Below are 72,089 nucleotides of genomic sequence, written 5' to 3' on the forward strand. Positions count from 1 at the left end.
CATATTCTTATAATTCATTAGAGGCAATCAACACCTCACATGTAGGCATGAGTTGGAAACATTTTTTGGAAATAGTTCTTGAAAACTTTCAAACATATAACTTCTCATCAATGTCACATTGCAAACAAAATCCACATGAAAAGCCTAGTTCAAGAGGTAAAGGTCCTATTGACAATGCTGGACCCGCCAACATTCATGGGATCTCCTCGGTATGAAGTCCCAACTAAACCTCACACTATTTGATGTAGGAGTCTCATTCGGTACAATGGCCCGGTTTCCATTATCTTAAAGATATGCCTTAGCTCTTTCTTGTCAGAACGTAAGTGTGGTCTTATTTATCTTTGAACGTCGACGTTCATGTGCCTGGTGAGTGCTAGTGTTACTTGTGTCAAGGTTCTTTCACCGCAGATGGAGAGGATGGAAGTGAGTCTCTACTCGAAACAGAAAGGTCCCAACTCTGTCAGAGACACGCAACACAACAGGACATGTGCAGCTTCCGGCGGAGCAATCCACACGGATGTGGCAGTCATACACACAAGAAGAAATAGCACGTACAACACTCAACATAGTAGTCCACGCCGGTGCTATGATCGTTATAACAAGTTTATGGGAAAGGCTATGTCTGATGTCCGGCGAGGTAGCCCACACAAAAAATACGTTAACAACTTATACAACACATTTTCATAAACATATGTATTAGAACAACCGAAAGAGTTCAATTGTTTTAACACAAGTTAAAGAAACATGCATTACAAGTGTTCCAAGATTAGTCTTACAAACAATTACAATACATGTGTAAAAATGTGTTGGCCTGTTAACAAGCTTCTGAATTAAGCGAAAGTTCCAAGACACATCGATACACTATACATCACTAACTCCATAGGCGAGGCGTTGGAGCTACTACTCGCCCCTCAAAGAAAAGATTACAGACTCTCAAGGCTATGTGGGAGAAGCCAAGGTGAAAAGTCTTTTGCATGTACAAATGAGGGGGTATTTGTTAGCCTCACTATCATGTGTTTAAAACAATTATAGATCCAAAATAATTAAATTAATTAAAATTAAGAAAGTTGGATTTAATCCTACCTTTCTAGATTGAGTTTGTTCTTCATGGTTAGGAGTTATTTGAGGCCTAGTTGGTTGAGAGATTCTCTCCAACTAGTTAGGCTCCTAGATTAGTGTTTGGTTGAGATATTTGCTCAACCATAGTGTCCAAGATAGATGCACTATTTTGAGAAAAATTCTCTTCATGTATTTATATGTATCATAAACATTATTTTAATAATGAGAATGTGAAGAAAACATCAAGGTGGAGGCGTTTTCGGCCGTATCTGGTTCATGTTTGTCTCTGATATTTTTATATATGCTTATTTGATCTCCTTCATGTGGTATCAGAGTAAGGTTTGAATTTGTGCGCTATTAAGGAGACAATGACCTGGATCAAGGCTGATTAATGTAAAATCAGGTTTTGAGCGAGATCATTTATGATATTTTTGACGCATGTAGTCATTGGTTTTTTGAAATTTTCTGAGACATATCTTTGTAATGATTTCGGCCATCTTCGCCCATAATTCATGTGAGTGATCGAATCCAAAGTGCAACGCGTCGTGGCTCTCACAACAACATCAAAATCAACGGAATTGAGTTTCTTTGTAGGCACCACATCTCTTGTGCATCTTCAATGAAAACCACAGTTAAAAACTAGAAACGTGGGGTTCCGGTTAACAGATATTCAGATATCAAGATTTAAATAAGTCGTTTGGATCCTTGGCATCCTTTTTAATGTACTTTGGATCAGACTACATTTTTGGTTGCACTAACTTTCAGGAACCCCAATAAGGATGGAATGGAAGCTCCAAGGATCAAATGCCTTGTCAAAGCTCTTTTCAATAGAGGTTGCTTCAAATGTCTGCGCTCCCGAATCAGATAAATCTAGAATCGAGCATTTCTTGTCAGTTTGTCAGACGTTAGTTTCAAATTCTGTTGGCATCAAAGGGGCTATAGCTCTTGAGGTTTCTGGTACCCCAGGAGATTGTGTTTCATGAGAACTCCTTCCTTGGAAGAAGTCTTCTATGGTAATTAGTGGGATCAACAAGGGATCATACTCCAAAAGTGAATCGAAGCTCTTGTCCATCGATGCTCGTCCTTTATTGCTCCACCTCTATCTCTGCATAATTTGGACGAGCGGTTTCCATCTCATTATTTATTTATTTGCAGAATCCATTTACTATGCTTCCAAGTCCAGGAGACACAGCTCAGCTCAAGCTCATGGGTGGAATTACATGCCTGGATGCTCTGTTCATCGGAAAAGGAAGCAAATAACCGCATACAAATCGTGGAGAAGTCGACTGTTATCTCTCGGCCGACAAAGGCCCATCTCATTCACGTTGCTTCCTAGCGCCGCTAACCGATGTGGTTAGTGTTAATGGTGGATATAAGACCTAGAATCCCCGCTGCTATCGAAATACCATAACTCAATCCCACCCTGCTCACATATTCGAGATTGGAATTGTTTATCGTCACTCTAAGTCTGAGCGTCGCATCTTCATCGCTGGATCCGAACTCAAGGTTGTTGCAATGAATTCAATTTTTGAGCTTCACCATCTTCTGGAGGATTCGACAGAGTCTTGGCCTCCATCTGCAGCATAAAGCCCAAGATCATGACTGTGGTTGAAAAGGAGGCCGACTACAACCACCCTGTTTTCTTGGAATGGTTCACAAAGGCACTGCACTATTTAATGCAAATTTTTTGATTCCCACGAGGCGTGCGGGTGCAGGCCTAGAGAGGAGCGGTGATGTCCGAAGAGATGAACCCAGTGTTTGTTTAAAAAAGTGCCAGCGCGACTAAAATTACAGGGATTGTTAAAAGCATGCAAGGTGAGTTATTTTAAAGTGAACGTAAAATTCACATTTTAAAGTGAACGTAAAATTCACTTTTTTCATTTTTTCAAAAAGGAACTTCATAAAAAAATTCTTTTAATGGGAGTTTAAAAGGGATTAAAAAATAAAAGACTCTTTTTTGGAGAGACAAGGTGTGCTCGTATTTCATTTAATTTTTTTTATTTTTTATTTTTAATAAGGTGTGGTTTAGTGTATGAGATGAGTTTGAAGTTTAGGAAATGAAGTTGAAATCTATGAATCTGAAAATTAATTTTTATTTTGGAGAGATAAGATGTTTTTTTAAAATTTGGAGTAATAGATGAATATTTTTAAAAGGGAAGTTCATTGTTGTATTTTGAATAAAGTTTTTACTTTGAGATTGAGTCAGTGTACATTTATTTTTGAAAACAAGTTGTTTCAAGGGGTTGTGAGCTTGGCATTCTCATTTCTTGAGAAATTTCAATCACAATCTTGTGAAGTTGAAGGTTGATGTACTCAATATTTAATAAAGATATTTTTATTGTGGTGATGAAGTGTCCTAAATCCACCCGAAATTGAATAAGGAGATTTTAGGTACACCTTGTGTAATAATTGATTGTGCATGTTTTGTGTCTAGTTTTGACACTAAAATTATCTTATCTAACACACACAAGAAGTTTAAAGCAAGTGAATGAAACAAGAAAATTAATCAAAGCACCTGAAATTAATAAGTTGCAACGAACATTCAATTAAGCACAAACAATCACATGCATTTGTGCAACTACAACACATAATCAAAGTTGTCAACATCAGAATTATACATCAACAAGCAAATTAACGCAAGGCAATCAAGTTAATGCAACTGCAAACTCATGCATTTCAAAAGACTACATCAACATTCAACGAAAATTGGTCATTGTGTAACTTGCAAATAATCTTGTTTTTTTGTAAGTCAGCTAGTAATCAAAATTAAATTTGAGTTAGTTGTAAGGGTGCCTTCTTGGTCGAAACCAACACCCAAATTGTGAATTTATAGGAGGTAAAGTGAGTCAATTCTCTTCAACTGAGTCAATATCATTTGAACTTGTCATTGTAAACATTGGGTGCATTTTCGGTGGTATCTAACACCCTCATCCTAGTACAAAATTCAGGCGAGCGTGTGTTCATTTGTTAACAGAAATTTCAAGTAAGCATCAAGATGATTGAAGCATTCACAAAGTTCAAGCGAGCGTGATTCAACCATTCCATTGATAAATTAAATCAAGCACACAAGTTCAAGAATTCAAGTGAGTGAGATCTTCAAATCCCGCAAGTGTTACAAGCAAGCATCAAGAAAAATCAAGCAAGCGAGTGAGCCAGTGTTGAAAATGGCAACAATAAATGCTAAAAATAGAAGTGATAAAAATAGCACTGCTATAAATAGCAGTTCGGTACCAGTGTTGGATATAACAACAAGGAATGAAAAATGGAAGTGCTAAAAATAGAATTTCTATAAATAGCATTTCAGGTTAGATTCCAATTTTAGTTAGTCCCTGAACTAAAATTGAGAAGTAAAAATCGAATTTTATCTTAGCAGCTGTTTGTAAAATAATTAATTAATTCATCTTGAGTTAATTAGTTGTAGAAAATCAAACATGAAGTCTATGTGGGGACACGCAACAGTTTCTCCAGTAATTGAGAAATTTATCCATCAGTTAAAAAGATAAGGATGAGTTGTAATATTGAGTTGTAATTAGTTGGCTCAGTAAATGGAGTCAAGTCTAGTTAGATTAGTTCAAACAATTGTTGAATTAATTGTGAGTTCAGTTAGTTAATGCTTGCATGCATGTAACTGCTGCTCTCTAGATAACTGAATATTCCCTCATAAATAGCTCATGCATGTCAATTCAGTAAGAGACCCAGTTGAGATCAGAGGAAGGGACAATATACTATCAGTTGGAAAATTTTTCCTATAAAGGAAACTCATCCATCCAGAAGGAATTATCTCCTTCAGGTTTGTGCAGTTATTTCTGAGCCAAGTGAGCAGTATGAGGTGGGAATTCACACAAGTGGAAGCACTGGACCCTAGGAAAAACTGCACAAGGAAATAGGAGGCTTGGAGGGCAGAGGAGAAGGTTGTGAGAGCCTTTGACTGTCTATGAGCAGTATTGTTTGATTGCAGAGAGAGCAGTATAACTTTTGAGCTGATTCTTTTTGTAACTTGAACAAGATTTCCACTTGTATGATAATGCAGAGATTGGGGTTTTAAGTTGAAGCTTTCCCCGGGTTATTTCTTCTCTGTTATATGTGATTGATTTTTCATTCTCAGTTATATGTGTTCTCTTGATCTTGCTCAATTCGATTAAGCTTCTGCAAAGTGTTGTAGAAGTAGATCTTATATTGTTTTTTGGTATATTGCATAATCTATTGATCTACAGTGGGAATTTCTACAACCAGTACAAGTGAGCATGTCAAAAGTCATAATGGGTAAAGGATAAAAACATCTTCAAAATGCAAAATTGAATATTAAAGAGTTGAAAGATTGCAATCATGAGTTACAGAACACAATTGAAATACTGGAATGGAAGTTGAAGCAAATTCAAACTTTAATCAATCAAATGACTAGCACATTAGAAGCAGCGAAAGACTTTCAAATTGAGCTCGAAGTGAAAGAAAAACTCATTCATGCACTTCAAATTAAGTTAAGTGAAAAGCAAGATTTACCAGATGCACAATGTGCAGAGAAGTCAAATGAAAGTTGTGACATAGAAGACCTCATCACAATAGCAAATGAAAGTTGGGATACAAGCGATCTTATTCAGCATATTGATGAAGGTTGCGACACAGATGATCTAATCAAGAAAGTTGATATAAGTTGCGACACAGATGAACTAATCAAACAGGTTGATATAAGTTGTGACACAAGTGATCTCATCCAACTAGTTGTACTACTAAATGATGCAACAAGTAGTACCAAAGATCAAATTGATCAGTTTGATGGAGCATGTCAAACAGATGAACTATTAATGCTTGATGCCCAGTGTGATACAAAAGGTTTAATAAATCAAAGATAGAATGTTAGGAACAACAACAAGTATGAATAACAACACCAGGATAGCCTTTCCAAGAAAGTGATTAGACCTTGGGAATAAATCTCCTTCAACAAATATCGACATGGCCTAGGATACAACAAAGAAAACACTTTGTTTGTTCCATATTTCTCAAGCAAAATTCATAGATGAATCAGACTTGCAGCTAACTCATGTTCTCTTCAGATTGAAGGTTTTTTCGGCATCCAGCTTTGGTGGTTTTTCAATCAGTGTTTTTTAGGATCAATATTTTCAGCATGAGAACTTGGAAGATGGTTCTTGGCTCTTATTTTGGACTTATCATTGAGGGGAGGAATTTTAGCCTCACTCTCATGTGTTTAAAACAATTATAAATCCAAAATAATTAAATTAATTAAAATCAAGAAAGTTGGATTTAATCCTACCTTTCTAGATTGAGTACTCATGGTTAGGAGTCAGTTTAGGCCTAGTTGGTTGAGAGATTCTCTCCAACTAGTTAGGCTCCTAGATTAGTGTTTGGTTGAGATATTTTCTCAACCATAGTGTCCAAGATAGATGCACTACCTTGAGACAAATTCTCCTCATGTATTTATATGTATCGTAAACATTATTTTAATAATGAGAATGTGAGGAATACATCAAGGCGAAGGCCTTTTCTGTCATGCCTGGTTCATGTTTATGTCTCTGATATTTTTATATATGCTTATTTGATCTCCTTCATTATTTATAGCTAAGGGTAAAACTGGCCCTTGTGTGTTATGAAACCAGCTCAAGAAAAGATAGAAAAGAAAGATCAACGCCTTAGAATTCAGCCTCTTCGAGGGGGCAACCTCCTTTACATTACATAAATGAACAATTCTTGGATGATACAAATGAAAAGACCTCCTTTCTATATATAGGAGTCTAAGGGGTCATAACATAATCAGAGCCGACATAACAATAATAATGTAAGGGCACAATAATAACAATAGTGGGCTTCTATGGGGCACAATAGTAATAATATGGGCACTACATGGGTACATAAATATAATAAGTGGGTTATACTAATAACAATAAGGGGTTACACTAGTAGTATAGGGGCCTAACATGCCCCTCTCCTTCAAAAAGTGTTGTCCTCAACACTTGAGTAGTTCTTGATGCTTCTGTATAAAATTCTTGTCCTCCCATGTGGAATATTCAGCGGGTAAGTTCTTCCACTTGATGAGATACTCTGAAATTGATCGATTTCGTAGCTGTCGGGTTCTTGTTTCTGTCACTGCTCCAGGTTCCAATATGATTTTCCTTCCTCTTCAATTTCTGGCAATGTTGTTTGAATTGGGATCTTTTGCAACTTTTGAATAAGTGGCCATACTTCTTCGTCCTTCTTCCATTCATCCCTTGCTTCGTTTATCCAATCTGGTTGGATAATATAAATAGCACAAAACAATGCTTCCACATCCTCATCCTTGAAGAGTCTTCCCATTCGGTAAGGTTGCCATTTTTTAAGTGCATGTAGTATTGCCAACATTTCCTTCTCATAAATAGCTTGCTTGAGATGTAGCAGTAAAAATAACCAATCACCTACATCAAAATTTTTTTCACTACGATGTTGATCTACCTGTTGTTTCGTTTGATTTTGCACCGAAGTGGCGTTATCCTTTAAAAGTTGGAGAACTTGTTGTTGATGCTCGATGTGATCTTTCACTGCTTGAACCTTTTTCTTCTTGATATGTCCTTCTATCTCTAGAGGTTGAGGAGTGGTAATTTCTTCCAATCCTTTACAAGATATGGTCGGATTCATTTCTTGATGCTCGATGTGATCTTTCACTTCTTGAACATTTTTCTTCTTGATATGTCCTTCTATCTTGATAGTTTGAGGAGTGGTAGTTTCGAACAATGAATTACAAGATGTGGTTGGATTCATTTCTTCTTTCTCGATGTGATCTTTCACTTCTTGCACTTTTTTCTTCTTGATATGTCCTTCTATCTTGAGAGTTTGAGGAGTGGTAATTCTTGCCAATGCTTTACAAGATATGGTCTGTTTCGTTTCTTCTTTCTCTGGGGTGGGGTCCTGGCATATATCTTCTTCTTTTGATGTTTCTTGATCCTTTTCTTCCTCCTCTTCATATTCTACGTAAAATAATTTCTTCTTAGCACACTTATGACCTTTAGTGCATTTGTTATCACAATTGTAACAAAGCCCTTTTTCTCTTTTTTCTTCCAATTGTTGTGGTGTAACCCTTGTAGGTTGTGGAAGGCTAGGAGAAACAACACTTTCATCTTTATAGTTGTGAGGGGTACGCTTCCTGGTTTCCATAATTTTGCTTTCCACTATGTCACAAAGCCCTTTTACTCTTTCCAATTGTTGTGGTGTTGCTCTAAAGAAGGTGTTGCTCTTTGTATCCTCATAATGTGCTATCATTTCCTCCGTGAAAATTGACCACGTAACAAGTTGTTTACGAGAACAAAGCCCTTTGTACCATAAAAATTGATCTGGTTCTAAATATCAAGATGCAATACATACCTTTTGTAACAGTTGTACACCATGTAGATCAAAATATTGCTCCATCTGAAGTATCCAATTTACCGGATCCTTGCCATCAAACTTCCTCATCTTGTTTTTTCTTGATTTTAGGAGCTCGACCTTGAAACGACTGTAACTCTGTACTTTTGGATCTTTAAGTTCTGAAATTGCAACCTGTAGTAGCCTTCTATGTTCTCTTTCCAATGCCACTAGTCTGATCCAAATTGGATTCTCCAAGAAAGAGTTATGCACAATCTCCCGCAGTGACCTGATTGTAGACTAGTTCAGTAGAGCGAACTTGTATGAAGTGCCACGTGTCACTGTTTCAAGCTTTGACTCTGAAAAATATATAAAAGAAAACTAAAATCCGTCCTCTTTCTGTACCTTCTTGTGAAATTTCAATCTAATGCTCAGAAAGAAAGTTATGACGATTTTCCCCAGGTCACCTGTTTGGAATGTAATTCAGGAGTCTGCAAAAAGACCAACTTCCTCAAATCATATCTCCACAAATATCGTGCGAAAAGATCTGAAATTCAGACCCAAGGTTCAGCACGATCTCTTCTCAAATGGGTTTTTTTTGCGACTTCTGAAACGTCACAGAAAAAAAGTTATAGTGAAAATGCCACGATGACCTGTTTGGAGCAGCGAAACCCTAGAATCCAAAGCTCTGATACCAAATGTTATGAAACCAGCTCTAGAAAAGATAGAAAATAAAGATCAACGCCTTAGAATTCAGCCTCTTCGAGGGGCAACCTCCTTTACATTACATAAATGAACAATTCTTGGATGATACAAATGAAAAGACCTCCTTTCTATATATAGGAGTCTAAGGGGTCATAACATAATCAGAGCCGACATAACAATAATAATGTAAGGGCACAATAATAACAATAGTGGGATTCTATGGGGCACAATAGTAACAATATGGGCACTACATGGGTACATAAATATAATAAGTGGGTTATACTAATAACAATAAGGGGTTACACTAGTAGTATAGGGGCCTAACATTGTGACTATTCTACTTCCCTCATGATTGTTTGACTTCCATGACTTTTCAACTTTACATGAATCTTTAGATTACATGTGGGTCTCTTGGACTTCCACGTTACATTACATTCATTTACAACAGTATGGCCCACAGTAGTGATGTGGCTGACATGACTCATGACACAATTCGACACGACAGTGCTAGTATGTTCATGTTGCTGCTAGTGTCCATGTCGAGCTGCAGTGCTGTTGAGTGATGGATGTGCTCTTAGTGTATCACAGCTTCATCTTTGTATGGAAATGTGTGTGAAGTCTTCGATGGTCATGGTGTTCACTTGATGTTTGCATGTGCATGTTCCTCCTTCGCTTGTACTCTAGCATGCTTCACATGTTCGTCTATTCACGAAAAAATCTCCTCGCATGCATTTTTCATTCGTCAGTTTGCAAACAAATATCCTCACATGTGCTCTCCTTGTTCATCTTGTTCGTCATCGCGTCATATCTCATCCATGTACCTATATCTAGAATCACTGATGACGAGACAACATCAAATCCATAAATCTCCTAGTCTACCATGATGCATTATCATTCACTTTTGGATGCAAGTGACCAAGAGAGAGGACATGGCTACGAAATTGCACAAGGAAGATTTCAAGTTAGGATGCGGGTTTCGGGCACTGCCTGTGAAAATTGCACAAAAGTCACTGGGAGACTGAGATGGACAATCTAGATCAATAGTGACTGTCAACGGGATATGGCTCAGTTGGAGGTCGGATCTGTGCAATTTTTTTAGGGAAGCAATGCAAGCAGCAAAGGGGTTGGCAGCAAAAACTGCGCAATTTCTCCAAGGAGCTGGCAGCGGGCTGCAGGAGGCTTGCTTCGAAAAATTCTGCAATTTTTCTAGGGAGATGGTAGCAGGCTACAGGAGTCTACTGGCAAAAACTATGCAATTTCTGGGAGGTTGGCCTGTTGAACATCCTTGCGCATTTTCTAAGCTAAGCAGGATGCTGGGCAGCTGGGTGACTTCTCATGAAAACTGCACAGTTTTCCAGGTGAGCAGCAAATTGGCTAATTGGGTGACTGGCTGGAAAACTGTGCATTTTTTTAGGGAGACAGTGACGGACACATGGTGTTTGTCCGACATGTCTTCGTAGTTTCTTTAGTCAGCAGAGTGGGAAAGATTTACATCTTTTGTACAAATTTTTGGGGGAGCGAGTCTCGGGGTCACTGCTTGGTCAAACTCTCTGGTTGACCAGCTAGAGGGTTGGTTGATTCACGTGCAGGCAATGAAAATTGAGATGGATTGCTGAGAAACTTCTACGTTTTTCTGGGTGACAATCAGCCCGGTCGATTCCAAGATTGTGCAGTGCAGGATACCTGGGAGACAACCTCAAGATCTATGCAATTCTGGGTAGCAGTACATGTCAACTGAGGGTTGAAACTGTGCAATGCAGCTCAGCGAGGGTCCGGCTGTTGGAGGGTGACATGGTCGTCAGAACTTCAATAAAATGACTATGTGTGTGAGCGAGTGAACTTGTGCATATGCGACCATGTGAACACACACTCAACATGACTCGACGACAAGATGCCTCAAACCATCAAGCCAACATACTCAGTGTGACTGACTGATGGTGTGAGCGACAAGCACGACACTTGTGATAAATTGTTGAATGACTGCGACGATGCTTGTGCGACAATGCATACAACATTATGTGTGAGTGCAATAGATGTTTACATGGTGAACATAACTCAAACACAACCTTCAACATCACTAGAACAAGGTCGCAAGCATGAAATAGCAATCAACATGCGGAAGATGACAGTTGGTCGAACAAGTGAAAAAGAAGCAAGACATGTAGAAGAAACACATGAGATGACTTTTTGTGTTTGCGCACATGCATGTTACTGAGGACAGGGTGATATGACAATGACAAGCAGTCCTGCAAACTCAACTAAGAGGTGTACTTCAAAAGATGTTCCTTACTTACCATACTTACCCTCAAGATGATCATGCATCCGACAGAGTTTTCATTTGGTCCTGATATTTTCCATTACTTGGTCCCTTGGTCCTTCTCCTCAAATCCTTGGAAGATATTTCAGCATGTCACCTTTTCCTGTAGTCACTGAGAGGTAGATCTGTGCAATTTCAGCGGAGAGTGACTGTTGCCAAAATAAGGCCTTGGGAGGCATGTCTACGTAGTTTTTTCATGCAAGACCGATAAGACAAATTGGAAAACACTACACAGTTTTGAGGCTCGTGGCACTATTGTGGGATAGGGGTCTTGGGAGGACTCCTCTGTGCAATTTCTGAGTGCAGTGCAGCTAGACTGCTTTGCGCATTTCTATAGAGTAGTGTTGGCTTGGGTCTCTGCGGGCTGCAGGGTTTGAGTAAGCAAGGGAGGATGGTGTCTCCACGCACTATGGGGTTTTAGCAGGCAAGGGAGGAAGCTCAATAGTTGCATCACTTAGACATACTTTGCTTGATGCAATAACCTTTGTGACAAGAGTGCATGAGGTGAGTGTGAAACATGTCTATGTGATGATGACCACTCATACGCACACAATTCCCTTAAAGCAAGACAACATTCCCTTTGCATGACAAACAACAACCCCTATGCCCGAAAATGACACATGATGCATAAAGATGAGAACACAGAAAACTCTTAGAATCAAGGAGGGGAGCTTGAAATCATGAGCTTACCAATAAGTGACCAAGGATGATCGATCACAGGATCCAAGGTAGGCTCCGAAATTTGTATGCGAGCCAAAATTTTTGAGGGTGGTTGTAGACGCTACAACAAGTCCAAAAGTTTTTGAATCCCAAATAAACAATACACGTGTTTCATTCTTATTCCCAAAGATTTCACTAAGTCCCTTTTCATAAACAATGGAGGGAGATGGAGGAAAAATGCTTTACAAACATGGAATAGGTGAAGGTTCCATAGGCTTGTTGAATTATTTATCCAAAATTATAGATAACCATTAGCAACATTTGAAGACCCTTGGGAAAGAAAGTAGTTGTTCTTTTATTTAGACACCCTCTAATGTTGCTACTAACCAAGTATTCTCATCATCGGGATTCCTACGTGGATGGGTTCCATATCTACACACCTATCTAGACATTAATCAATCTAATCCTTAGGGAAAATTTCCTTTGAGATATACACCTTCATATGAAAAGCATCAATTACAAATGAAAACTATTAAAGTTGGAGTTGATCATCACGTGTTCCCAAATTTGTCTTCATCTGTGAACCTTGAATTTTGTTATGATCCATTACCAGACCTTCTTTTTTTTAGTTTGATATCTAGTATGTGGTTACATTTAAATGAGGCAATACATAACCAACAAGCAGATATGTCTATAAGGGGATTAGTGGCATCCAAATATGGACTACCATTTGGTTATGGTTCATATGCCTGAAATACCTACACACATGCTAATGTTAGTAATAAGAAACTAGATATTATAATGATAAGCTCAAGCACATTGAGCTAGCAGGAAGAGTATCCCATGCAATCCCAGAAAATATTGGATTCCTCCAAACCCTGGAGTGAGTATGAATTGGATGCCTTATGGATTGGTGTCTGAAGGCCGATAAATGGGAAACTAAATAATTTAAAATATTTAGTAGACCAATTTTACCACCTATGAGAACTATAAGGTAGAATTCATAATTGTGAAATGGAAGTAAAGCGTAATTGGGAATCATTGATAATGACCTGGATTTCAACCAATTTACATGGTAATCAAAGATACAAGTTTATCAAAATTAATGGCCATAAATGGAACATGTTCACTAGTTAATGGGAGGTCAGGGATCAATATAAATAGTAAGAAGAATTCACAATTACGAGGTGGAAATTGGTTATTGGGTCTAGCCTCTCCCTTGATATTTTTCAAAATCGTCAAGGACCCCCACTTCCTCCCCCCCCCCCCCCCTGAAATAGCTATCAAATTGACAAGCAGCTTGGTGGTTTGGCCATAGAAAAGGAAGACACCTGTCGATTTTTAGAACATGTGGTTTGTGTGATGAATTCAGTGTTCAATTCAATATAGTTCTCAACATGTGTCCAATAATGAATCCAAACCAGAAACCAAATGTTAAGGCTCCCACAAATTCTATAATTTTGGCGTCTCATATATGTATATAGGCACTACACTTATAGCTTACCATGAACAATAGCTTACATTTATAAACGTATTTCTCTTCCTAATTAGAAATTGGTTATATGGAGGATAAGGAAAGGTTTTAGAATGTTGTTTTGATGCCAACACCTATCATACTATCTATGGATGGCATGGATAGTATGTTCTCCCATGCAGTATGTTCTAGATCATGATCTTCTTGAAACTGTGATTCTTTAGTATACCAAAAACTATGATTCCTTGAGTAACATTTTGAAGGTGCATCTATGCTCATAGGGATATTAAAATGTCATGTTTTGGGCTCAAAAAGTCAACTTATAAATGAAACTTTGGATCATATTCTGGATACATTCTCTTCATAAAACGGGTTGTCAAGGAGAGTTAGATATCAAAGGTTTTGGTCAATGACAACTAGTAAGATAAGTAACATAGCTTACAGTAAAATTCTGGTCAACAATAGATTCTTTGTTTTCTAAGGAAAATAGGACATCTTATGCATTAATGTGCCAAGAGCTTTAATACCATCTTGTTGTCAAGACTATTATTAACAATCGGTTCTAGAATTGGAGGGATTCATTCAATATTTAAGAGATATATAAGAAGCATTTGGAGTACTACAAAAAATGAAGGAGGGGAGTTGTATTTTGGAGAGAGAGAATTGTATTATTTTTTTTCCTGTAGACAATATTTTAGGATCAGTGATAATACATTGTATTTTCATCCATTTGTAGTTTGTACTTGGCTCTATGTTAATATATTTCCTATAATTCACAATCTTTACATCTCTATGATAGCTCAACGTTATATGAAATACTCTTTGAGAGATTAAATTTTAGTATCAATTTTCCCCTAGGTCAATTACAACTTAATAAGTAAACAGATATATGCTTATATTCAATTTGTTTCTATCATACCTCTTCTTAGTCAAATTGTTTGTTGAGTATTTCATATAACTATTATCTATTGAAGTGTATGATTACTGGAATTTTTTTCTAGTATTTTTTTTCCTAATTGAGAGATTTGAGAATTAGTTTAATGTTTAATATATTTCTATTTATTTCCACAATTCATCCCTTTAAATGTACATAAGTGTATGTTTGGGTTGAAAACTAACTTGTTGATTGATCTATTAAAACCCATTATTCCATAGTTTAGAGAGTAAAATACAATACCTATATTATGGTGCCTTGGTATTATTTTGACTCAATTTCCCAATGGATAGCCTTTTGATCTATGAGATTTATAGACCTTAATCCAAATCTACTACTATTATTCCTCAAACCTTTTCATCGTGTTCTTCACAGATCTAGCCTTTGTGCTCAATAAGTTATTGTTTAATGATAGTGCATAACAAGATTTATTTTAATTATTGATGGAGCCCCCTCTGATCCAAGAGTCAACTTGAGCTCAAAAGGTTATTTGTAAATACCTTGGCATAGTTCCTAGATAACTGGGAACAATCTCAAGGAACAACATGGTGTATTATTTGAGCAAATATCTAGTTGGACAGAAATTATTGTATTATCAAGTAGATTAGTTGGCCTTAGTAGTAGTTCATGTTATCCAAAGGCGTTGACATTACATAATTCTTTGACATATGAATTCAATCAAAGATACCAATCCATTTTAGCATATCTTGACCCAGTGAAGTTAGGGAAAAGTATTCCAAATGGAATATGGTTCTATAGAAATTTGAATTATATTTTTCATTCTCTAAATTGAAAAAGTCACATGATTTTGTAGAACTCATGTCAAGGTTAATTTGTACCTTAAGTTTCTCTTCTCGTCTCTCTAGAAATGAACCTTGGTGGATTCAATAACATGAAGATCTACCTCATTATTGGTGACACTTTATTCCATTGAGGGGTTGATCTCATTATATTTCAATGCTTGATCCATGAGGAGGATGAGAGAATCCTTAATAATCATCACAATGGAACTTATGGTGGTCATCTTTTTGGTTGGAAACAACTTAGAGGATATTGCATGTAGGATATGTTGTATCCTTGAAATGTTCCCAGCTGCATAGGACATTCAAGGAATCTCTGAACCAATTTAGGTCTTGTTGTAGCTACTACAACCACCCTCCAAAATTTTTCCCATGCTTCGATTTTGGAGCCTCCCTTCTAGCCAACAAAGCTCATCATTCACTATTGTCAAGTATTCATTCTATCTTAAAGACTTATATTTCATGCAATGCTTTTGATGTCTTGTTTTGATCGTGACCACAACCTTTTCAAACCCAATCCATCTCTTGACTTGACTTTGCAACTTTTTCAGTCTTCCCTTTAGAAATTACACAATACTTGAAGGCAAGCCAATCGTGAGGATCTGAATTGTGCAATCTAGAGAGGAAGGCTAGATTTAAGCTGAGAAACTGTGTAATATTGAGAGGAGGGCCAACCTTGAGCTGAGTAATTACGTAATCCTGAGATGCAGGCTAGCCTTGAGCTCAGAAATTGTGCAAAGCTATCCTTCCCCTTAGAAACTGTGCAATTCACTAAGACAAGGAATTGCCCAAGCCCTTGAGCCTGGGAATTACACAATCTCCTTTGCCAATGTGAAAAATAAATTTCCCGAAAAAGTAGATTTGGCATCCCTGAAAAATAGGAGCTACCCAATTGATGTTTTGTTCAGTCCACTAAGATGCTAATTTTGACTTTCAGACAAGTGACGCTTTTTCCTTGATTTTAGGCATGTGTGTCAGAAACCCTAATCCACCTAGATCTATATAATAGATGCCCATAGATCCCATTTTCACATTTGATCTTGGAGCTCTAGCTTTTCCAAGGAGATCAAGGAACCTTCTATGGAGTTTGCGACACTTTTCAGGGTGAGTTTTGCATGTGTCATGTTTTGTCTCTTTCTCTGACATTTTTTGTTGTTTTGCTTCTATGAGTGATGTTTTTCTTGTTTCTCTTTATATTTTTTGGCATTTTATATTATATTATCTTGTACAAGGGTTGGTTTGGTTCATCGTTCGCTTTTTACAAGTGTCGCATTAGCTTCTTGTCTTTATCCATTAGTGGTCATCATTTCAGCAACTCCCTATTCATGTTGGTTTTCCTTTTGCATGCTAATATTTTGGTCTTGATTTTCATCAATCTATATTTCCCTTAGTCATATTTTCACTCTTACTTACACCATCACTCAAATCTGCCACTTTCCCATCCCTTTCCCGGGCATATTTTCCCTTTACTTGGCTAGCAGTTGCCATGATCAATTGTGCATTGCGCAACTCCAAGGCTCAAGCCTCATGCTTGGCCTATGAGACTACGCAATACATAGTCCTTGGCTTTCCCAATTGTGCATTACATACTTCCAGGGCTCAAGCCTCATCTTTGACCACTGAGACTGTGCAATGCACAGTCTCTACCTCAGTCCGCCCAGGCAATGCTCAAGCCTCAAGCCTCTCCCTTGACTGCTAAGACTATGCAATGCATATTTCATGAGGTCGGTCTCTTCCTTGAGTCCAAGAATTGCACAATTTTCCCTCTTAGTCTTGTGGTTGTTTCCTTGATCCTACTTTATGAGTCATTTTTCTTAAGCTAAGTTGTGTTTTCCATGAGTGCATTTTTACCGTACACGTACTGCAGTTTTTTAGCACTTCTTGATCATTTTTTGTCACTATGGCTCCCAAGAGATTTGTCTCAAAGGACACTATAGAGAGCATCACTAGGGAGGCAATTGAGAGTACTCCAGTGAATTTTCCAGTTTTCTTAGACCCTCAGCTATTTATAAAGAAAGAGTCAGACATTACATGGCAGAAGGTTAATAAGGTATTCTCAACAAAAAGCTTCAAAGTAGATCTTGAAGACCGATAGGTGTACATCAATGTCCAAAGGTCAAGATTACACAAGATTGCATGTAGGTACCCAAATTTTTCATGTGTAGACATTGTTAGCTAGATATTGTCCCATACGGATAACAAGACCATGACTCTCAAAAATGCCAGTGCACAAAGGCTTGAATATTTTATGGCACATGATTTTTAGAGTATGTATCATTTGTCGTTGCTAGAATCTTACATGGATTTTCAATTCTATGCAATCACGAGCTACTTGAGTACAAAGGATATCTTCAAATGTTGTGTGAAAGAGCCTTCCAAATTCCACCAAACACCCAGCAACACTTACAAGACCAAATCTCTTAGGAAGACTTATCATTACTTGATAATCTTATGGTGCCGGATCTATGGCCAAAGCAGTATTTGCACCTTTCTATAAGGCTAGGGATTTTTGCTTAATTAGGTTGTGAATGAAGGAAAACCATTCAAATGGTTAGATTTATTGGCTCAACAGTTGAGAATTCATGTGACTAATGCTAACAACCCTCCCAAGGGTAAGAAAACCATATTCTACATGTTTTCTTACTTGTTGGATGCAATATGTGCTAAGAATTCATTTCTTGCATGAATTGGACTTGGTCACCAAGAGAACCTGTCGTGCACATTTACTGCAAGCTGCTTTTGGAGTGCAGTTACAAAGGAGTAATTGAAAAGTTAACTAATCACTTCCTCATTCCATTGTACAAGTTAATCTTTCAGGAAGAGCCACCTTGCATGTCCCGTGGGGAAATGGAAGCAGTGTTAGAATTAGCAGATTGGTTTGCCTCATTGGATGGCACTTTCCTTAGAGTGTTTGGTGGTCAAAAGTCTCCACATCTTTTGCTAAGGTATGCCACCAAAAAAAATTTCATGCAAGAAGTTGCTTATCATCTTTCCATAGGGTTATCAAGAGTTTTGCATAGGAAGAAGAAAGCACCTTGGCCCATTCTTCCTTTGAAAATTGGATTGTATGAGATCAAGAATTTGAAGGTTGCAGACACTAAAGGAAAGGAGATAGAGAAATTCACATTAGATCATTTGGAATTAAATTTGTATGATCCTAGGAAATTTTTCAAAGAACATTGTATGAGGATTCATTTCTCATGGCCAAGCTAGACATTTTACAGGCCCGAGGAGGAAGAGATGAAGAATTGTTACAATGCATCCAAGTCATGTGAACCAGTCAGCTTCACATGAACATCACAGATTTCTCCTCAGAAACAAGTCATCCCATAGGCAGGACCAACAAAAAGGAGCAACCCAGTGCATGAAAAGTGAAAGAGGAAAGTTGCACATAATCCAGTGGAAGAGAAGAGACGCAAGATGAAAGTAAATACAATCATCCTAAAAGAAACCATAGCAGAAAAAACAAATAGGAGGAAATAGAGGAAGCAAGAAGAAAAGATAAAGCAAAGGGAAGAACAAGAGCATAAAATATTGGAAGAAGAAAGGTAAACACAAAAAGAAGAAGAAAGGCGGAGAATAGAAGAAGAAGAAGCAGCACGGAAATAGGCCAAAAAACAAGAGTAGAACCAACCACTAGAATAGGAGAGAAAACAGTTGTAGGAGAAGGAACTTGCTCAAGAAATCAAAAAATTGATTATGATTCAAGGCATGGAGGTGGAACTAGATTCGTTGAACCAAGATTTTTATCTTATGTCAAGCACTTAGCAGGTCACCATTCAGTCTCCCCCTCCTCCAACAGTAGAGCAAGCTCCAAGTGAAGAAGAGGAAATTGTTCCTCTTGATGATGGTCTGGTCATGGATACGTACAATCTAACTTATGATGAGCTTCAGAAGAAGATTGTACAAGCAAGAAAGAAACATTTTCGCACAATCTTACATCTCTTTCATTCATTAGAGAAAGGGTGATTGTAACAGATACCAGGAGAAATCTAAAAGCCATCGTTGCAGCCAAATTGGCCTTCGCAGGTGTTACCAAGTTAAACACAGAGTCTCTCATTGCTGAGAATAAGAAAATGGAAAAGAACTTGCAGGCTGCAAGGAAACAAATTGAGAAGCTCCAAGCAAAGGTCCAGAAATCATCTACTGCACAGGTATATCTAGAAGAACTTAAGGCAGCCATATTGGGTGAAGTATTGACATTGGGAGAAACCATACAAAACCTTTATGAGGAGCTTTTCATGGTGTATAACAGTTCTCTTCTTGCACAACATGCAATAGAAGTGAAAATATAATGTTAAAGCCCTCAAGGTTGTCCATACAACCATTACTGCTATCCATGAGTGGTCAATGCAACATAAAGGGGCACCATTTGAATTGGCATAAAAAACAAGGAAACAGGCAAAGTTGGAGAAAACACAAGTTCAAATGATCATCCATAGTAACAAATAGCTCACCTCATTCATCACCAACATTCAGGCCTCATATGCACGATTATAAGATAACAAGGATTTCATGGTGAAATCACATAAGGTCCCTTCAGTTGGCTCACTCATTGAATCCAAGCGTTGGAATCAATTAAGGAAGGAGGTTGAAGAAAACTTGGACTAGCTCAGGAAGATCACCACCAAGGAAGATCTGGAGGTGAACAAGAACAATATAAAGAAGTACATTGGTGGCCCTATCCAAACCAACACCGAGTTTCTCCTTCTGAAGAATGAAATTCAAATCGGTTCAATATTAGTTTACCCGGATGTAATGGAGGCTAGAGTCTGCTTCCATATTGATCCCATTGAATATTTTGGGGTATTCATCACACAGTACAAGGCTTGGCACCACTATGTGACCAAGGAGACACAAGTTGAGGTGGCTAAGCTAGAGTTTCCCCAAACTCAAACTTAACTTGTCTTGTCTTATTAGGTTGTTTAATTAACTCTACCCAATCTTGTGTTACATGGGTATGAGCAATATTGTAATATTTTTGTAATTAATTCCAAGTGTCAATTGTGGAATGTGAAGAGTCATTTTGTAATGAAGTCCAATGGTCATGGTTGAAGGAAGTCAAAAATCATGAGGGAAGTCAAAAGGTCACAAAGGGAGACAAATAATGACCCCTATTGTTTTAAATATACTCTCATTAGTCATGTAAAGAGCTTTTGGCTTAGGAGCAAATGCTTGGGAGTTTTTGAGCCTTGGCTTCTTCGTAGCATAGAGGGAGTATATTTCTTTGGAGAAGAAGACATTGGCTTTGTGTTCCACTATTGGGACTATTGGTTCGTCAATTGTATATGTACGCTTGGGACTTTCACTTTAATAAAGGCTCAGAGCCGAAGCGTTTTCATGCATTTGTTGTGAATATAATAGGACTATTCTTGTTATGTTTTCCATATATGTTCTTTCATTTAAGTTTATCACTTATGAACTATTTCATTTGCATTAGTATGAATCTTATTGAATATGTGTTGTTGTATATTTCCATCATGGTTAACTTGTGAACTATTTTGTAGGCTAACTTGTGATGCCTTTTATGCTCGTGTGTTCTTTTAAAGTTGCATACTATTATAGGCTTCTAAAGTTCTCACTCACTTTCTCTTCATCATGTTAGAACCTTTCATGCATTGCACTTGGCCCTTCATGATGCTATACACATGTTTCACCAAAGTAATGAATACGTCATTCTATGTGTTATCGCAACCAAGGCATAACACTAAATCCCACTATTTCGACAATCAGGCCATATATTGGATGGGGCTTCTAGTCCAAATGGCGTGAGGTCTAATTGGGACTTCATATCGAGGAGACCCCCTAAATGTTGGCATGTCCAATACCGTCAACATTGTTGTGTGTGGAGCATGATTGTTCAGAGGTCTTTGTTTCAGCCAGATGTATACCCCAGGGGGGTGTGGGGGGGACTTGTCCCCCCCGCGGGGGTCCGGGGGCCAGCGGTCCCCCGGCGGGGGCTCGGGGGCAGCGCCCCCGAAGCTAAAAACAGATGTAAAATTGCCTTGTAAAAGTATAGTAATTTCTAGTCAATCTGGGCCGTTCATTAGGCAGATGATCTGACGGTAGAACTTATGTTTAGTTTAGGGTTTTTTGCCCTAGAAGGCAACCCCTCTCTTTGTATGAGGGCATTGTATTGGAGGCTTAGATATAGATGTGTATTCTGTGAGCGAGAAACAGAGAGGTGAGACTGTGAGAGAAAACTGAGGATATTACAGCGGATTTGCTGTAGGTTGTGTCTCTTCATTTTGCTGGATAATAGAAAGGAAGGACTGGCTGTTCGGGGTGGACGTAGCCCAAACTGGGTGAACCACGTATATTTGTGTCTCTCTTGTTTTGTGCGTTTTCTGTGTTTATATTTCTGCAATATTTTATGTGTTCCATTTCTCCGTAATATATAATTTCCTAACAAACATTTCTGCCACAAGAAGGAGGGCCAAATCACAAGCTGAGCCCATGAATTTTGTTTGAACTTTCCTTATATTTTAATGGATTCTTCCCATACCTTAACCCCAACATTTTTTTCCAGAACTACAAATATGAAAGTGCCCAAGGGGATCATTAATGCCTTGTCAAATCTAAATTTCAATGGCTAGGGTGGAACAACCGTTCTTGAGCACACCGCTCGCTTTCTTGAATTTTTCACTCATCACTATATTCACTGTGAGGATACTGCTTGTAGGTTGTTCGTTCTCACATTCAAAGCGCACGTTAAGAAATGGTGTTACACATTGCCAACTACTTATATTCACTCTTTTGAACTCTTTTAAACATCTTGTCAAGGTATGATTATAAATCTATTTATAGAAAAATCATGCATCTAAGAAAAGCACCTAATGAATCTCTTAACAATTTTCATGATCACTTCATTCATTTCTGTTATGAATTTTCTGAAGATGATATTGATTGGAATTTCATGAAAGAGAAGCTCGAATTTCTTGTTTATATTTCGATGAATCCAACATAATATGAATCTTTCGAAAATATCCCAACATACACTAGTTATGGAGCTCCTAAATCTACAATGAAGGAAGTTATTGTTCTAAGTGACTCTTCATCTTCTTCTCATCAAACAACTCCATTTACACAGGGTGAGGTTCGAGAACTTGAGAGTCCATCCATTGACCTACCATCATCTTCTCCCACAACACATATTCAAAATTTAAAAGCGAGTTTTTGCTATGGATCTCATGTTTCTAGTGATAATCTTTCTCCTCGTCCTTCGTCTATTGGCTACCTTGGTCCTCCTAATTGTAAGTTGTTATATCCACATGTTTCAATCATTTCTTCATATGTTCATGAGGATCAAATTTAGGATGGAGTTAGTGTTGTCCAACAAACTTGCAATATCATTTACAATGATTATGTGTGGGATTCCATTTCTGAACAAGAATTTGTGATGCAAGTTGATGTTTCTCCTTTTTCCTCTCTCCCTCATTATCCTCACATCTTCCATGATTTTTAGGCATACTTGTTGTATCTTTTAAAGAATCAGTTTCTGACAGTGTTAATTTTGATCATACTCAGGACTTCTGGAATGTCAATTTCAAATATGAACTTGGAGAGGGAAATTTTCTCTTCCTGATCTTTCCCATCCATCATCTGATCATTGTGAAGAAACAAAAACTGAAAAAAAAAATTCAATCTCCCTCTCTCTATAATTCATCAGACCATGAGGATCCTTTTCTTCATGACGATGGATTTTCTGATCATAGCTATCGTGATCTATTCATCGACTCATCTAGTCACGACTCCACATTTTCTACTGTCAATTTTTCTAAGCCATCATTTCTCGATGATCTATTGTCCAATGTCTTGGAACTACCATAGGATGTTGAATAACTTCAGCCTATGTTGATGGTTATGTTAGGTTATTGCAGTCTTGATGCTAGTCCCAAGCATGATCATGATAGTACTTTATCTCTCAAGGATCCTCATCATTCAATTGCGCAAATTGAAAATCAATATTTTCCATTATTTTCACATCCTTCATCTGTTTTTCATGATCCTATCGCTCAATCATTGGAGGAGTCATACCTAGAAAGATTGTTAGAAAAGCGTAAGTTTTCCACTTTCTTTATGTTTGCCAATATTGAAAGTTTCAAATAAAATTTTAGCTTCCCGCCTTGTTGAAATGTTCACAAACACCGTAATGCATTAGAAAAATGTTTTGCATGTGCTTTCTCATTATACTTCTATGCTTGCATTTTCAGTCTTCAAATGTTGGCGGATGTCATGATTTATCTTTCTTGTCTACTAATATTCCTAAATATCTTTCTTACTATGGATTCCCTTGCCTATATAGGTCAGTCTATGATTCAATGGTTACACTGAAAGTTTCATTTTATGTAAGCCTAACCTATTCTCTGTTTGTTTAGGATTAGGGGTAGTTTTGTTTGTTTATTATTTCATTTTGTTTTACTTTCTTCCCTGCCCTTTTTTCCCTTTTGTTGTAAATATCTTCTCCATGAAATCATGTTTGGTTTCCGAAGCGAGCATGGTGAAGATTAAGAGGAAATTTTTATATTTCTAATGCTTGGTTATTTTTTTATTCCCTCTCTTTACACGAGCCTTGCACCTTTTAGTCCATGATACCTTGATGGAAAATGCATTCTTTCTTGGAGATAACCATACTGGAATCACGATGCTTGAATCTATAACTAGTGTCGCCTACTCTAATCGGTTTTAATGATTTGTTGATTTTTCCCTGTCAACTAAGTTGAGTAGAGTAAGGAGGGGAGGAAACTTTAACAAGTGAACTGTATTTCAGAGGTGTATAAATATAGTTCTCTGAAAGGACAACCTCCTCTACTCTCAATAAGTCGAGATCCCTCTTCCACCCCATAAAATCAATAAGTGTCCATGCATAGTTCTTTGAATAAAATGAAAAAAAGGGCGAAAGAAGAGAAATGCTTCCTTCACAGAGAGGTGAAGCAAGCAACTTCGTCAGGGTATTGTTCAGGCTCATTGGCAGTGGAGAAATGTTTGTGTCCTTGAAGTGACTCCATCGAGGTATTGTATTGACTTGCTGGCGGTGAAGTAACACTAGAGATGAAAACCAAGACTCTGACAATCCTTTTTCACTTTTGGATCTATATAATCCCCATCCCCAATCGAAATAGTTGACTTTGACTTGTCTTTGCTAGTGTGTCGTTGGTAAAGGGAATGGTAGGGATTATACTTTTAACTTGAGCTAAGTAAAGAAGCTATGGTGTCAATGAAATGAACAATACTTCCTGAAGAGTTGGACCTATTTTACATGAGTTAAGACTCGTAAAGACAGTTGGATTTCTACTAGTATGTCACCAAGTGTTGTAGCTACTACAACCATGCTCCAAAAATTTTCCCATGATTAGATTTTGGAGCCTCCCTTCTACCCACAAGAGCTCATCATTCACTATCGTCAAGCATTCATGCTATCTTTAAGACTTATATTTCATGTAGTGCTTGTGATGTCTCTTTTAATCCCAACCAAAACCTTTTCAAACACAAGCCATCTCTTGCCTTGACTTTACAGCTTTGTCGATCTTCCCTTCATAAATTGTGCAATCTTGTAAGGCATGCTAGCCTTGAGGATTTGAATTGTGTAATCCAAAGAGGAAGGCTAACCTTGAGCTTAGAAACAACGCAATCATGAGAGGTAGGCTAGCCTTGAGCTCAGAAATTGTGCAAAGCTATCCTTCCCCTCAGAAACTACGCAATTCACTGAGGCAAGGAATTGCCCAAGCCCTTGAGCTTGGGAATTGTGCAATATCCTTTTCTAGTGTGAAAGAATAGTTTCCCAAAAAAGTAGAGTTGACATCCCTAAAAAATAGGAGTTTCCCAATTGATTTTTGGTTCAGTCCACTAAGCTACTAATTATGACTTTCCGAAAAGTGGAACTTTTTCCTTGATTTTAGGCATATGCGTCAAAAACCCTAACTCGCCTAGATCTATATAATATATTCCCCTCGAGATAATTTTCACATTTGATTTTGGAGCTCTAGCTTTACCAAGAAGATCAAGGAACCTTTGGTGGAGTTTGTGGTGCTTTTTCGAGTGAGTTTTGCATGTGTCACTTTTTTTGTCGCTTTTTTTGTCAATTTTTATCACTTTGCTTTCGTGAGTTTTGTTTTGCTTGTTTCTCTTCATATTTTTTGGTGTTTTATCTTATATTAGCTTGTACAAGTGTTGGTTTGGTCCATTGTTCATTTTTTACAAGTTTCGCATTAGCTTCTTGTCTTTACCCATTAGTGGTTGTTGTTTCGACGACTCCCTATGTATGTTTTCTTCCTTTTGCATGCTAATCTTATGCACTTGATTTTCACTAATCTATCTTTCCCTTAGTTATATTTGCATTCTTACTTGCACCATCACTCAAATATGCCACTTTCCCATCCCTTTCCTGAGGAGATATACCTTTTACTTGGCCAACAGTTTCCAAGGTCAACTTGCATTACGCAACTCCAAATTTCAAGCCTCATGCATGGACTCTGAGACTATGCAACGCATAGTCCTTGGATTTTCCAACTATGAATTACATAGTTTGAGGAGTCAAGCCTCATATTTGGCCATTGATACTACGCAATGCACAATCTATCCCTTAGTCTTCCAGGCTGAGACTGTGCATTCCATAGTATCAATCATTAAGCCTCTCCCTTGATTGATGAGACAACACGATGCGTAGTTCATGAGGCTAGTCTCTTCCCTCGGTCCAAGAATTGCACAGTTTTCCCTCTCATTCTTGTTGTTGTTGCCTTAATCCTACTTTGTGAGTCATTTTACTTGAGCTAATTTATGTTTTCCATGAGTGCATTTTTATCCTATAGCTACTGCATTTTTTGAGCACTTCTCTTGATCAATTACTATCATTATGGATCCCAAGATATCTGTCTCAAAGGACACTACAGAGAGTAGCACTAAGGAGGCAGTTGAGAGTAATCTAGTGAATTTTCCAGTTTTCTCAAACACTCATTTATTTATATAGAAAGAGTCAGACATTACATGGAAGAAGGTGAATGAGGTATTCTAAAAAAAAAAACAAATAAACAAACAAACAAACAAAAAAACAAAAACAAAAACAAAAAAAAACAAAAAAACAAAACAAAACAAAAAACAAAAAACAAAAAACAAAAAACAAAAAACAAAAAACAAAAAACAAAAAACAAAAAACAAAAAACAAAAAACAAAAAACAAAAAACAAAAAACAAAAAAAAAACAAAAAACAAAAAAACAAACAAAACAAAAAAACAAACAAACAAACAAACAAACAAACAAAACAAAACAAAACAAAAAAACAAAACAAAACAAAAAACGAAAAAACAAAAACAAAAAAAACAAAACAAAAAAAAACAAAAAACAAAAAACAAAAAACAAAAAACAAAAAACAAAAAACAAAAAACAAAAAACAAAAAACAAAAAACAAAATACAAAAAACAAACAAAACAAACAAAAACAAAACAAACAAACAAACAAAACAAAACAAAACAAAACAAAACAAAAACAAAAACAAAAACAAAACAAACAAACAAACAAAACAAAACAAAACAAAACAAAAACAAAAACAAAAACAAAAAACTTCAATCCAAATCTTGAAGACTGACAAGTGTACATCAATGTCGAAAGGTCATGATTACACAAGATTGCATGTAAGTGCCTAGTTTTTCCATGTGTAGACATTGTTATTTGGATATTGTCCCATACAGATAACAATATTATGACTCTTAACGATTCCAGTGGAAAAAGGCTTGCATCTTTTATGGCACTTGATGTTCAAAGTATGTATTGTTTTTCGCTGCCAGAATACTACTTGGATTCCCACTTCTATGCAGTCAGTAGCTACCTGAGCATAAAGGATATCATCAAAAGTTGGATGAAAGAGCCTTCAAATTTCTTCCAAACACCCAACAACACTTACAAGGCCAAATCTATTAAGAAGGCTTATTAGTACTTGATAGTCTTATGTTGTCGGATCTATGGCCAAAGCAGTACTGAGACATTTCCAAAAGGTTGGGCATTCTTTCTTAATCAAGTTGTGAATGAAGGAAAACAATTCAATTGGTTGGATTTGTTGGCTCAACGGTTGAGAATTCATGTGACTAATGATAAGAACCCTCCAAAGGGTAAGAAATCCAGATTCTACATGTCTTCTTACTTGTTGGATGTAATATGTGCTCAGAATTAATTTCCTAGCATGAATTGGACCTTGTCACCAAGAGAACTTGTCATGCATATTTATTGCAAGTTGCTTTCAGAGTGCAGTTACAAAGGAGTAATTAAAAAAATGACTGATCACTTCCTCATTCCATTTTAGAAGTTAATCTTTGAGGAAGGGCCACCTTACATGTCTCGTGGGGCGATGGAAGCAATGTTAGAATTAACATATTGGTTTGCCTCACCGATTGGAACTTTCTTGAGAGTGTTTGGTGGTTATAAGTCTCCAAATCTTCTGATAAATTATGCCACTAACAAGTTGGTCATGCAAGAAGTTTCTTATCATATTTCCATAGGGTTATTAGGAGTTTTGAATAGGAAGAATAAGGAACCTTGGCCCGTGTGGTGAAGTAAAATTATGAGTGCGGACACAAACAATTCCTCTAGCCTGATAATGGGTCTAGCCACAACCGATACATTCTATGGAAGGTTTCCTTAGGTTAGAACCAATTAAAAGGGCCTACCTCTTAGTACATTTATCTTGTTTGGTGATGACCTTGCTTGCTCGCTCCAACTATCTCCCATTTCCTTCTTCGAACACCTGAAACAAGTAAACAACAACCATGATAATAGACAAATTGCAATTCAACCTACTTAACAAGTCAAGAAACATTAAGACATAAACATGTGAGATGACACATTATGTAGGAAATCAATCGATAGTTGCATATATATTAAATCAAGAAGAGATTACAACCATTATCTTGACGTTGTTGTTCTCCTCCAACAAAACCAAGTTCCCACACACTTCCGTTAGCATTCCATGATGGCCTCAACAATGATAGTTTTAAGGCTATTCCCTTTAGGCTTCACACTAAACCAAATTCACACTTCTCCCTCACATACAACTAGAGAGCTACAACTATGAATAGCTTGTTGTTTACTCCAAACTTAATTAGCACTAGCACACCAATATTAACACTAGCTTGTGCTTGGGAAAAATGGAGGTTTATATAGCATGAATGGATGGGAGATGGTTCCTCTTCTCATGGGAGAAGGTCTTATCTCTTTAGGTAGTTCCATCCTTATAGGGGAAAGGAGCCCAAACAGACATCCTCAACTCCATCCGGATCAACCATTTACCAGACTTCCGTTACGAAGCTTTTAGAGCGGGAAGTTTCGGCTCCTTATTTAAAAAACTTTCCAAAAGAGGATCGGCGCAAATAAAACAAAACTCAATCACTCCGGTTAGTGCTAGGGATAGTGTTCATCCCTACATATCAGCGTGAGGAGGACAAGGGTCATTAGCGCCGGTCTTGTAAACTGGGAAAAACAAAAGATTTGTGGGAAATGGTGCAAAAGGGAATTGGTATGCTCATGAAGAGGGACAAAATGGGAGTTTCTTCATGAAGGGAAAGCATATATGGTTCCCTATAGAGGTCCTCCAGGATCAAGGAACGGGGAGTACAGGGATAGTGACAACTTCTATGTAACAGATGCCCCCCAAAGCGTGAAGGTTGAACTAGAGTGAGGGATGAAATGCTTTATGAATTAGTGTGGGGAACCGAAGTCTATCATCTGAAAACCTGAAAGCAAGTACAGATACATATACATAACTGAAAAAGATTTTTCAAATGATACATGAATCGTGGCATGGGTGAAGCCATCTAGATAATGATAATGTAAATGGATCCAGGCATGGGCACAGCCATCCGATAAAGAGGATCATATTGAAACCAAGGTATGGTCGCAACCATCCAATAATGAGAAGGATCACATATAATAATGCATGGTATGGTCGGAGCCATCCATCTAAAAGAGACATGCATATCAGCACAATCATGTCACACTGCCTTGCAACCTGGACTTTTGTAATCTGAGCCCAGGGTCTTACGCTCCAACACGACTCGATCAAAGTACAAATTCTAACATGTGAATAGATGTGTTGACGTAGAACATGCTAGAAAATCGCTTGATTACTGGTCAATGATGTAAACTGTTAACAAGCATGAGAGAAACCACCAATAATAATAATGGTCCTCAAGGTACTATTAGCACAATTCATGGAATGTGAATAGAGGAACTGAAGTTGAACACCTGTGAAATCACCCGATCGAAAGCCAATGATGTGAACTCGTCATCGAGTGTGAAGAACTTGTCATTAGGTCATGCAAGCTCTAAGGTACTGGAAGGGAGTCTCTTAGTCAACTTCTCGGATATGAGCTCAAGTCGACAAGAAGCAACCATGTTGAAGGAGGGCCATAATGTATCCCACATCATCGACATGAAACAAAGGAATGCAAAATGATTTTGGATGATACAAAGAATCAGAGGTAAGTGTAACTGCAGAAGGAAAACTCTTGAACATATCGGTGACACGACTGGAAGTTTGGCGGCTTTTGGATCCATAGGATCGATGGTCATGATGACATGGAAGAGATTAAATGGAAGGCAAAAATGAACAGCCCAACCTAGGGAGGTCAACGATTCAAAGGAGGATATCCCATCCCAACATGAAGCAGAAAGTGTCATGTTGAAGAGTGAGCTTCCAACACAACTGATTAAATTCAAAATTTCCCCCCACCATTCCTGGCAGGTACCCCAATTATTTTTTAACCGGAAGCTTGAAGGGGATAGCATATGCTTGCACTGTAATTTCATCCTTCGGACGAATCCGACCTAGTAAGTTTAATGAGCCCTAGGAAGGAGAAGCTCATGTTCGTCATGGTGACAAATCCGATGTTGTTTAATATTTTAATGAGTCCGACAAAGGTGTAACTCGATATCTTTTTCATGTTTAGAGAGTTTGAAAAAGACACGGAAAATAAAACTCCACATGGTCCCTTTTCGTACATTTGTGTCTCTCAAGCCCAAAAAGGTAGAAAACAATACTTGAGAGAACTGCTTGACCATGTCAATTAAGGAGTACCTTTTTCGTAAATAGTGCATCCCAGCTTGAAAAGGGTAAACGTATATTGGCCGCATGAATTTTCGCATCCTTTAACGAGTTCGAAACGACAAGGGCTCATATATCTTTTCATTTTTAAAGGGTCAGAAAATAGCTTGAAAGAAGACCTCCCATTTTATCATCTTTTATGAGTCAAAAGGGAAAAATACTTGGCAATCTTTTCATATGAGTTTTACGAGTCAAGAAAAGAGTTGAAACGTGACTCAGCATCATCATCGAACATTCATCACTTGTCACTGCGCAAAAAAGGTAAAGTGCATTATCCAATTCTTGAGGCAAAATAGGTCAAAACATGTATAAAACCTAATATTTCATGAAAAACTGAATAAAAGGGAGGAGAAGTAAATATTTTTTACCATTTTACCTCGCTGTTAAAAACTTTTCACCCACTTTTTCCTTATTTGTTCCAGAGTAGATTGTGGGAGATCTGGGAGGTCATTCATCGAGTCGCCAATTGCAGGTAAGAGCCAAAGACCTAAGATCCATTTCCATACCATTTATTCATGTTTTCATCCATTTTTTGGATTTTGCAGGGAGGTTTTGTAAAAAAAAAAAAAATTGCCCTCGGTTGGCGCGATTTCCAGGCACGGAATCGCACCAGTCGAGGGTGATTAAAACGTCCTATCGTGTCGTCGGTGCAATTGTTTTTAAAACAGGTGCACCGACATCGTGAACAAGGAAAAAAATAGTTTCCCTTCAAAACCACCATTAGAATCCAAATTTTATTGGCCAAAAATGATTATTGACTTAAATATATGGTTTTTGCAGGAAAGAATCGTCGAAAATGGTAGACTAGAAAGAATGTGAGAACAAAGATGTGAAAACCCAGGAACTGAATGATCTAAATTGCCTGAACGCTTTGAGGAACTGTGGGCTCCTCAAGTTCTTTCTTACACCAGGGATGTGGGCCCAACCTGAGCTGCTTCGATACCTGATTAGTCTCTAGAACATAAATCGGGAAATATTCATCATTGGTGACCAAGAGCTGGAGTTAGAAACTTCAGACATATATTTCATCACAGCACTGTCCTGGAGAGGGGAACCAGTCAACCTATATGGGTCACGACTGATTGGGGCAAGCATATCCATGCTACTTGTTAAACATTGCCCTGAAGCCCTCAAATCCAAGAGTGGAAAGATTGAGATTTCCACCGTGCGAGATCTGACACTAAGAGTGCTACTGTTGACTATCAACAGAGTGGCAGGGCCCCAAGTAGTGAATGAGACTAAAAAGTTGAAATTTCTATATGCCATAGACTGTACAGCACCGATGATCTTCAATTAGGCAGAAGCCATGAAGATCAACATAAAATGCCAGCTGACAAAATCTAAGGCAGGGAATCTGAATCAATTTTGCTTCGGATCCATACTAGTGACCTTTTTCTTGGAACGGGGGTCATTGTTCTAGTACCAACTAACTGAGGTATAACCTTCGATGCCACGCGACCCACGGATGGCCCGTTGGAGCCATTTGATGCCTAGGATCACAGGGGGCCAGCACATGTCTTATAGGCCCACCTTCTTTTCATGGCTACGATGACAACTGACCATCGTGGAGGATTGGCCATATAGTGGCACTGACTTCTGTGGAGATCCAGACATGCCACTGCCAGATGGAGAGGATTTCGACGACGAAGGTAAAAAATCAATTTTTTAATTTTCTTATTTTTAGTTGTTTTTTATATATGTCTGTTTATAACATTTCAATTTGTCAATGCAAATATTGGACCAGAGCGTCTTGTTGGGATGTCCCTGATAGCCAAGCGTGTCACTCGCCAGTTTGATGTTGCTCCTTTTCAAGAGGGGAGTGACAATGAGGAGAAGATCACGAGGAACCTTGAGGGGTTGACTCATGGTATCCCAAAGTATTCTTAGGTGGGATACATTCCTCGCAAGTACCAGAGACACACGATGGGGGTATTGGATTAGACCCGTCGATTGCTGACTCGTGTTGCATGAGCCATTTCATGCTACCACAATCACCATGCTGATTAGTTCCTAGGTCCAACATTTTACATTTTTGAGGCCTGCGTGCTACGGATATATGAGGCCTGTGAGCCGCCGATTCTATTTGAACACACATATTATTTTTTGGGGTTTTGATGTATCAAACATTATCACCATATATACATACATACATATATATCTATATATATATATATACATACATACATATATATATATATATATATATATATATATATATATATATATATATATATATATATATATATATCTGTGTGTGTGTGTGTGTTGTATTTTCTTGCTTACTATGGTACAAATGATTTGTTTTGGATATATATACATACATATATATATATATATATATATATATATATATATATATATATATCTGTGTGTGTGTGTGTTGTATTTTCTTGCTTACTATGGTACAAATGATTTGTTTTGGCTTTTTCACATGTTCTGTAAATGTCTATCCAACACATAATTAGCTAATGCATATGTCAATGTATTCATGCGTCCAGGAATATGATGATATGTAATGTAATCAAAATGTCTTTCCAGTAGACGAATACGGAGATACATTCTCAATATCTGAGGGTTTTTGACGAAATATTTCCTGTTGAGTTGAAGGACAAGTTATGAATCCAGGTTGACAACCACCTCCTGAATTTCAAGAGAAATGGCTTCTAACAACAGTTCGATGATTGTGTTGTATTCAGCAATGTTATTAGTTGTGCGACCTAAACAAATACCTTGAAGATAAATCAACTCACCATGAGGGTCCTAAATAGCCCATGCCGCAGAGGATAGATTCTGGGTACTACGGCAAGCACCATCAGTGAAACCGATGTGAGGATTCACAGACATCTGCAAAGCACGGAAAACATAGTAAACAGGAAAGCTATTTGAAAACTAACACACCAAACCACACTGCACAAAAATTAATGACACAATAATGTACACAAGCAACCATGCAATATGACCTAAGCATAGTACTTTTTGAGAGAGTCCATGCCTGGACTCAGGTAATCAATCAACACAGATGAACACCGGAGTTTTACCGTTGCCATGACGAGTAAGCATAGACTCGGCCAAATAATAGATTAGAACTCATATAGGGCATTTCCCCCATGCCCCCTGGGTGAGGGAGGGTTATGAGTCAGATGGCAACCCCATTGCAATAATGGGGAATCGGTAAAAACTCGGGGACAGAGAAAAATCATGAATCCATGAAGGGATAAAGGGGCCCTCAGTTGAAAGAGCGTGACCACGTCAAGATAATCTGACATGTCAATAGGCAGCTAATAAGAGAACTATGTAAGACACATAGACATGACCATCAGGCGAGGCAGGAACGAGGAACGAGAAGGAGTATCATTCCAAGGTGGTTCCTTGAGATACATTACTTCCATGATACTTTCGTTAGCAAGAAAAGTCTCAGCTAAGGGATCAGGAGATTTCGAAGCACCAAGCCATGGGGATTAATAATAGGTATCAAGAGAAGTCCTCGAAAGAGGAGAATCAGAGGATACAAAACTTGAGGCCGAAACAATCTCCACATAATTAATTTCGGCAGGACTAAGTGGCATAACCTCGCCCAGGTATCAACAAGATTTGGTGAAGGTATGACCCAAGGATCAGATTTGACCGATATCATGTTGATAGAGGCAGCGTGAGGAGGTGGGAGTGGAAAAATTCCCATCAAGGAAGAATCTTTGAAAAGACTGGCCCCCATGCTCTCATAAGGAGCACCAGTATGCTTGACATACGTAACATTGTCATCCGAGGAGGAAGAAGAAAAGAAGGACAGATGGTCGACAATGATGATCTTCCCTTGATGGGGAAAACAAATCACACGGAATAGGGAGGAGGCTACATCATGCATGGCATGGGTCCAACTGCATTCGAGTAGAAGATTATAATTGAGATTAGCATCAACAATCTCTACCTCGACTTGTACTACCTTTCCCTCCAAAGTAATGGCAAGGTTAGGTAAGACACTGAAGGGTTGTAAATTGCACCTGTCGAAAGCTTCCAAAGTGTTCGGGGATTGGCTCAAAGTAGCAAAACCAATTACTTTCCAACAGGCAATTGACATGATGCAGGTAGAAGAACCTTCATCAATGACAGTCCTGTGAATGGTTTTCTCATTGATGATTACCTGAATGAGAAAGGCAATCTACTGAGGTAGGTGTGGAACATGGTTTTCTAGATCATAACATATCAAATTGGAATCGGTAGGATTAATACCCCCAATAGCTGACAGCAAATATTTCTGCTGAGACGTATAACTTTGGAGCACCTCGAGAGCCGACATAGTTGACAGCGCCTGAGCCAAATCCTTAACAATATTATAGTGCTGAGCGGCCCGAGCGTTGGGATTGTACAAGGTTTTCCTTAGCACACCTTGAGAGGGTGGCTGAATAGAGGAATCAAGGTTAGGGCGCTCGATATGAAGAGGGCCAGAACTCGGGGCAAAAGAAGAAGGGGTGGCCTCTTTCTCTTTCCCAACTGTTGGAGCAGGAGTTTGGTAATCTTTTGATCTAGTAGCCACATTAATAGGCATACTCATAATGAACACTTGAGATCTTGAGGAAGAAGATGATTGAGGTTGGTCCACCATTTAACTCTGCTAAGATGGAAATGACTCTTTCAGGAAAGTTGGGGTCCATTTGAGCAAATGAATAACTTCGGACCATCGAGGACAATCCTTGGTATAGTGATCCTCCTCGCAAATGAGGCACAGATACTTAGGCTTCCGTTGTGAAGAATCACCAACAGACGACTTAGGAGGACCCTATTTTGGGGCATCGGCTTTACCCTTGCCTTTGCCTTTCTTCTTACCTTTTGAGGATTTGTCCACTGTGGTAGACTAGATAGCATGGACCTCTGAGGTTTTACCAGGGCCAGGTGGATTCTAGGAGGAACTATTGGAAGCAATGTTCGAGATCGACTTCTGTTTGGAAGAATATTTAGCAGGGGTCTAGGACACTAAACCAATTACTCCATCAACAGGAGGTGTAGCTTGTGACTTCGATGCCATGGGATTGGATGATGGTCGCGGAGCATTGGGTAATAACTCATATAAAGTGTTAAACTGAGAATAATAAAGATCTAAGTACTAGGCACAAGCAATGGCTTGTTCTTCAGTAACGCATCCACCCATAGCTATATCGCAAGCAATTGGAGCTATGAATGACTTAGTAAACCATTCAGTGAGCAACTGATCAGCAATCTCGAATTTAATCAGACGACGTCTATGTCTCCATTCATGGATGTGATCAGAGATGTGTGTCCCAGTATCTTGCGATGTGAGAAAATAGGTGCCAGTTTGATAGCGAACCGACAACTGGAAATACGTGAGGAAAGCCATGGCTAAAGAGTTGAAGTCATGGTAAGTACTTTGAGGAAGCTCGATGTACCATTTGGCTGTAACACCTATGAGGGTTCGTTGGAAAAGATGGAGACGAATAGAATCATCAACGTAAGACTTCGAAGAGCACCACAGGTGATATGTCATCACATGGGCTTGAGGATCTTCTTTTGCTTTCCCATCGAACTTAGGACATTCACTCAAGATTTTGGATGGAACCAAAGGCTAGTATAGCGAATGAAGACTTGGATCATTCGTAAGGCGAGACACATTTGGAAATTCTGGTGTGTCCAAGAATGACAATTAAGTATTAAAAGGCATTGGAGGTCAATAAGCGGGTCCAACCGAAGGAGCCCATCCCTGCTGGTAAGGATTTTGACCCCACAGTGGGGGATTTTGGCCATATGGCATTTGATTCTTCCCCCATTGTGGGTTACCTTGGCCATAGGGAGGATTTTGACTTTGAACACCTTGGAACTGTTCGGTCATAGGTTATTGATAAGCAACATATGGGTTAAGAGGCTGTTGAGCCTATTGACCTTGGACATATGGATATTGTACCTATTGTCCTTGAGCATACAGGTTTTGAACCTGTTGCCCCTGAACAAGAGGATTTGGGACCTGTTGTCTTTGGACATAAGGATTGTACACTTTTTGCCCTTGGACATAGGGATTTTGTACATGCTACCTTTGGGTAAAAGGATTTTGTACCTGTTGACCTAGGACATTAGGGTTTTGGGTTTGCTGCTACAGGACTTGTCCCTGGCCTTGTCCTTGCAAGGGTTGACCCTGTTGATATGTATATAAGGGTTGCTACTGGCAGGTTGGCTCTGCTGCTGCAAGGGTTGACCTTGTGGCTGCAAAAGTTGTCCCTGGGGCTACAAAGGTTGGACCTGTGAAGACATAGGCTGGAAGGTTTACAGAGCATATTACATCTGCTACTGCATGGTCTGTAGCAACAGTTGCAAGGGTTTCCCCTCCGGTTGTTGTAGTTGTCCCTGCTGTGGTATCATCTGCCCTTGTTGTTGTGTGGACGAACCTTGTTGCAACAAAGGTTTCCCTTGTTGTTGCAAAGGCTACCCTTGCTATTGCAAGGGTACTTAAACAGTGCCCGAAAAGTTTCCGAACTGAATCTGGCCATATCCACCCTGAAAAGTGGACGAGCCAGGCTATATGTATTGCCTAGATTGAAGGACGTAAGGCGGATTGACCATTCCTTGAGAACCATATGGAACGTAAGGAGTTTTGTACTGAACCTGAGCCTCATAAGGCTGCTGATACTGAAAATTACTTGACCCAAACAGACCAATGGGATTTTGAACCTGTTGGTACTGGAAATTGCTTGATCCAGCAGGACCAGCAGGGTTTTGAAAAATGCCAGAAGAAGGCTGGTTCATGCCAACCATGTGAGCTTATGAGCTACTCACATTGGTGGTGTTTGACACCATAGAAACACTCAGATTCTTCCCCCCAGGCGGTGGCACATCTTGGCCACTTACTGGAGGGATTGAAGAACTGTCAATAACATTCTTCGAGAACGCTGGTTGAACTGGACGGGTAACTGGGACGAATGATACAAAAGGGTTCAAAACGGTGGGTTGCACCGATACTGAGGTAACAGCCTGTTGGGAGTTCAGGTTCACAATGAACGGACCTGTAGTAGGCATGGCACCAGATTCCCAAACAGGGTTATGGTAAAGTGATGAGGCACTAGGTGCACCTAAAACCAATTGTGCCAAAGACACATAGTTAGGCGGCAATTCTTGATACACACTGATGGGAATGCTCCCTGTATAGGGGAAACCTTCAGGGGGAAATGGATGTTCTTCCTCCTCAACAGTGTGTGGAGTAGAAACTTCTTACTCATCCAGAGAGGTGACTGGAGCATATCCTTTGGGTTCCATAGCTGGGAACAAACGACGACGAACGACCGAAGAGGTACGGGGGGATAGTTCCAAAGGAACACCCGATTGATCATATGGAATATATGGACGTTGCGGTAATATCACAATAGGGTCAAACAAAGGATTTGAAGGATATATAGCCATTCTAAGCTGACCATCAGTAGTCGGTAAACTCTCAGGAGTTTGGACGGGATTGTCTGGAGATTCCAGGCCAAAATCAGCAGGTGACCCAGTATCTGAAGTAGGCGAAGGATGAGATGACAAAGGTTGAATGCTCAGAACAATTCTAAATTCAACACCATGGTCCTCGAGTGACTCTGGTAATTCATGGAAAGGCTCCTCAAACAATCTTTCAAATGGAGGAGAGGAAGAGGAACTAGGTGAACCAGATGGTTCAACCACAATGACCTTGTCTTAGTTAACAAGAAAAGAGAGAGATAAAGTTCAAGACTTTAAAAATGTTCTTTAGGGGAAACTCACGATTTGGTCTAGAAAAGACTAATAGGACTTTATAAGATCATAGGCAATCAATTTTTTAAGATGCATAAATAGATTCATGCTCTTTCATATTTTAAGAGTCGAGAAATAAACAAAGATGACTATCACTTTCGATTGGAAACGAGCTCAAAAGGAAAAGCACTCAAATGATCTTTTAAATTTAATGAGTCAAAAAGATCAAATGACTGCTCTAGATGATCTAGGTAAAAAGGATTACAGGCAACCGTGAACTACATAATACATCCCGGTGAACGGAGAAGTATGGGCAGGCAATCCCCCCAAATATTGTGTCCGGTGTATCACGTTTGCAAGGCGGCCGACTCGGCTTCCTATAGATAAAGTATTGCAGCCTAGAGGGGTCTCACATTATATACTCAACAGTATGGGGAGCAAAAATCCATACTAGCGTTGTCTATTTCCAAAGCTAACGACAGTTGCTAGGTTTAAAGACGCCAGAACACGTCTCTACCCTAGACCTTCTAGATGTGATCGTTAGGTTTCCAATGCACATTAGGTTAATTGAGTTCATTTTAAAGTTTAGCTTGAGTTATGTCTCAGTTTTCAAGCCTTAGTGAGGTGACTCAAAAAACCCTAAATGTAGCTAAATGAGACAAGACCCTTTCAATTCGATGAATTGTCTACACTAGAGAGGGTAGAAAATACACAATCAAATGCAAAAAACCAAGCAACTAAAAGCAAAATGATTTTTCACTACTTCACTTTTCGAGAAAATAAACTAATGAAAAATACATTCCAATTCCTAATTTCCTGACAAGTACACTCTAACAGTCCTTTCAAAAGCAAAGAGAATTCTTTTTCTTTTCAAATGCCAATGCAATCCTAGTCTTCAATGATGCTAACTACTGTAACATGTTGATTCAGCAAACTAGAATTTTATACTTTTCATGAAATGACAAAATGAATTTTCTCATAAAACACTTCAATGAAAAAGTTTTTGAGACAATTAATCCTCAAGCAAATGAAAAACACGAAAAGAGAATCTCTTTCAAACTAATGAAACAATGACTTTACCATAAACAAGAAAATCAATGTGATCTATGCCGGAAAAGAAACATTTAGAGATGCAAACAAAAACTTTTCAAACTTGTGTAAGGGAGGTCAAAGCCTAGAAGGACCATAAACGAAATGCAAGGAGTAAACACACCAACAACTTGACTTACTGAGTTCACAATCAGCTGAATGGATGACAACCTAGATTCCCTAGTGCCACTAACCATCCAATGGCCCAAGAAATCAAGCGAAAAGATGACAAATCAACAAGCAAACAAACCAAATGAAAAGCAGCTTTCTAGTCAAGGAGAAGATGGTCTAAGAAGCTTACAGGGTCGAAATCATGAGAGCAAAACACACTGGCCAAGATTTTGGGTAAACCCTAACCTTCACTTAAAGGAATTTAGGTGACTACCTAACTGACAACAGGAGGGTCGGCGTGACTGTTTCTCAGCATATCGCGCTGATCGGTGCAATTGTCAGTGAATTAAGTGCGCCGAGTAAGGATGCTAAGAAAAAAATAAAAAATTCCAAAAGTTGAGACCAGACTTGCTATTATGAATTTCAAACCCAGACTAGTAAGCAAAGGAAAACAAATAGAACTAAAGGTATATGGCAAAACAAGAAAAGCTCACACAAAACCATGAAATTCCAAGCAAACAAACAAAAGGATTGGATCCCCAGTATGGTCACCAATTTGTGGTGAAGTAAAATTATGAGTGCGGACACAAACAATTCCTCTAGCCCAATAATGGGTCTAGCCACAACCGATACATTATATGGAAGATTTCCTTAGGTTAGAACCAATTAAGAGGGCCTACCTCTTAGCACGTTTATCCCGTTTGGTGATGACCTTGCTTGCTCGCTCCAGCTATCTCCCATTTCCTTCTTCGAACACATGAAAAAAGTAAACAACAACTGTGATAATAGAAAAATTGAAATTCAACCTACTTAACAAGTCAAGAAACATTAAGCCATAAACATATGAGATGACACATTATGTAGGAAATCAATCGATAGTTACATATAGATTAAATCAAGAAGAGATCACAACCATTGTCTTGACGTTGTTGTTCTCTTCCGACAAAACTAGGTTCCCACACACTTCCATTAGCATTCCATGATGGCCTCAATAATGATGGTTTTAAGGCTCTTCCCTTTAGGCTTCACACTAAACCAAATTCGCACTTATCCCTCACACACAACTAGAGAGCTATAACTATGAATAGCTTGTTGTTTACTCCAAACTTAATTAGCACTAGCACACCAACATTAACACTAGCTTGTGCTTGGGAAAAATGGAGGTTTATATAGCATGAATGGATGGAAGATGGTTCCTCTTCTCATGGGAGAAGGCCTTATCTCTTGAGGTATTTCCATCCTTATAGGGGAAAGGAGCCAAAACTGACATCCTCGACTCCATCCGGCTGAACCATTTACCAGACTTACGTTACAAAGATTCTAGAGCTGGAAGTTTTGGCTCCTTATTTAAAAAACTTTCCAAAATAGGATTGGTGCGACTAAAACAAATCTCAGTTGCTCCAGTCGGTGCTAGGGACAGTGTCAACCCCTACATATCGGCATGAGGAGGACAAGGGTCATTAGCATCGGTGTTGTAAACTGGGAAAAACAAAAGATTTGTGAGAAATGGTGCAAAAGGGAATTGTTCTGCTCATGAAGAGGGACACAATGGGAGTTTCTTCATGAAGGGAAAGCATATAGGGTTCATTATAGAGGTCCTCCACAATCAAGGAACGGGGAGTACAAGGACAGTGACAAAATGTTGTGTAACAACACGTTCTTTCTTTGCAAATTGGATTGTATGAGATCAATAATTTGAAGGTTGCAGACACCAAAGGAAAGAAGATAGATAAATTCACATTCGGTCATTTGGACTTCAATTCGTATGATCCTAAGAATGTTTGCAAATAACATTGTGTGAGGATTCATTTCCAATGGCCAAGTGGGACATTTTACAGGCCCGAGGAGGAAGAGATGAAGAATTGTTACAATGCCTCCAAGTCCCACGAACCAGTCAGCTTCACATGAACATCATAGATTACTCCTTAGAAATAATTCACTCCAGAGGCAGAACCAGTAGAAAGGCGCAACCTTATGCGTGAAAAGGGAAAGAGGAAAGTTGTACATAGTCCAGTGGAAGAGCAGAGTTGCAAGATGAAAGCAGATCCAATCATCCTGAAAGTGGCCATAACAGTAGAAAATAGGAGGAAACAAAGGAAGCAGGAAGAAGAGATGAAGTAGAGGGAAGAACAAGAGCAGAAAAGATTGGAAGAAGAAAGACGGAAACAACAAGAAGATAAAGGTGGAGGATAGAATAAGAAGAAGCAACATAGAAACAGGCCGAAGAATAAGAGCATAACTAACCACTAGAAGAGGAGAGAAAAAATTTGCAGGAGAAGGAACTTTCTCAATAAATTAAAGAACTGATTGTGATTCAAGACATTGAGGTGGAACCAGAGATGCTAAACCAAGATGTCGATCATATTTTGAGCACTCAGCAGGTCACCATTCAATCTCCCACTCCTCTGACAGCAGAGCAAGCTCCAAGCGAAGAAGAGGAAATTGTTCCTCTTGATGATGGTCTGGTCATGGACACGTATAATCTAACTTATAATGAGCCTCAAAATAATATCTCACAAGCAAGAAAGAAACATTTTCTGAATGATCTTACATCTCTTGCATTCATTGCAGAAAGGGTGATTGTAATGGATATCAGCGGAAATCCAAAATCCATTGTTGTAGCCAACTTAGCCTTCGTAGGTGCTTCCAAGTCAAACACGGAGTGTCTCATGGCCGAGAATAGGAAAATGGAAAAGAAATTACAGGCTACAAGGCAATAAATTGAGCAACTCCAAGTAGAGGTCCAAAAAGCAGCTCCCACACAAGTATATTTGGAAGAACTTAAGGAAACTATACTGGGTGAAGTATCGAAATTGGGAGAAATAGTGTGGAGCCTTTACGAGGAGTTTGTCACTGTGCATAAAGCAGTTGTCTAGTTGCATGACATGAAATAGAAGCACAAAGATAATGCTAAAGTCATCAAGGCTATCAATATAGCCATCGTTGTCATTCATGAGCGGTCAATGCAACACCCAAATTGGCAAAGAAAACAAAGCAACAGGCAGAGTTGGAGAAAGCACAAGTTCAGATGATCATCTAGAGTAACAAAAAACTTGCCTCATTCATCACCAACATTCAGGCCTCATATGCACGATTATAAAATAGTGAAAATTTAATGGTGAAATCACATAAGATCCCTTTAGTTGGCTCACTCATCGAAGCCAAGCATAGGAATCAAGTCCGGAAGGAGGTTAAAGAATACTTGGACCAGATCAGGCATATTGCCACCAAGGAAGATCTGGAGGTGAAGAGGAACAATATGCAGAATTACATTGGTGGCCCTATCCAGATCAACACCATGTTTCTCCTGTTGAAGAAGGAAATTCAAACCAATTCCAAATCAGTCTACCTGGATGGAATGGAGGCTAGAGTCCTCTTTCAGCCATTGAAATTCCTAAATCTATCCATTAGGAATTTAATCTATATTTTGTTGGTTTATTTCTTCAACTTGTTTAAATTCGAACAAGTTATTTAATACATTTAAATACTAAAATAAACATAATACAGTCACAACATCTACATATCAACAATTGAAAGAAAACAAGCACACAAGTGACACCATTATTTTTGGAAAAATGTCCTTAGAAAAACCCAATGCGAGAAAACCGATGCAGCTATTCTGAGGGTTATATTATTATGCAGCCTTTCTGAGTACAATTGGGTGCCTAACCGGCTCACCCAACAGAGAAAAATATATGGCAACAATACCTCTATATTTGGAAACAGGTATTCAAAAAACCTGTCCCACGAAACCCTCTTCGGCACAACTGAAGCTCAGTGCTAGCCCTTATGGCCTCTTCATCAGCCTCCTACTAACCTGCGACAACCCCAGGACCCTTTGCGTCATCCCTATGAGGCATTGCGCAACCTCTGGGACCCTCTGCATCACTCCAACAACCTCTGCGTGGATGACGCAGTACCTCTGGCCCTTGTGATGTCTCTGCTGGGCTCTATGTAGCCTGGACTGGCTGTTGCTTTTGCTCTCTTTGCTTCTGCACTGGTCTCCCAATATTATATCTACCTCTCTGCCTCGTACTCACTGCTCCTTGCTGCTGATCACTGATTCAACTTTTCTTATCAACCCCGCTCTAGCAAAATGAATGATTGATCACTATGGTGTATTCTCCAACTGACCCTCAAGCCTCTTCTTATACTTTTCTTGTTGGTCCATCAATGATCGATTAAATCTATAATCAATGGCTAAGCTTAGATTTGGCTTGATCCATGACTTTTGGAACCTTCTAACCCAGTTTTATATTAATACCCATTAATATTTTATTTTTCCTACGTTTAGACTTAGGAACTCCATTAAAAATATTAATTATTTTAATATCTCAAAAACCGGGTAAAATTTGTCCAAACCATTTTTGGGTCTTGGATATCTCATATTATTTAGCCTCTCCACTAATTTTCATGGCTAGAGTACATACGATGCTACCCCAAATCAACACTCCATCTTAGCGAGGATTGTGCTCTAGTAATACCCCTCACTGAGCATTACCTTGATCATCCAGCACCAGTCTCTATGCTGATGTTAGGCCTCCCCGCCCAACATCCTCTACACTGCTGCATCTTGCACTACTTCCCATGGCTCTGCCACTACCACTGTTGCATCTGTACACATCTCCCTCTACATCTATGATGTTGCTGGTCCATACTCCCAACACTGCATCTACACTGCATCCCCCTCTCATTATGTTGCATCATGCTACTGCATACTACAACTCAGTTACAAAGAATTAAGTAATTGATCCACCCAACTTTGACATCCCTGTCAAGATAGAAACACTCCCAATGTTGAAGCTCCCTCTACTACTAACAACTGCTCCCTCTACTGACCTCTACACTTCTGCAACAACTCCCTACATCTCGCACCGTTTCACACCTCTCTATGCCATCTTGCATGGGTGCAACAATCTCGTGTCTCTCGCACTATTGCAGCCTGCTAGCTTCGCACTACCTCGAGACTCCTACACTGTATCACTCTTTGTCGCTTCATCCACATCCATCTCTATCGACATCCGCCATACCTGCTACTCCTCTTCAAGGCTCCCGTAACTAGGTATAATCCAAGAGGTTAGGTACCTCAAGGATCATGCCCCTCCTCACCTATAGTCCTCTTGAATACAGCTTGATGTCTCCCCACTTCTTCTTAAGTGGCACATGAGCACTCATGGCACAATCGTCATCCTCCTTAACATCCTTCTCCACCTTCGCTGGCGTTGCCTTGGACTCGGAAGCCTCTCCCTTATTCTTCTTCCTTGGACACTGGTTTTCATAGTAACCCAGTTCCCCACAATGGAAGCACTTGACCTTGGAGAGGTCCTTCTTCTTCCTCTTCTCCTGCTTTCTCACAGATGCTAGAGTCGCATCCTCTTCCTTTTCCTTCTTGATCCTGACCCCTTTCCCACTACTAACCATCTTGTTCAACCGCCTGATTTCCTCTTGGTGAAAAGACGCCCACAATTCTTCCCAATCTAGAAGATTGTTGGGTTGTGTTATATTCTTTCCATGACTAGCCCACGTAGTTAACCGGGGGTTAGAGGGGGGAGGTCACAGGGGGTTTGAGGGGTACCCGTAACCCCACTTTATGGAGTCCAGGGCAGCGCCCCAGAAAATTTTGGTTTTGGACCCTATGTTAGGTTGGGCGGACCCACCTATGGTTTTGTGCATGATTTTTGCACATGGTTTTGAATGCGATGGTTTTCAATCCATCGTATTGGATGCTTCGGCATGTATAAATATGTATTGTAACATTGAAAGGAACATAATGAAAAATCAAGCTGGTAGTCCCGGTTTTGGGATCCAGGGGAAAATCTCTGTGTATATGTGTTTTATGTGTTATTCTCTCGCATTTTTATTTTCTGTGTTTTAGAATTCGTACGCAGATAATTTATGCACAGGGTTAAAACCTACATTTGGTATCAGAGCTATTTTGGCTTCAAGGGGACGCCTTTGTTGCTTAGGGTTTTGCTCGGGCCTGTGGTAGACCCTATTCAGTGGGAGATCTACGAGATCAATTCTGTTGGTGAAAGAAGATGGCGAGCAGTGATAGAGATTGAGAAATTTAATGGTCAAATTTTTGAGTTGTGGAAACTCAAGATGGAGGATCTGTTGGTGGATAAAGATCAATGGATCGTGGTAGATCTGGGTACTAAACCAACAGGAGTATCCGATGAAGAATGGAAGAAGTTGGATTAGAAGGCAAAGAGCACAATACGATTGTGTGTCTCAGATTCAGTGTTGTTGAATGTATCAGGGGAAGCTACAGCGAAGGCTTTGTGGGACAAGTTAGGGACTTTGTACCAATCTAAGTCTCTAGTGAATAAACTGTTCCTGTAGAAAAAGTTGTATAACCTGAGGATGAAAGATGGAGACTCGGTGACAGAGCATCTGAATGCATTTAATATTGTGGTAAGTCAGTTAGCATCTGTTGATATTAAAATTTCAGATGAAGATAAGTGCATTAGTTTGCTGTGTTCTCTACTAGATTCATGGGATAGTCTAGTTATTGCAATAGGTAACAATGCAACTGCCTTGCAGTTTGATGAAATAGTCTCATCCTTGCTGACGGAGGAGATGAGACGGAAAAATATGGAGAGCCAGAATGGTGATGCCTTCTCTGTATGAGGACTATCCCAGAACAGAAACAAAAATAAGTCATAGAGTGGGAGATCTAAATCTCTAGGAAAACCTGTAAAGGTGGTGTGCTGGAAATGCGGAAAGGAAGGGCACTACAAAAGGGACTGTAAATCTAAAGTTCCTGACAAAGGAAAGGGATCTAATGATGCTCCTTCTGCAGAGGCAAAAACCACCTCAGATGAGGGTGGAGATGTGTACTTGGCTTCTTCAAGTACACATGTAGATCATGAGGCATGGTTGATTGACTCAAGTGCATCCTTTCACTTCACTCCCCATAGAGAGTGGTTCTACGAGTATGATAAATACGATGGTGGTGATGTCTTCTTGGGGGATGACATGAAGGCTAGAATCGTTGGTCGCGGTAAAGTAAAATTGAAGTTGCAAGGTGGAAGGGTTAGAACACTCCCAAGTGTTCTGCATATTCTTGCATTGGCCAGAAATCTTATTTCTATAAAGAAAATTGGATGATGCAGGTGTAAAAATAGTGTTCAAGAAGGATACCTGCAAAATGGTTCGGGGAGCACTGGTATTGATGCGGGGAGTTCAGATTGGAACTCTGTACAATCTGCAAGGTAGCATTGTTGTTGACGGTGCAACAATTCTGTGGTTCCTGAAAGTGGAGCAGAAAATCTAGTGGTCTCTGGAGAGAAGACCATGTTGTGGCATCAAAGGCTTGGACATATTGGAGAGAAAGGCCTTCAAATACTACATGGTAAAGGTATGGTAGAAGGTATGAGTAAAAGCTCTCTCGATTTTGATTTCTGTGAAAATTGTGTATATGGGAAGCAGAATCAGGTGAGTTTCCCCTCTAATAGTAAGAGGGCGAAACAGATATTAGAGCTTGTGCACAGTGATGTGTTTGGACCTGTGAAGGTTCCATCACTGGGTAAGTCTGTGTACTATGTATCATTTATAGATGAATTCTCAAGGAATACATGGATATATTTCCTTAAGAAGAAATCTGAAGTCTTTGACAGGTTTAAATAATTTAAGGCTCTCGTGGAAAATCAAACAGAGAAGAAGATAAAGGTGTTGAGGATAGATAATGGTGGAGAGTTTTGCAGCAAGGAATTTGAAGAATTCTGTAAGAAGTGTGGTATATCACGGTAGAAGACTACTCCATATACACCTCAGCAAAATGGAGTTGTAGAAAGAATAAAAAAGATGTTGATGGAAAGGGTAAGAAGCATTCTCAGTGGTGTCGGGTTAGGACAGGAATTCTGGGTAGAGGCAGTGGATACTGCATGTTACTTGGTCAACGGGTCACCTTCATCAACATTGGAGGATAAGACTCCACAAGAGGTATGGACTAGTAAGAAACCCTCTCTTTCACATCTAAGGGTATTTGGATGTGATGCGTATATACATGTTCCAAAGGAGAAGCGAACCAAGTTGGATAGTAAATCTGAAAAGTGTGTCTTTATTGGGTATAAGGATGGTTTAAAGGGTTATAAGCTTTGGAACCCAGTAACAAGGAAGGTTGTGTACAACCAAGATGTGGTGTTTAGAGAGGTGAAATATGTTATTAAACATGAATTCCAACCAAAGGAACCTGATAAGATAGAGTTTGAGCTAAAGGAGGAAGAATCAGACACTACAACAAAGGAGGAATCAGAAGAAGAAGACCCACAAACTCTGGCTATGAGAAGATCAATTCGAGAAAGAAGGCAACCAGAAATGTATAGTCCATTTGCTTTCTGTTCAAATTTTGCTTTCTCTGTTATTGATGATGATCCCAGAACTGTGAAGGAAGCAGTGGATTCAGAGGATGGAAAACTCTAGAAAGAGGCCATGGTTGATGAAATGGAAGCTCTGCACAAAAATGAGGCTTGGGATCTGGTGGAGTTGCCGGCTGGAAGGAAACCCATTGGCAACAAATGGGTATTTAAAAAGAAGACAAATGCAAAAGGAAAAGTGGAGAAATACAAAGCTTGGTTGGTAGAAAAAGGTTATTCCCAGGTGCCGGGAATTGATTTTGGTGATATTTTTTCTCCTGTTGCCAAGGTAACTTCTATTAGATCACTTTTATCTGTTGTTGCTGCTTTTGATTTTGAGATAGAATAGATGGATGTGAATACAACATTTCATCATGGGGATCTAGAAAAGGAAATCTACATGAAGCAACCTGAAGGCTTTGCAGTGAAGGGTAAGAAAGAACTGGTATGCAAGTTAAATAAGTCTCTGTATGGGTTAAAACAGTCACCAAGGATGTGATATTAGAAATTTGATACATTTATATGGGGACTTGGCTTCACCAGAAGCAAAGCAGATCACTGTGTATATTTTAAATTAATTGGTGACTGTGTTATTTATCTGGTCTTGTATGTGGATGATATGTTTCTGGTTGGAAATGACAAAGAAATTATCCAGGATTTGAAGACCCAATTGTCCTCCAAATTCGACATGAAAGATATTGGTGCTGCAAACTATATTTTGGGCATGGAAATTAAAAGAGATCAGGCAAAGAGGAAGCTCTGGTTAAACCAGAGGAAGTATGTCGAGACAATACTGCAGAGGTTTAATATGCAGGATAGTAAACCAGTGAAGGTTCCTATTCCTGTAGGTGTGACGTTATCTGCTGAACAGTGTCCCAAGACACAAGAAGAGGAAGAGGACATGTCTCGTGTTCCATATGCAAGTGCAATCGGTAGCCTGATGTATTAAATGGTTTGTACTAGACTAGACATTGCACATGCAGTGGGAGTATTGAGCAGGTTTATGTCAAAACCAGGAAAAGAGCATTGGACAGCAGTGAAGCGGGTTTTCAGGTATTTGTGTGGCACTAATGATTATGGTTTGTGCTACCAAGGAAGACCAAGATTGGACAGAGTGTTGGATATTCATGGCTTTGTTGATGCAGACTGGGGTGGAGATCTGGATCAGAGAAGATCTACAAGTGGGTATGTGTTTAACCTATTTGGAGGTGCATTGAGTTGGATGAGTAAGAAACAATCTACAGTGGCACTATCAACTACAGAGGCAGAAGACATGGCAACCACTCATGCAAGCAAGGAAGCAGTTTGGTTGCAGAGATTGTGTTCAAGTATGGGGTTAGTACAGGAAGCTATAAGGATAGACTGTGACAGCTAAAGTGCAATTTTCTTGGCAAAGAACCCTGCATATCATTCAAAGACAAAGCATATTGATGTTTAGTATCACTTTTTGAGGGATATGATATAAGACAAAAAGGTGTTGCTGATAAAGGTGGACACTTTGAAGAATACTGCAGTTGCATTGACAAAATCTATGAGCTCTGAGAAGTTCTCTTGGTGTAGAGAAATGGTGAGCTCCAGTATTACAGCAATAATGCTACAACTCCTGGGACTCCCTTCTTTACTTTTATCAACCCGGTAGTTCGTAACAAACTTGGAAGCGACGGTGTTGTATGCACAAGTACTAGCTCTTGCTGCAGCTGTCACTTGGTCAGCTGGCACAAGTCCGCTAGGGGCTAAGCCAACTTCTATGAGCTCTGAGAAGAAGCTTTTTAACCGATGGATGAAAGCTAATTTAAAGAAGGCTGATCTACTTGCAAAAAGAAATTGGAAAGCTGAAAGGAAACGTAGACCCTAGCAAACCCTAATTCTACCAGCTAACCCTACCGATGCAAGAAAGAGTATGTAAGCTACTGAAGGAGATGCCATTGATTTCTACAAAGGTAAATACATGCATCTAAGCTACTTCTACAGTAACATCTAGAAAAAAAACATCTTTTTGCATTTTTGAATAAGTTGCCAGAGTTATTATGCATATGTTTTGACTGTTTTTGGGCTGTGCAGAGGTGGATGGGTGAGAGGAAATGCTTGGAGGAGGTCAAGAAGGTTCAGAGAGGGCATAAGGGGTACCTAACACCCTTCCAAAGAGTTTCACTGAGTTTGGCTATCAAGAAACCTCATTCGTGAGCCTCTACAGGAAGTCTACAGGGGTTCTACAGGATGTCTGTGATTTTCTACAGGATGTCTTTAACTTTCTACATGATGCTCAGAAATGAGGTTTTTAGTGGATGAATGAAGAGGGAAAGGTGAAGGAGTGAGCATGGAGGTAGGGTGAGGGTTGGAGATGGTCTAGGACTCAGTGGATGGAGTTGTGGACAGGTGTAGATGGCTGGATTTGGTTCAAAGAAGACTGAAGCAATGTTACACACAAAACTAGGGTTATGGGAGAAAATGGCGAACGGGAGGCAAGGATGCTAAGTATAGGGCGGAGTGGATGGTGTTGATGGAGAATAAACAGATGAAGGAGTGGTACAGGTGATCTGCAAGGCGTTTTTCCAACTGATCCCATGAAGACTTGTAAATTCAAAAACCTAATTACGATGATCTAATCTGCTAGCTGCCAGTAAAGAGAATGAACAGAAGTGTGACCTGCAATGAAACCGTGTATTTTAACTCATGCAACTGAGCAAACGAAAGTCTGAACTTGTAACCAACTTCTACACATGAAAACCAAACACTAGAGATTGCATGGCAAAGCAAAATCAGTGTTTTTGTGGGCAGCAAAGTTATCCTAATCCCAGCTCCAGATCCTACTGAAGGAGAGGTGAAACCATAGATGTTTGATGGCCTTTTTCTTGAAGCTTTTTCCTGTTAACAACCTATCAACTAAATCTGAGTATTCAAAAAGTCTTTCTAACCATTAACAGTGACCTAGTTAATCAGCAAACTTTAATCTACTTAACAGAAATGTTTTTTCAAATGCATAAAGAACAAATAACAATACATAAAGGAGGCCTTAGCACTCAGGTTGGGCCCAACCCCAAGAGCTGTAGGCTCCTATAAAGAACTCAGATCCAATGCCAAGTAAAGCTGCTTCTCATTATTCAAAAATAACCATCATATGAAAGTTGTACGGCAGTAGCTACAATAAAACAGGCTGAGCAAAATGACAGCACTATAGTGCAAAAATAACAATAGTTCCAAAAGTAAACTACGAAGGCTGAGGCCTTCCTATTTGTACAATACGAGGGGGCTAGCAGCCCTCCTAGATTCAAGGGACTCAGCTGTCCCAACTACTAGTAAACAGTCACTCTTCCCAAAACTGCTTGGCTGCCTTTAAAACTCGTTTTGGTGGCCTGTGGAGCTCGGAGTTGAGGGTGGAGATTTCGAGGAAGGCCATTTAATGCAAGAGACAACCTCCCTACGAATCCTCCCCTCAAGCTTGGCTGTCAGCTGACCCATGATTGCTTGGTTTTGCTCCAAAATTTGTCCAAAAATCCTGAAATAACCACGTATTAGCCTCCTAGGTAGAGTGACCACCCTTATTTGTTCAAATAACATAAACATACTAGAAAAACATGCATAATCTATGAAAATGGAGGATTGAACAAGGACAATTAGGCAAAATGAGCCCAATAGGTTACCCAATTTGGGGGCTCATCATCACCCCCTGCTGAATCGGTTGCTCATCCTCTGAGCAACTAGTCCAGCTCATCATCCTTTATGGATTTGATCGCCTCCCTCACGTCCCAAGCCTCTGCTGTGATATCCTCTTCCCGGTCATGGAATCCTGCCTTCCTCTCCACTTCCTCCCATTGTCTACCTTCCTCCTCTTCCTTCACTCCTTCTAGCAATCCCAGAAGTAAAGGAGGACTGAATTTCAAGCCAATCCAATTGGCCTGCAAGTTCTAGATCAATTGTTTGTAGAGAGGTACCCTTTCCAAGGCCTCCCTCATCTTAGTGGGAGAGTGGTATTCCCTTATCTTCAGGCTGTGAGGCAGTGTGTTCCACCGCCTTGTGCAGGCATGCATACAGTTTTCTCCTAACAGTCTCTCCATGTCCTCAAAATGGGAAATGGCTTGAGCCTGTTGCTCAATGTATTTTGGTAGATCCTAAGGACTGATAGCCAAGTGCTGGTGGGTGCTTATCACTGTTGATGGGTCATCTGGCTCTGCTCTGATCATGAGAGGCTCACTGAGCTCTTTGCCTATGATACTGTGGACCTCTGCTGCTCTCTTCTCCTCATGGCTCATCCAAGAGGCCATGGCCATAAGCTGGACATCTCCTATCACCGTGTTGGGATCCCATGCGTTCATGTCCGGAAGGGCGAAGTTGTGCAAGTAGAACTCTTCCAATTTGGCCCTATCCTTAGATGAACTACTGCCACATAAAGCTGCAAACTGATGACAATTTTGGAAAGGGGTGATGCCCCTTTGGGCCAAGGTATTGATTTGAAACTGTAACCATTGGTCCTTGAGGTATAAAGCATAAGATTTGGCAGGCTGCCTGCACTGCAGAGCTTCCATTGCCCAGCTGGCCATGCAGGCAAGTTGGGCCTCCTTTTCTTGCAGCTGTTGTTTCAATGCCTCAATTTCAATCTGTGTCCCTTCCTTTCTTTGTTGTTCATAAGGGGTATCTATGGCTATTGTGGGCCCCTCCTGTTGCTCTTGTTCCCCCAAGATGTGAGGCCTGTCTTCCTTCCTCTGTCCCTATAATTGCAGCTGCTATCTAAGCAACTCATTTTCTTCCTGTAGCCTGACCCGCTGGCTGCTCTCCACATGTCGTACCATAGCCAATTCTCTTCTGGCCTCCTTGAGCTGCTCCTCCAGAGGACCTATATCTGCCACTCCCTTGGACTTAGCGATTTTCATCCAAGTGTGGGTCCTCACTCTCTCTTCCTCTAGTGCAAGGAAAAGTGGCACTGTGAATTTCTGAGGAATGATCTTTCCGGCCTCCAAGAAGTTATAGTAGGAGCCCAAGCTGGGCTGGGGGCTAGGTTCCATAATGTGCTCGACCTCTTCTTCCTTCTGTGGTGATTTGGCTACCTCACCTTCCATTTCTTCGGTCTCCTTGAGCCTGGCCAATGTTTCCTGTAGAATAGTTTCAGCATCCTGTAGAGAGGCTTTTGTGTCCAACCTTTCCATTCTCTCCCTCCAGGTGGATGTCTTCGGGCTTCCCTGCTCATAAGTGATGGATGCCTTGGAGGGGGACCTCTCCTTTGGTGTGGTAGGGGTGTCTACAATTGTGATTGGTTCTTTTGACGGAGGCTGGGGTCTGCCAGTCTTAATCCTCACACTCCTTCTTGCCTTAAAATACAGGGGAGGCTCCCTCTTCCGCTTCTCCTTCTACTTGGGGGATGTGCTTAGGGTGGCCAGCACAGCTGCTGCCTCCCTAGCTAAAATCTCGGCCGATTTCTCCTTCTGCTGCCCTTTCCCCAAACTTCTTGTAGAAAGTCCTGTAGTGGCCATTTTCTGGCTTCCTGTAGAAGCAGTTTTCTGGCTTCCTGTAGAAACAGTCTACTGGCTTCCTGTAGAACCAGTTTTCCCTGATTTGGCTTGCTTGGCTGGGGGTGTCTTCTCTTTGACTTGTGTTGTGGTTTCCCTAGGTGTGCCTTTACTTGTTTGGACTTTTTCAGTCCTCTCTGCCCGGGTTTGCAACCATGTCTCCCTTGGCGTTTGTGTTTTTACTCCACTCACAGCTTTGGCCTCAACAACTTGTCCTTTTTCTTGCTTTTCCTCTTGCCTTTCCTGTGGCTTTTCTTGTGATGGTCTGCCCTGGGTTTTCTTACCCTTAGCTTCCTTACCCTTAGTTTTCTTCTCTGCCTCAATATGCTCCTTCTCCTCACTGCTGGATGAAGTGAGTTCTTCTGCCAGAGTCCGGATATCATCATCCTTGGACATATTGCGGAAAATCTCCCAGGAGATAGGGACAGTATAAGTATGGAGGGAATCTTCTACGAGGAGCTTGATAAGCCCATGATGAGCCAGCTGGTCTGGTGTCCCCTCCTTCAGTTTTGTGCCACACTCAATCAATGACTGTAGGAGGAAGTATGGGATGCTCAATTTTTGTTCTGAGGGCAAATCCATCTTATGCCTAAGCTCGGTTAACAAGCGAAAGTGATAACCATACACAATACTAAATCGCCCCTCACAAGTAATATATTTCATAATCTGAAGGCTGACCTTGCTCCAAAATGGCTGAAGGCTGGCTCTCCGAACCCCATTCTTATCCTCTGAAAATTGTTCTTCTGGTAGGAAAAATTCCTTTTTGGCCTTCTGGCCCAATTTCCTTTCCTCTTTATCCCACGGTATCCCCAATGGCAACTCCGTGACCCGACTAATGAGTTGTGGAGTGAGTTTGAAGGTCAATCCTCTGAACTTTATAGTGGCCAGTGTTTTTTATTTGGGTTGCAGGGACCTTAGGAACTCCTCTGTTATTTCATCATCGTGACCTTGAATTCTGTCACAGAAGGTCATCCAGTGGGCACGAGTAAACAGTTCTACCACCTCGGGAGTTTCCCTCAATTTTCTGGAATCTGAGGGTTCCTTTCTGATAAACCCTCCTGGCATGATGAAAACACTCTGTTTTTGGCTTGAGCTCTGGGTAGAATGGAAATTCGGATATGGTTTCCTCCTTGACTCTCAGGACAAGGTTTCTCTGCTGTGTGTATCTCCCCTTTCACCAATTCTCTGGTTATAATACTGCTGCCGCCCAAAACTCGACTTGTCAAAAGGAATTAAGCTCTCACAGACAGAATGTAGAGCTAATTTTCACACCAACCATATAGCAGTGACAAAAATTTTATATGTGCACAGGTGAGCCTTACAGCGGTTTATCGTTATAATGGGGAGAGTTTGTTAACAGGAACCATGGAGGTGAATATGACACAGCACCATGTGAAAGAAATGCCGTGTATCATATAAGCAAACCACCATTCTTGACCCACGGGCAGACTGGTTTTAATTTTTCCCACTTCAAACAAGCTAGTTCACCACCTTTCAAAAATTAAGCATGGGGATGGCATGTTCGAGCCTACCTCTCTTTGAAATTTCCAATTCCGACGCAATAGACACGGGTTTTTCTGCTCCGGCAGCTTTCGCTATGCTTCCTGTAGAGCTCCTTCCTGTAGAGGGCTTTTGCTGCTTCTGGAGGACGTCACGGCGCTGCTAAGCAAGTCTGGGATGCGGGAAGAGTTTGAACCGAGCCGAGAAAATTGGGCTAACGAACTGCAGAGGAGGAGGACACTCACGTTGCTGAAAACCCGGTTGTAGGCGTAAATGACAGTGGTTAATGCAGAACTTCCTGTAGAAAGCCCTGAAACTTCCTGTAGGAGGTTGAATCTTGACCCGAATGTGTCCAAACCCTGGAAAAAGTGTGTGGCCATGGAGGGAGTGTCGGTGAGGATGCCTGGTAGCTTGGGATGGACCCCTGTCCTTGATTTGCGCGACCCTCTTTATCTGCATTATATCCCTGCAACCTGCAATAATTTCAAAGATCATACCTGTTTTTCTTCTTTTTCTTCTTTTTTTTTTTTTTTGAAAGACAGCAGGGGCGCCTCTATGAGGTTTTCACCCCCACTATCTGCCCTGGGCGCCTCAAAGAGGTTTTCACCCAAGGATCTTTTTTTATTCCATTTCTTTATTTTCTGAGAGACAGCTGGGGCGCCTCCCTGAGGTTTTCACCCTCACTACCTGCCCTGGCCGCCTCAGAGAGGTTTTCGTCCAGGGATCCTTTTATTCCTCTTTTTTTTGTGTCCTTTTTTGATGATCAAGGTGTGGCTGAAACAGAGGCAGAACCCTGCTCTATTGCCAGCACTATCTTTTCCACAGTTTCAATGAACTCCTGCCTTGAAAGGGGTTTCTTGTAGATTTTCAATCGATGCCCATTGACAAGCATGGGGATGGCCTCTTCATCAATGGTCCTGATAAGGACATATACAGTGTCGTTACATTTCTCCACTGTATATGGTCCTAACCATCTCTCCTCAGCTTCCCTTTGAAATCCTTGTATCTTGAGTCATACAGCAGTGCCCAATCTCCCGGCTGGAATTTCTTTTCATTAAGGTGTTGGTCATGCCATATCTTCCTCTGGAGTTGAACTACTTCTGAGTGGAGGAGGGCCTGCATTCTTTTTTCATCTAATCCATTCAGCTGCAATAATATTTCACGTTGAGCATGGCTGAGATCTAGGTCCAGTTGAGCTGCCACCCTCAATGTATTGTACTCGAACTCTATGGACAGCAAAGCTTTCTTCCCATAGACCAACTCATAAGGTGTGAAACCGGTTGTGGTCTTCCAAGTGGTGTTGTAGGCCCAGGTGGGCTCAACCAGGCGATCTGCCCAATCCTTTCTGCTGATGCTCACAACCTTAGTCAAAATCCCTTCCAATGCTCGATTACTGACTTCCACCTGCTCGTTTGCTTGAGGATGATAGGGGTGGAAGTCTTGTGCTTGATCTTGTGATGAGCGAGCAAATCTTCAATCAGGTTGGAGGTGAACTGGCTTCCTTGATCTGTGACTAACTCTCTTGGGTAGCCAAACTTGTAGAAGATATTTTCCCTCAGAAACTCAGCCACCTTTTCTTCTGTTGCTGCTTTGATTGCCTTCGTTTCTGCCCACTTGGTCAGATAGTCGGTGCACACAATGATGTAAGACCGTTGCTTTGAAGGAGGGTTGATAGGACCCACAAAATCCATGCCCCACTTCTCAAATGGCTCGAAGGTCACTTGAGGTTGGAGAGGCATTTCATCTCTTGGAGTCGGTTTCCCCATCCTCTGACATCGGTCACACTGGCTGATGTATCTTCTGACATCTTGATGAAGAGTAGGCCAATAGTAGCCTGCCTGTAGAATTTTGAAGGCAATCCTTTTTGCTGCAAAGTGGCCTCCACAAGGTCCGTCATGACAGGTTAGGAGGATGTCAAAGACTTCCTCCTCCCTAACACAACGTCTCAAGATCTGATCTAGGCCAAGTTTAAACAGGTTGCCCCCGATCCAAGTGAACGAGGCACTCTTCCTTACAATTATGCTCTTCTACTTTGAGGATAGATGTGGAGGGAACTGTGTTGAGACCAAGTAATTTGCTATATCAGCAAACCATGGAGAGAGTACTGAGATAGCAAATAGATGTTCATCTGCCATCTGGTCATCCACTATTCCTTCCTCACCTGCAGGCAAGTCCAATCTAGACAAGAAATCAACAACAACATTTTCCTTACCTGGCTTGTCGACAATCGTCAAATCAAATTGCTGTAACAAAAGTAACCATCTAATAATACGAGCATTGACATCAGGCTTATTCATTAAGTATCTAATCGCAGCATGATCAGTGTGTACAAATGTTTGATAACCGGTGATGCAGTGTCTGAACTTGTTTAGGGAATAGACTACGGCCAGGAACTCTTCCTCAGTTACACTATAGTTCATTTCTGCCTTGGACAGGTTTTTGCTGACGAAGTATATGGCATATGGGAGTTTCTCCTCAATTTGTCCTGAGGCTACCCCTATGGCTTTGTTCAAGGCATCACTGTGGATGTGGAAAGGTAGGGCCCAATTTGGACCTCTCAAGATCGGGGCGGACACCAGCTTATCTTTCAATTCATCCAGTGCCCCTTGACAGTTGTCAGTCCATTTAAACTCAACATCTTTCCCTAAGAGTCCACACAAAGGTGAGGCTAACTTACTGAAGTCTTTAATGAATCTTCGATAATATCCTGCTAAGCCTAGGAAACTCCGAACATCTCTTACCTTTTGAGGAGGTGGGACCTTTTGGATGATAGCAATTTTATTAGGATCCACCTGTAATCCTTGGCGAGAAATGGTATGACCTAGCACGGTCCCTTCAATCATCAGGAATTCACATTTTTCGGGACTGAGGGACAAGTTCATCTCAATGCACTTGGTTAGAACTTTTCTCAGATTGGTCAATGCTTCTTGGAAGTTGGACCCATAAGGAGTGAAGTCATCCATATAGATTTCTAACGAATCATGGCCCAACTCAGAAAAGATGCTCAATACTGCTCTCTGGAAAGTGGCAGGAGCGTTGCATAGCCCAAAGGGAAGGACTCAATAGGCAAAGGTACCCCAAGGATAGGTGAAGGTGGTTTTATCTTGGTCTTCCGGGCTGATTTGGATCTGGTTATACCCGCTGAACCCATCTAGGAAAGAGAAGAACTTCTTCCCTACCAGTCCATCCAACACTTGATCTATGAAAGGCAAAGGGAAATGGTCTTTCTTAGTGGCTTTGTTAAGTTCTCGGTAATCTACACAGATTCTCCACTTCCCATTCTTTTTGGGCACCAACACTAGAGGCGAGACCCACTCACTATCGGAGATAGGATAGATGAATCCTACATCCAATAATTTTTGCAATTCTTCTTTGACAATGTCCTTAAGGGCCAGGTTCATTCTCCTCTGAGGCTACCTGACCGGTTTACAATCTTCTTTAATGTAGATGTGATGGGTACAGACCGAGGGATGGACTCCTTTCATCTTTGTATAGCTCCAGGCGAAAGCATCTAAATGATTGTTCAGTAAGCTACACAGCGCCTTCTCCTGGGAAGGAGATAGGGAGGAGTTGATCTTTAAAGTTCTTCTGGGACCAAACTCCACATTCTTCACTCTGGGAGAGGTTGGATCAGTCATACAGAGGTCCACTAAGGTGTTGGCTTGGGTGTCCTCCACCAATTCCTCTAACGACAGTGCACTGGGAGGTGGATTTTGAATCAAAGTCTCAATCAAATCATCCTTGGTTTGAGGACCTCCCCTAGTGGTTTCTATTATGCAAAAGGGTGTAGAGTAGACCTCATCCTTATCTCCTTCTTCCAACTAGAGCGGTAAGTCATGTTCTAGCAGAGGCTAGGCAGGAGGGTATAGGACTAGCTGCTTGGACATAGGACCATTTTTGATGGTCATGTTTCCAGCTCGGCAACTGATGTAAGCAGCCGCAGTGGCTAACCAAGGCCTTCCCAAAATGAGGGGGTATCCAGTAAGCTTTGCCTTTGGTTGAAGGACCAAGAAGTCCGCAGGGTACTCCCAAGAGTCAACAGAGACCAAGACATCTTCCAAAATCCCTTCGGGAGTCACGGTGGAGCGATCTGCCAACTGCAGGACTGTCAAGGTCTTCCTTAAGGAATTCTGAAGGTTGAGTTTAAGCATGGTGTCCCTGGTCATCACATTAATGGCAGCCCCTAGATCAATCAAGGTATGGGGGATAATGGTGCCATTGATGTGGACATCAACTACAGGACTCCTAGGGTCCAAATATTTTGGACAGATTACTTGCCCCAACATTAGATCAGACAGTTGTCCTATGACATTGATAGTCGAGGCATCTCTCTTTCTCCTGCCTGGGTGCCTGAAACACTTCTCCTTAATCAATTTGTTGTATATCGGTACATCTTTGATGGCCTGGAGAAGGGGTATTTTCACACACAACTGTTTCAGTTCTCCCAGAAGTTCAGTCTCCTCTGGGTTTGGTTGCGTGGTTACTATTAGTCGCTTAGGAAAGGGTGGAATGGCTTTGGGTTCACTTTCCTGTTTCTCTTCCTCATCCTCAGGGGGAGGAGGTTGGCAATCTGGAAGGGTCTTTCCGGATCGCAGGTTGATCTCCTGGATCTCCACAGCATAGGTAGGACATGTTGTCTCCCCAGTGTATACCTGCTGGGCTTGTCGGTTGTTGGGGTTCGGGTTCGGTTGGGCAGGCATCTGGGGTTGTCTTGGAGGAGCAGGAGGTAATGGTTGTGGTTGAGCCAGTGGTGGAGGCAGAATGGCGGGAGGAGAGTTGTATTAGGGCCTCCACCCCGGTTGAGGTGCATTCCACTGAGGCTGTGGCTGGACATGTGAGTGAAACGAATGAGCAGTGGGTTGAGCATGGTATTGAGGTGGATAAGACCACGGAGGAGGTGCATACCAGGAAGGATGAGCAGGGGGACCCCAAGAAGGCATGTGAGCAAATTGGTTGGGGCTATAATAAGCTTGGGATGTCCCTTGCATCCCCAGCTGGTAAGGTCTGGGTCCATGTGGTCTCCTTTGGTTGAGGAAGTAGAGAGGTTCAGTGGGTGCCTCAGTCCCTTGGTACATGGCTTTGAATCCAGGCAAGGTTGGGCATTGGTTTATGGGGTGGTCCTCCTCACAAACGAAACATACCTCTACTGAGTGCAGTGGACACTCGTTCTTAGGGTGCTTCCTCGTACATCTGGGACAGAAGATGGCCAAAGCCCTCTCAGCTTCCTCTTTCTTTTGTTGGATTCGGAAAGTATCAAGTTGCATGGCAATGGTCTGTCTCATCTCACTTTTGAGGTCTTCCATCTGATTAGCAAACTCATGCTTGGAGAAGGTAGTACTAGCTGAAAGTGGATTCCCCCTACCTCTTTTCTGGGCTGCTCTAGAGTGGTTTCTAAACACAATCTTTATGTCCTCATAAGGTAGTTGGTAAATATCTCCTCCAACTAGCATGTGAAGGGTATCTAGAAGGTCTTCAGGGACTCCTCGAAGTAGAACCAACTTTAGAGATTCAGGGTCAAGTGTGCACCTGGCCCGTTTATAGCTAAGTTGGAACCTTTCCTCATAGTCCTCTAAAGACTCATCATTTCCCATGGTCATCCGAAAGATTTCTCCCTTGGTTTCCTTTGACCTACAGTAATCCCGGTATTTGTTGTTAAAGGCTTGCTGCATCTGAGCCCAAGTAGTGATACTGTTTCTAGGTAACCCCATGAACCAGCGTAATGCTGCATCCTTGAGGGTAGAGGGAAAGAGTTTCAACTTTTGCTCGTCTTCTGTATAGTCATAAGTTCAACAAAGGACAGCAAACTCAAACAGGAAGGTATCAGGGTCTTCAGTGGTCAATCCATGGAAATGAGGTAAGGCTGAGGGACTTATGTTCTTCATTTTCATGTCCCCGTTAGTCTCTCGAATGGGGAAGGTACCTTCTATTCTCTCATCATCGTCTCTACCATTTCTATTGTTAGCCATAGTCTCAAAAGGAATGTTTTCTTGTTCTTCTTCTGTTATAGGCTCTTCGTATATCTCAGGAGGTTCACCTATAGGTTCTTCTAGATCACTGCCACCAAAGAAGAGAGAAGGGTGACTCAGTGAAGTGGTAAGGGTGTTGGGTAGGAATTTTCCGGTATTATCTCTGTTCCTACGAGGCATGAAAGGATTTTTGGTTGTTTTTGCTTTTTTCTCTGCTTGTACCTACAAAACTAAAACAGATGGAATTGCAACTAACTAAAATCTATCTTGCGGAAATGAAAATGCGGAATTGAAATGAAAGCAGGGAAAGACTAATCTATTTTGCTGAAATCAAGTTGCGAGAAGGAAATACTAGACTACACTTGCAAAATTGAAATTCTATTTTACACTTGCAGAATTGAAATTCTATTTTACGCTTGCAAAATTGAAAGGTTAATCTACGAAAGCAGGAAATGTCTAATTTACTTTTGCAGAAATGAAATTGCAGAATGGAAATTAAATAAACTACTTAGCAGAAGGTGAGAGTAGGAAAATAGAAGAAAAGCAGCAATCACAAATACTCTGACGCTTCCCCGGCAATGGCGCCAAAAAGAGGTGGTGAGCTCCAGTATTGTTGCAATAATGCTACAACTCCTAGGACTCCCTTCTTTACTTTTATCAACCCGGTAGTTCGTAACAAACTTGGAAGTGACAGTGTTATATGCACAAGTACTAGCTCTTGCCGCAGTTGTCACTTGGTCAGCTGGCACAAGTCTGCTAGGGGCTCAAGCCAACTTCTATGAGCTCTAAGAAGAAGCTTTTTAACTGATGGATGAAAGCTAATTTAAAGAAGGCTGATCTACTTGCAAAAAGAAATTGGAAAGCTGAAAGGAAACGTAGACCCTAGCAAACCCTAATTCTACCAGCTAACCCTACCGATGCAAGAAAGAGTATGTAAGCTACTGAAGGAGATGCCATTGATTTCTACAAAGGTAAATACATGCATCTAAGCTACTTCTACAGTAACATCTAGAAAAAAACATCTTTTTGTATTTTTGAATAAGTTGCCAGAGTTATTATGCATATGATTTGACTGTTTTTGGGTTGTGCAGAGGTGGATGGGTGAGAGGAAATGCTTGGAGGAGGTCAAGAAGGTTCAGAGAGGGCCTAAGGGGTCCCTAACACCCTTCCATAGAGTTTCACTGAGTTTGGCTATCAAGAAACCTCATTCGTGAGCCTCTACAGGAAGTCTGCAGGGGTTCTACAGGATGTCTGTGATTTTCTACAGGATGTCTGTAACTTTCTACAGGATGTTCAGAAATGAGGTTTTTGGTGGATGAATGGAGAGGGAAAGGTGAAGGAGTGAGTGTGGAGGTAGGGTGAGGGTTGGAGATGGTCTAGGACTTGGTGGATGGAGTTGTGGACAGGTGTAGATGGCTGGATTTGGTTCAAAGAAGACTGAAGCAATGTTACACACAAAACTAGGGTTATGGGAGCAAATGGCGAACGAGAGGCAAGGATGCTAAGTAGAGGGCGGAGTGGATGGTGTTGATGGAGAATAAACAGATGAAGGAGTGGTACAGGTGCTCTGCAAGGCATTTTTCCAACTGATCCAACGAAGACTTGTAAATTCAAAAACCTAATTACGATGACCTAATCTGCTAGCTGCCAGTAAAGAGAATGAACAGAAGTGTGACCTACAATGAAACCATGTATTTTAACTCATGCAACTAAGCAAATGAAATTCTGAACTTGTAACCAACTTCTACACATGAAAATCAAACACTAGTGATTGCATGGCAAAGCAAAATCAGTGTTTTTGTGGGCAGCAAAGTTATCCTGATCCCAGCTCCAGATCCTACTAAAGGAGAGGTGAAACCAGAGATGTTTGATGGCCCTTTTCTTGAAGCTTTTTCCTGTTAACAACCTATCAACTAAATCTGAGCATTCAAAAACTCTTTCTAACCATTAACAGTGACCTAGTTAATCAGCAAACTTTAATCTACTTAACAAAAATGTTTTTGCAAATGCATAAAGAACAAATAACAATACATAAAGGAGGCCTTAGCACTCGGGTTGGGCCCAACCCCAAGAGCTGCAGGTTCCTATAAAGAAATCAGATCTGATGCCAAGTAAAGTTGCTTCTCATTATTCAAAAATAACCATCATATGAAAGTTTTACGACAGTAGCTACAATAAAACAAGCTAAGAAAATGACAGCTCTATAGTGCAAAAATAACAATAGTTCCAAAAGTAAACTGCGAAGGCTGAGGCCTTCCTATTTGTACAATACGATGGGGCTAGCAGCCCTCCTAGATTCAAGGGACTCGGCTGTCCCAACTGCTAGTAAACAGTCACTCTTCCCAAAACTGCTTGGCTGCCTTTAAAACTCGTTTTGGTGGCCTATGGAGCTCGGAGTTGAGGGTGGAGATTTCGAGGAAGGCCATTTAATGCAAGAGACAACCTCCCTACGAATCCTCCCCTCAAGCTTGGCTGTCAGCTGACCCATGATTGCTTGGTTTTGCTCCAAAATTTGTCCAAAAATCCTGAAATAACCACGTATTAGCCTCCTAGGTAGAGTGACCACCCTTATTCGTTCAAATAACATAAACATACTAGAAAAACATGCATAATCTATGAAAAATGGAGGATTGAACAAGGACAATTAGGCAAAATGAGCCCAATAGGTTACCCAATTTGGGGGCTCATCAAGAAACAATGGGCATTGCAGGGTTGGATAAATGACTAAGCTCTCTTGTGGCCCCCTGTCGAAAGAAAACAACAAGTGGGAGAATGTTGGGTTGTGTTATATTCTTTCCATGACTAGCCCACATAGTTAACTGGGGGTTAGAAGGGTGGAGGTCATAGGGGGTTTGAGGGGTACCCGTAACCCCACTTTATGGGGTCCGAAGCAGCGCCCTAGAAAATTTTGGTTTTGGACCCTATGTTAGGTTGGGTGGACCCACCTATGGTTTTGTGCATGATTTTCACACATGGTTTTGGACGCGATGGTTTCTGGTCCATGGTATTGGATGCTTCGGCATGTATAAATATGTATTATAACATTGAAAGGAACATAATGAAAAATCAAGCCAGTAGTCCCGGTTTTGGGATCCAGGGGAAAATCTCTGTGTATATGTGTTTTATGTGTTATGCTCTTGCATTTTTATTTTTTGTGTTTTAGAATTCGTATGCAAGTAATTTCTATACGAGGTTAAAACCTACAAAGATCCGCCCTGCCCAGTATACTCTAGACAAATGTCTCCCACTCCTCGGAGACTGCATTAAGTGTGATCCTCACCAACATCTCCTCATCAGGTGTGGCCACTATGGAAGTTAGCTGGTCTCGGATCTCCTTCAACTGACTAAGGAAGTGATCTATCTACACCCCCTTCTACATCTAGTATGACCTCAACTGATTCTCAAGTAACATCTTCCTCTGCACGGAAGTATGCTGGTACAATTTCTGCAGGGTGTCCCACATCTCATTTGTCATTTCCTTCTCAGCAATATGTTGGACCACATGATCCTTCACCCCATCAAGGATGATGCACTTCGCCCTGGCCATTGCCTACCCATACTTCTCATTTTCAGTCGGGTCAACTGGGATCGCCACTACTTTCAAGGCGAAGGCCTCGATGCGATATCTGTATAGAATGGACAAGATCCTAGCCTTCCAGACCACAAAGTTGGACACCTCGTCTAGCCTATCCTAATCCCTCAGCCCATTCATGGCCATCTCCTCTCCTATGTCAACTCCTCTGAGTCTCTCTACTTCCCTCCTGGAAGTCCTCTATTCGAATCTTATTGAGTCTCTCTACTTCATGTCTGGAAGTTCTCAGTTCGACTCCTACTGAGTCTCTCTACTTACCGTCTGGAAGTTCCTAGTTCGACTCCTATTGAGTCTCTCTACTTCCCATCTAAAATTTCTCTTCTAGACTCCCTCTGAGTCCCGATTTCCCTCCTAGAAATCCTTCTTCCAACATCAATTTTCCCCACTCCGATCATTTGTGCAATTGCAACACTACTCTAGATTTTTTAGCTAGAAATCAGCCTTAGTAGCAACTCCCTCTACCTTGGTATTGCCCTGTTAGGTAGTGTTCTAACCACACTAACCCACCAGATTCACTCCGCAAACTACCCACAGCCTCCTATGCCCCAACAACTGAAGGATTGAGCCTCTAAGCTTTGCGCAATCTCAGCATTGGAAAACTAACTCCCTCATCCAATTGTGTCAGCCCTCCTTGCCTCTACGTGGCTCCGCGTGAGCCTAATTTTTCCTTCCTCAGCCTCTGCACTGTCCTCTCTCTAGCCTAGATTGATGATGCAATCCCTCTGCGTCACTCCTTCCTTTGTCGCTTTCTGCAAGGATCAACTATGTCACTCGGGACAGCTGAATCTGCTGCAAATGCTCTTCTTAGTTGATGCCTTCATCTTTCCTGTGATCTGCAACCACACTCTGATACCATGTTGAAATTCCTAAGTCTATCCATTAGGAATTTAATCTATATTCTGTTGGTTTATTTCTTCTACTTGTTTAAATTCAAACAAGTTATTTAATATATTTAAATACTAAAATAGACACAATACGGTGACAACATCTACAGATCAACAACTAAAAGAAAACAAGCACACAAGTGACACCATTATTTTTGGACAAATGTCTCCGGAAAAACCCAATGCGGGAAAACCGGTGCAGCTATTCTGAGGGTTATATTATTATTCAGTCTTTCTGAGTACAACTGGGTGCCTAATCGGCTCACCCGACATAGAAAAATATACGACAACAATACCTCTATATTTGGAAATAGGTATTCAGAAAGCATGTCCCACGAAACCCTCTTCGGCATAACTGAAGCTCAGCGTTGGCCCTTATTTCCTCTGCGTCAACCTTCTACTAACCTGCATCAGCCCCAAGACCCTCTGTGTTAGCCTTCTGAGCCACTACGTAGCCTCTGGGACCCTTTGTATCACTCCAGCAGCCTCTGTGTGGATGACGCAGTCCCTCTGTCCTCTGCGTTGTCTCCGCTAGGCTCTGCGTAGCCTGAACTGGCTTCTGCTCTTGCTCTCTCTACTTCTACGCTGGTCTCTTAGTATTGTATCTGCCTCTCTACCTCATACTCACTACCCCTCACTGCTGATCACTTATTCAACTTTTCTTAGCAACCCCACTCTAGCAAAATGAATGGTTGATCACTCTGGTGTATTCTCCAACTAACCCTCAAGCCTCTTCTTATACTTTTCTCATTGATCCATCAACAACCGAAATTAAATCTATAATCAATGGCTAAGATTATATTTGGCTTGATACATGACTTTTGGAACCTTCTAACCCAGTTTTATATTAATACCATTAATATTTTATTTTTCCTAAGTTTAGACTTAGGAACTCCATTAAAAATATTAATTATTTTAATATCTCCCAAACCGAGTACAATCTGTCCAAACCGTTTCTGGGTCTTGGATATCTCATGTGATTTAGCCTCTCCACCAATTTTCATGGCTAGAGCATATCCAATGCTACCCCAAATCAACACCATCCTAATCCCAATGCACAATTTGGGGAAGTCATTGGGCAGTACAAGTCTTGGCACCACTATGTGACCGAGGAGCTACAAGCTGAGGTGGCTAAGCTAGAGTTTAACTTGTCTCATCATATTAATTTGTCTAGTTGACTCTACCCAATTTTGTCCTACATGGGTATGAGAAATATTGTTCCAAGTGTCAATTATGGAATGTGAAGAGTCATTTTGTAATGAAGTCCAATGGTCATGGTTGAAGGAAGTCAAAAAATCATGAGGGAAGTCAAAAGGTCGCAAAGGGAGATGAATAGTCACCCCTTTTGTTATAAATATAGCCTCATTAATCATGTAAAGTGGTTTTGGTCAAGATTTTAGCTTAGGAGCAGAAGCTTGGGATTTTTTGAGCCTTGGCTTCCCCGTAGCATAGAGGGAGTATCTTTCTTTGGAGGTGCAGGTGTTGGCTTCATGTTCCACTACTAGGACTAATGGTTCATCAATTGTATATGTACATTTGGGACTTTCACTTTAATAAAAGCTCAAAGCTGACACGTTTGCAGGCATATGTTGTGAATATAGTAGGACTATTCTTGTTATGTTTTCAATATATGTTATTTCATTTTACACTGACGCTTATGAACTATTTTTTTGCATTAGTATGAATCTTGTTGAACGTGTGTTCTTTTATATTTCCATCATGGTTAACTTGTGAAATATTTTTCAGGCTAACTTGTGATGCCTTCTATGCTTGTGTGTTTTTTTCAAGCTACGTACTATTACAGGCTTCTAAGGGGCTCTCTCACCTTACCTTCATCATGTTAGAACCTTTCATGCATTTCACTTGGCCCTTCACAAAGCTATACACTTGTTTCACTAAAGTCACTAATATGTCATTCTATGCGTTATTGTAGCCAAGGCATAACACTAAATCCCACTATTGTGACAACTGGGTCGTATTCCAGATGGGGATCCTACTCCAAACGATGTGAGGTCTAATTAGGACTTCATATCGGGGAGACCCCTGTAGAAATTTTGAATAATTTAACACATATTCAACGGAGATTATCCTGATCATGTACTATTACGGAATACATACACAATACATAAGCTCCTCTACGTTGATCATCAATATAGCAGCATCAATAACAATAAAACATCAAGAGCATTCACACATTAACACAGTATGTAACCCGGGGAAAGCATCTCGCTAAAAACCCCACACTATCTATATATTAATGATTGAGACCATGTAACATTACAAAGTACAATGCTTATCACAAGCAATCCAGTACCAGCTCCACCTGTTACACACAATACAACTAAGATCTGATCTCCAAATCTATTCCACTGCTTGCCTGCCTCCACTGCTCAATACATGCTCAAGAATGAATGAGAATGGTCTACCAAACTCGTATTTCACCTCCAAAGAATCACTCACAATGTGTAAGACGTGAGCAGAAGCTACAAACTGGGCAAATACATGATCAAACTCATTGGCATACTCAATCCCTTGATTGTGCAAGATCTGATGCACAACTATAGTCACAACTGATAGCAATCTGATTCTCTAACACCTGTCCCTGCTGAACTGAACATGCACTGAAATGCAACTGAGTTAACTGATGTATTCTATAGTTGTATTATGAGTTAATAATTAGTTTAACAACTCATCATTAGTCTATTTGCAGTTAGACTAACTACAACTAGTTTAACCAAGTCAAACTGAACACAACTCCATCAACTCCACAATCAACTCCACCAAACTCAACTGATTGAGTTCTAACTGAAGTCATGCAGGCAACAACTCAACTGACTCATAAGAAAAGCATACTTCCTTCTGACAGCTGCATGGGCCACATCTGTAGCTCAAACTGAAGTGCTCCAAGAGAATAAGATCAAGTTTATAGTCCAAATATTATTATGAGACAATAATATTTGACTTTTCTATTTTTGACAGCCAGTCTAAAAATAGACTTTGATCACCCACACTGTGGTCACCCACACTTTGGTCACCCACATTATGGTCACCCACACTTTGGTCACCCACATTGTGATCACTCACACTGTGATCACTCACACTGTGATCACCCACACTGTGATCATCCACACTGTGATCAAAAATAGAACTTGCGCCATAATTTGCCTGCGGGCCCACTTAGTGAAGGCGACTCTTTTCACTAAGCTCCATCATCTTGTTGCAATCTCAGCAACCCCCTGAATGTTGGCGGGTCCAACACCGTCAACATGTCTCAACCTAGCTCTTAGACAAGAGGGGATAACCATTAGTAATCAAATAAAATCTCACTAATCATTGTCACTAAGAAATATCTCCAACCTTAAGCTAAAAACACTAGTGGCAAAAATAGGATTTTAAAGTTGAGGGAAATATGTCAACAAACTGAGAATAAAGTTTGTAAACCTCTTAGAACCAAAGACTTTCCATTAGGCATGGAGTCTTAAATAACATAACACAATAGTTGATAGGTAGTAGGTACATAAGAACTATATAAGAAAAAGAAATCTTGGATATAATAGTGAGTAAGGAAATCCATGTTAGTCAAGATGAGTAAAAGTGATTTTGTTGGGCATAAATAAATGAATCCAAGAGCTAGGAAAGATAATGAATGCAACATATAAAAACTTGTAAAAAGAAATTTGCAAGTATATGTATATATATATATATATATATATATCTATATATAGATAGATAGATATATTCATCAAATCATTGAAGACATAGTTATAGCAAGGGTGGTAGTACCAAATTTCCATGTCATACAAATCTCAATTACAAATTGCAATAATATTTGAAAAAACAAGGTGTGAATGCATAAGAAGCTTAATATAGAAAATGAAAGAAGAGGTGGCTCTATATAGATGAGATGTGAACCCAAGAAATTCTTTGACTTAGAGATTTATAAAATGGTCCCTTGGGCTCATTTTGAGAGAACATAATCCTAATGTTGCCTAAAAAATATTCTATCCCTCCTTATAATCCATGCTTTTAATCATTTCCATTTTAGCGCAACCCATTTGGTGATTAAATGGTGGTACATTGGCTTGATACTTGTCTCCAATTTGAGTAAACACTGGTGGAATAAAACACCTATTGTTGAAGCTAGTATAGTCTAATGATAGTAATAGACTTTCAAACATTTCATTAATTTTCCCAGTCCTTTCATTGTTTTCACAAAAATATGATTCTATTTTGTGTATTGTTAAAGCAGGTTTCTCCTTCACTCTTCAATAACAATATATAGATTTGAACTAAATATTGAAAGCTTGAGATGACAAGCAATAGGTAAATCTTCTCCAAATTTTGGGAAATGGCAAAAAACATTAGCAGGGTTATTTTGATTTATGACATGATATTTATAGTATTTTGTTGTAGCGGCTACAACCACCCTCCAAAATTTTGATGTACACCCAATTTTGGAGACTCCCTTGAGAGTTTCACTTGATGACTGCACACACACGAGTTCACTCTGTGAGCTCGTGTGAGTCCTTACATCTGCCTTGCTTGTTCATTCTATCCAAGTTTTTGCATGTTGATATCGAAGTCATGCTTGTGACCATGTTCTGGTCATGCTCAAGGTCTTCGCTTCATGTGTACATGTTGTGTTCACTATGAAAGCATCTGTCACACTCACACACGGAGTCACACTCACTGCCGCACATGCGTCATCAAGGTTGACCAATGATCAATCACAAGTGTCGCACTTGTCGCTCACACAATCGGTCAGTCTTGTTGAGTATGTGTGTCTTGATGGTTTCGGTCATCCCATCGTCAAGTCATGTTGGTCTGCGTTTGCAAGATCATGTGTGCATCTTTCACTCATTCACACACTTAGTCATTTTGCTAAAGTTCCGACAACCAGACTCCCCTCTGACAGTCAGACCATCACCTCGCCATTGACTCGATCGACTGCCACCTAGAACAGTGCAGAAGCACCAAGCAAGTTATTTCAAGTTACGTTGCCCGCAAGAAATCAATCAGCCGCAAGATGGTCAAACAGAGGATTTGACCTGGAAGCCACCCTGGGACTCATTCCCCTCAAAAATTGCACAAAGACTGTAGACCTTGCCCACTCCGCTGGCTAGGAAAATTGTGCATACAGGCCAGACAGACACCCAGTGCCCATCCTGTTGGAAATACTGAGAGGGGGGGTGAATCAGTATTCCTTTCAATTAGTATTATTATTAATCTTTCAGAGCATTAGTTAATCTTCAATTATTATCATTGTTTGTACAATGATAGTAGTAAATGAAAGGAACACAAATGCACACATTTTTTAAGGTGGAAACCCCCTCCGGGACAAAAACCACCTAAACATTTTTCTAATAATTCTTTAATCTTCAACTCCAATTGAAAAGAAAGATCCAACTTCCAAGAATCTAGAAAAGCATTCTTCTCTAGCTCGCACTGGATGGATGCTCCAACGCCCGAGATTCTTCAGTAGTCAACTGAACGGATGCCCAAACACCTAATGAGCTACAACTCACCCTAGCACCACCCTACCACCCTAAATTTTTCACAGGATTGAGCCTGTTGGTGACTTCATGCACCAGCCTAGCACTACCCTACCACTCTATAGAAGAATAAAAGAAGAATGGACTCCCGTAGCAGGGAAAATGGTCCACTTTACAATGATATAGAATGATGTAGAAGAAGAAGACACACTAGACCATAAACCCAACTATGACACAACCACATAATGATGATCCTAGACCTCCTGACACTGCCTCTTCAACTCTTAGCAGATAGACACTTGTACAACTTTTATAATGATGCTTTTACAATGACTCTGTACATAGATACTTTTACAATGATTGTATGCAGTGCTCCCCACTTGAAGACTTCATGTGGTGAACTTCTCGCTGATGTTTTGCACCTTGATTGCTTCTCTTGGTGTAGAAATTTTGAATAATTTAACACATATTCAACAGAGATTATCCTGATCATGTACTATTGCGGAATACATACACAATACATAAGCTCCTCTACGTTGATCATCAATATAGCAACATCAATACCAATAAAACATCAAGAGCATTCACACATTAACACAGTATGTAACCCGGGGAAAGCATCTCGCTAAAAACCCCACACTATCTGTATATTAATGATTGAGACCATGTAACATTACAAAGTACAATGCTTATCACAAGAAATCTAGTACCAGCTCCACCTGTTACACACAATACAGCTAAGATCTGATCTCCAAATCTATTCCACTGCTTGCCTGCCTCCACTGCTCAATACCTACTCAAGAATGAATGAGAATGGTCTACCAAACTCGTATTTCACCTCCAAAGAATCACTCACAATGTGTAAGACGTGAGCAGAAGCTACAAACTGGGCAAATACATGAGCAAACTCATTGGCATGCTCAATCCTTTGATTGTGCAAGATCTGATGCACAACTATACTCACTACTGATAGCAATCTGATTCTCTAACACATGTCCCTGCTGAACTGAACATGCACTGACATGCAACTGAGTTAGCTGATGTATTCTATAGTTGTATTATGAGTTAATAATTAGTTTAACAACTCATCATTAGTCTATTTGTAGTTAGACTAACTACAACTAGTTTAACCAAGTCAAATTGAACACAACTCCATCAACTCCACAATCAACTCCACCAAACTCAACTGATTGAGTTCTAACTGAAGTCATGCATGCAACAACTCAACTGCCTCATAAGAAAAGCGTACTTCCTTCTGATAGCTGCATGGGCCACATCTGTAGCTCAAACTGAAGTGCTCCAAGAGAATAAGACCAAGTTTACAGTCCAAATATTATTATGAGACAATAATATTTGACTTTTCTATTTTTGACAGCGAGTCTAAAAATAGACTTTGATCACCCACACTTTGGTCACCCACATTGTGATCACTCACACTGTGATCACTCACACTGTGGTCACCCACACTGTGATCATCCACACTGTGATCAAAAATAGAACTTGCGCCATAATTTGCCTGCGGGCCCACTT

This window comes from Pinus tabuliformis, chromosome 6, assembly GCF_031772625.1.
Source record: "Pinus tabuliformis cultivar Carrire ecotype Pingquan chromosome 6, CPIR1, whole genome shotgun sequence".
NCBI lineage: Eukaryota > Viridiplantae > Streptophyta > Pinopsida > Pinales > Pinaceae > Pinus > Pinus tabuliformis.